The sequence below is a fragment of the Equus przewalskii genome, chromosome 3 (genome assembly GCF_037783145.1).
Source record: "Equus przewalskii isolate Varuska chromosome 3, EquPr2, whole genome shotgun sequence".
Classification (NCBI taxonomy): Eukaryota; Metazoa; Chordata; class Mammalia; order Perissodactyla; family Equidae; genus Equus; species Equus przewalskii.
The window spans coordinates 8,200,320-8,271,978 of record NC_091833.1 but is presented as its reverse complement, the minus strand read 5'-3'; the positions used below and the strand labels follow the sequence as shown (position 1 = coordinate 8,271,978).

Here is a 71,659-nt window from a genome sequence, read left to right as displayed (position 1 = left end):
AGGCCTGCTGTCTAGGAGTCCCTTGGCTCCTGCAATAAACACTGCCCAGCACCAGGTTTGGTCTGTGGCCTGGGGCCTTCTGTTATTGATTCTGTGTGTGGTTGAGAGTTGGGCACCAGCCCAGCTGAGATCATGAGCTGAGGTGGGAGTGGGGTAGGAAGGAGCTCTGGCAGGACGTTGCCAAGGCTCCAGGATGAAATCTGCCACATACTCTTAGAGAAGGCACCTGGGTCCTCTGCTCAAAGGAATCTTGAGCATCCTTAATTCCACTCTGGGCATCCACCCTTGGGGAGATACTGACCTTGGCTTTTGAAATCTGTAGCGGTGGGGAAGTAGGAAGGGACAAAAGTTTACTAAGTACTATTAATGCTCACAGTCAATCTCTGAGGTACCTATGGTTTACAAATGAAGACACTGAGATCGAGAGGTTGAGAAACTCTCCCAACTCCAGCTTCAGGCACAGGGAGGCACATGATGAAGAGAATGGACTGCAAGTCAGGCAGAACTGGGTTCTGATCCCCTCTGACTGTCTGTTTTCTTGCTTACTCTGTGAGATCATGGGCAAATCACTTCTTTGTGCATTCATTTCTCCATCAAAAAGTAGGGATAAATATGCCCTTTTTGCAGGACTGATGTTAAAATTATCCACAGTCACACAATTAAAGTACATAGTACAGTAGATGGGACATAGTAAGAAGGTAAGGATTGCTCATTATTATCTCATTCAGAATCTAATGGTCTAGGGGGATTAGAGCACAGACAGGGTGGTGAATTCAGGAAAGGCCTCTCTAAGAAGGTATCACTTCAACTGAGATAAAAGGGAGGCATCATTATGAGCATTAAGGGTTCACTATAGGAATTCATTATAGTCTTACAATGGGAGGAACTGGGGAAGTGAAGTCTGGAAGGGGAAGGGGGAATTGGAGGGTCAGAGAAAGAGCCAGTAACATGGCTCATGAAGCTCCTGTTTGGGTGGATAAGTTGGAGCAATAGGGAGATCCAAGACATCAAGCACATCCAGCCAGGAAGGTAAGGCCATGAGGGGAGCTCCTGGAGAGGGCTATGGGGTGCTGTTGCCTCTGTATGTCTTCCTCTGCTCTGGACCTGCAGCCATGCACCTGGAGGCAGGTATTGAGTAGCTATTGGTCAGCAAGACCTGAAGTTGGGAAAATAAGCTTGACACAGAGAAGAGGAGAGCGAGGACAAGCTGGGATGGTCTGGGTACATCTGTGTCTGCTCATCAGCATATCTGACTGCCACAATCTTTCAAGAATAATGGTGGATGCTTCACTTCCTCCTTCCAAATCCTGTGCAACCTCCCATATTGGACAACTCTATACCAGAACCACACAATAAGGAGATTCTGGAGGATGGCGTTTTCGCTTATCCATGTTGATACTGCAATCCGTACCAATGCTGGCACTCTGGTTACTAAGATAGAGAAAAATTGGAGAGGAGCAAGTTTGAGGTGGGAAAAATCAGGAGTCCTATCGTGGCCGTGTTTAATTTGAGATGCCTGTTTAAGATGGCCCCCAATGATCCCTGTGTCCTGCTGTTCATGCCCTGTGTAATCCTCTCCCCTTGAGTGTGGGCTGGATTCAGTGACTCACTTCTAGCAAACAGAATTGGGCAAAGGTGATAGAATGTCACTTCTGAGACCGGGTTACAAAAAGACTGTGGCTTCTGTCTTGGGTACTCTTTCTTGTTCTTTTGCTCACATTTTCTGAAGCAAGGCAGCTGCCATGTTGTGAGTAATCGATAGGGAGGATCCCATGGCAAGAAGCTGAGGGAGACCCCTGGCCAACAGCCAGTGAGAAACTGGAAGCCGCAGTCCGATGAACTGTAGGGAACTGAATCCTGCCAAAAGCCACATGAGTGGGCTTGGAAGCAGATGCTCCCCCAGTCGCACCTTCAGGAGAGACTGCAGCCCCAGCCAGCCGCTTGAGAAGCTGAGCCAGAGGCACCCAGACAAGTGGCACCAGCTTCCTGACTCACAGAGACCGTGAGATAATACATGTTTACTGTTTAAAGCTGCTAAATTTGGGGGGTCGTTTCTTACATAGCGATAGATAGTTAATACAGACACTCAAGTGAATATCTGTGCTTGGAACTTAAGGGAGAGGTCAAGGGTGGACATATATGTTTAGGAACCATTAGTGTCTGATGGAATTTAAAGTCATGGAATTGAATAATGTTCTTTGAGTAGGAACAGTAGCCAGAAAACAGCATAGGTCTGAGGAGTGAGCCTTGGGGCTACACGGTTGGGCAAAGGTGAAAGATTCAGCAAAGCAAGTGGACACCAAGTGGCTAAAGCAGAAGGGTGTGGTGTCAGAGTCAAGAGAAGGTCATGTGTCAAGAAGGAAGGAGGGATCAATGCTGCTGAGAGGTCGGGGAAGGTGAAGACAGAGAAGTGCCCTTTGGCTTTGACCAATATGGAGTTGGTTGGTGACCCGAAGAAGAGCAGTTTGAGTGGAGTGGAAGCCCAAATGGAGAGGACTGGGGAAAGTGGGGGTGGGGTGGTATGTGCCTGACTATATGAGGCATGCCCAAAGAAATATGGCCTTTCCATTTCAGTTCCAGTACAACTGTGTTTGTTTTTCTGTGTCGTTCTTGGCCTTGGGAGATGGCAGGCAGGAGAAGAAGACAAAAGTTGGGCAGAGTGGAGGGTGGCTTTGGGGAGCAGGGTGCAACTGGAGCAAGTTTGGTGGCAGAGCCGGGGAGCTCAAGCAGAAGAGTTCCTTAGTTAAGACAGTTTCTTTGTATGGCCTGAGCTACAAATCTGCCTTTCAGTCATTCAACAAACACTTACTATGTGCAGGGACTGCCAGGCAGAGGTGATCTGCAATTGAGTCAGATATCACCCCAAAAGGAGAAGATTCAAGGTCTTGGGGGAGTTTAAAGAAACATTATAGGACCTTGAGATTAGTCAAGTATAACAGAGGTACATCCCGTGCTGTGGGAAAGTGAGGGAAGGAGGGCCTGAGCTTGCCTGGGGGAACAGCGAATGAAGAAGTGAGTGAAGCAGTGAGTAAAGACTGCCTGGAGCAGAGGTTTGAAGGCCGAGCAGCTGACACTGTGCTGGGAAGATTATTTCAGGTCCCTTCTCTCCCCTCTGCTCCAACCCCCCCTGCTCTCCCTCCTTTTCCAACTCCTTCTCCTTCCCCTCTCTCCTTCTCCCCTTCTCCCTCTCTCCCTCCTCCTTTCCTGGTCCATGATGAAAGGCCTTCCATGGCCTCCCAGCTGATGAATTATGCATGTCCTTCAGCGGGTGTGCCTGGCATCCAATTAGGGCCTTGGTCAGGTTGATAACACAGATAGATTAAAATGTAATTCGCTGAGGTTGACATTTAAGCCCCAGTGTGAATGGCAGGGAAGAGAAGGATGCTCTCCCAGCACCCTGTGTGTGGGGGGGGGCCCTCTCAGCTACCCGTGCTTGCTTAACTAATGCTGGCTTAAAGTCAAGGCAGCCCGCAGCTGGGCCTTCTGATGCACCACTGGGCAGGGGAAAGGCCCGAGGTAGGCTTTGAGCCAAAGCAGCTTTTTTTTAAGAAATAAATTTTATTTGGAAATAATTTGAGATTTATACAAGAGTTTTGACGATAGTACAGAGAGTTCCCGAATACCCTGCACTGAGCTTTCCCTGATGCTAACATCTTACATAAGCATGGTACAGTGATCAAAACTAAGAAATAAACAGGGGTACAATACCATTAATGAGCCTACTGATGTTTTTTGGATTTCACTCAGTTTCCCACTAATGTCCTTTTTCTGTTCCAGGATCCGATCCAGGACCCCACATTCCAAAAGAGGCTTTTGTGATGGCGCCTCTGCACGGATGGCAATCCCTCCCCAGGCCCCAGGCCAGTGGTTTTCAAATTTTAGAGTCCAGAGAGTCACCAGGGATTTTGTTTAAAAGGCACGTCCTTCCATAGACATCGTGATTCAGTAAATCTTGAGTGGGGCCCTGGCATCTATATTTTTAACAAGCACCCCAGGCAACGGAGGCTTGCTGGCCCTGACCAACACTCCAAAGTCGGGTTGGTTTCTAGTTTCTTTGACAAGTAGTTTGTCAACCTGAAGATTTCCCTCCTCCCCTGGCTTGGTCTTAGGACAGAGCTGGGCTCCCCCTACCCGTCACCTAGCGCCAGTGTTGGGGGAAGGGCTGGGCTAACATGCTGGCCAGGGCAAAGCCGCAGGGAAGCCCTGCTTGGAGAGGAGAGGAGGCCAGTCACAGATATATACGTTTCCTCATTTAATCTGCAAAACAACCCATAAGTAGATGCTAGTTTTCCCATTTTATAGATGAGGAAACTGAACAATAGTGATACTCAGTATAGGGTTGCCAGATTTAGCAAACACTAGTACAGGAGTTCCAGTTAAATTTGAGAGTCAGATAATGCAATCCTGAGGACACACTAATCTCAAGAAATAATTGTTGTTCATCTGAAATTCAAATTAACTGGGCCTCCTGTATTTGATCTTGCAACCCTTATTAAGTGATATCCTTTGGTTGTAGGCCTGGTAAGTAGGCCTCTACCTGGATCTGGCTCCGATGTCTGTAGCCTGGGGCGCCCTGTGCTTACCTGCTCCATTCCTCCCTCACCTGCTGGACCACAAGCAACAGGAGGTGGGGACCATGTGTATTTGTCCCCTGCTGTGTCTCCAGGGCTTGGTGCTTAATAAATACAGCAGTAGCTCAATAAACATTCGTTGAATAAATGAATGGATAAGTGCATGCATGAGTGGACTCACGGCTCTCTTTGTACCGAAGAAAGCTGCCAGTGATGGTGATTGAAGGGAAAGGCTAAGCTGGTGAGGTGTGGAGCGACAAACTTGCCGATAGGAACGCAAGAGGAATTCGAGTGTCCCAGGCCTCATGCCGTCATCTGGGGGCCCAGCCCTTGTACCCTGAACGAGGGCAAGGAGCCAGCTCTTCTCTCAACCTCTCAGGGCCTCTGCTTTCTCACCCGGGAAATGGGATTGGGTCCCTCTGAGCTCTGTGATTCTGTGATTTTTCTTCCTAACACCACCCTCCTGAGTAGATAAAAAATACAGACAAATTAGAGAATTTGCTGCCGGCTGCGGTATTTACTTCCCAGCTCGCTATTTTTTCTCTCCCTTCTTCTTCCTCTCCTTCCTCCTCCTCCGTGACAATTTTCTAAGCACCCCCATGTGACTGGCCTTGGGTTCCTTTCCTCAAATGCTCCCTTCCACCCTGTCAGACGAAATCAGAGGCCCAGAGAGACCCGGCACAGCACAGCTCCTCACAGACAAGGGAAGACGTTGGGAGCACATTGTTATCTTTTAAAATAGACCCGTTGTCGTCGGAATGTATTTTTAGCTGTGGGAGAGATTGGCGTGCTCTCAGTGCCACCATCTGCCAAAGGCAGTTGCTAGGCAACTGACACTGACGACAGCAAGGGGATGACTTCATGGAGGATCTGGGGACCCTGGTGGCCTGATCCCTCTCCACTGTCTAATTCCCGCACGCTGACAGCCAGAGCCGCGGGAATAAGCACCCCTTTCCTTCTGAGAGAAGCCAGGGAACTGGTTCAAGGCCTGTGAGCTAAGCACAGAGGATGCTGTACAGGTAACAAGGGACACTGGGCCATCATTGCCATCTGGATTCGTAGATTTTCTATTTAGAAACTTTAGAAAGTTTAGATGCTACTGTTGCTTAAGGCTGTGCTCTGGACTCAGTGAGTCCAAAAGATATACATCCCTCACCCTGGCAGCCCCTTGGGCGCTGGTCTGAGTCAGAGCACGAGCTGTTTGGAGGCAGTCAGCCCAGAGCAAGCTCCATGGATGAATCAGCTGGCTGGTGGCCAGGACCCCTGGGTTCTGGTCCAATTCTGCCTTTTGCTTTCTGGGTGATTTGGGATGACTCCCTTTCCTTCTCTGGCCCCCAATTTTGTCACCTCCAAAGTAAGGATTTTGAACCAGATAAAATGCATTTATAGGGATAAAAACCAGAATAACCACAGACTAGAAAAAGGCACAAGCTAGACCTGGGTTCAGATCCTGACTTTACCCCTTACTGCTCCTGTGTGACTTCAGGAAAGATACTGAACTTCTCAGTGCCTCAGTTTCCTAATTTGTAAACAGCAGTCACACTCTCACTGTGTTGTGGGGATTCAACAAGCAGCATGTGGAAGGTATGCAGCTCAGCACCTTGATTTGGAGCCTGGGAAATGGGTAGGTATTATTTCATATCTGTAGCAGAGACTGTAAAGTTTCCACTGCAATTATTTCTCCTCATCCATATTGATACTTCAAGCTGGGCAGCCTCCATGGCAGCCTCCAGCCTCCATGGCAGCCAAGTTCTCACCAAGAACACGAGAAAGGAAGGATGGGTGCAACTTCTACCTCACTCACTTGTAGGAAATTGCTTCCCTGATGTCCTCTCTCTTTTCCTTCCTGTAAGCCAGGGCATGGATAGGCCTGTGACAGCACTTTGACCATGCAGAACAGGATGACATGCTGGGAGTGGAGGAGGGGGTCGCAGAGCAACAAGATGGAAGGAACCTGGGTCCACATACTAGGAAGAGGACTGAGTGCATGGTTTGCTTGGGAGGGCACAGGGCACTGGTGGGTGAGTAGGGACGTGACAAAGGGAAGAGAAGGCAGCCAATAAAGGCCAGCCACCACAGTGGATGACTAGGGCTTAATTCCATGGGGAAGCTCCGGGAAATCATGAAAAACACAGCCTTCAGAGCTAGCCAAGGGCGAGGGAACTGGGCCATGTTCATCCTCACGTCTATCAGTCACTGGGGGGCATCAGTTCCCAGACACTTCCAGTCTTCCATGTGCTTGTGGGCAGAGTGAATGCCAGCAGCCCTCTGCCAGAGATGCAGGTGCTGGCCATCAGATGCCAGGCTGGTGGGCAGGGACATGGTAAGAGGGTCTGCAGGGATGCAAGCCCAGCATCAGCAGCATCAGCTATGGTTCTTCAGAAAGAGCAATAAAGTTCTGTGTTCTTCAAGCCACTATATATTGAGGATTCCTTGAGGCTTAACTTTTACCCTAACTAATTTAATTTCCAAATGCTATGCATATGGGAAGTTTTGACTTTATGTAATCTCTCCAAGCTTCTAGAGTCCATGTGATGTTAATGGAGGTTATGTCATGGTTGGGGACACAAGGTTAATGCTAAGTATCAGAGTGTTTCAACAGAGCATGTGTTGCATGGTATTTCTGATGCTCAGGCAGTAAATGGTTTAGGTCCTCAGAGAAGGGGTAGATGAGTGTGGACTGACATAGTCAGAGAAGGCTTCCTGGAGGAGGTGGACTGAAGTTGCTGGAGAAGACTTGGAGAGATGAGGTGAGGGCATCCTCATGAATCATAGGGTAGCTCCTCCATCAGGTGAGGGGGACGCAGGTACTTTGGCTTGTATCACTGCAGTGTGGTCTCAGGCCAGTGGGTGCTGGATTTGGCTGCAGTATGCATTCAGAGGACGGGGCTGCAGGATGCCTCTTGGCTGGGAGTGGCTCAGTGGAGGGGGTCCATCACCATTGTTTCCTGTGTTCTGAGGAGGGGAAGCTAGTGGCCGTGGCTTTTATCACACACCTGATGCCACGAATGCCCAGGTGGCTGTCAGGGCTCACTGAGGCTGTGGGCTGCCCACAGCGAGGGAGCAGAGGTGAGTGTCCTATAGTGCACTGGGGCTGGGTGACCAACCTGGGCTGGGCAGTCACATGGGCACTGTGTCCAATAGTCTCAGCATACAGTGAGCACTCAGACTGTCTTGGAAGGCAGAGCCAGGGGTCCCTTAGGGATCATCTGGTCTAGCCTCCTCATTCTGAGGATGGTAACTAGGCACTAGGCCAGAGAAGGGAATGAACTTCCAACACCAGCAGAGGAACCTGAATCCAGATGTCCTGACTTCCCAGGATAGAGGGTGCAGCTGACATAGAGATAGGCAGGGCTGCAGCCCTCAGATCTGCTGCCAGCCACCTCTGCGCTATTTGTTCCATTTGTGGCCCCTTTTACTTATTCACAGAACCTCAGGACTAGAACAGAACTCAAGAGATGATCAGATCAGGGCCCTCTGCCTCCAGGCACGTGTGCATCCTCAATCACAGCAGCCGGCTTGAGGTTACCTTTCCTTGCTTTCAGATACCTATAGCTCCTCTCTGCCGCCTCTGTGTGCTCTGCCACAGTGATCTGTCAGTTCTCCTTGGTGTCCAATTGCAGTCATTCCTGTTTTACTTTTGCTTTGATTTATTTTAGCCTCTAGATACAGATTGGTTTGGCTGATGACCATGAGGAGTGGGTTGAAATCAGTAAATCCACTTTGCCCTCATTCTCTGTCCTATTTCTGTGGGAAAGGGGATGGAAGGAAGACTCCAGCCCTCCGCCTCTGTGGATTGAGGACTGGTAGAAAAGAATGAGGTAGTCCCCCCAGGCTCCCCGGGTCCCAGTTGTCCAGGTCCCAGGCTCTGGAGGTGAGGGTGCAAGGCAGTGCCTCTCAGAGGCCAGTGGGCTGTACAGCCTTGACCCAGATCCAGGCTAGTTGCTGGCTTGTTGCAAATCCCATCACCTCTCCTCAATCTTCATGTCTATAAATGTCTACAAACAGGGAACATTTTTTCCCTGTTTTAGATTCTCTATGCATTTTATTCTCTTTGGAAAAATCTGAGCTGCTTTCTTTGCTCTCTTTGGGAAGTTCATGTCTGGAATGGAGAGAAGGGAAGAGGAAGGGGTGCAGCCTTCAGTCCCAAACGAGGACGGGGAATCCCTCTGTAGCTAGTGCTACGTGCCTGTGCCCAGTGCAGGTGGGCAAGTAGAGAGGCCTTTGAGGGCGCCCTGTCTATTTGGGCAATCAGACTACAAGGCAAGTTGCTTAGGGCCAATACAAGATATAAGATGGACTAAACTAGTCGTGGGGGGTCAGGGGGCATCCTAAACGTACAGGTAGCAAGAAGGAAAGATCAGTGTGGACTACTGTAGTTAGAGAGGGCGCTGTGGAACAAGAAACCTTCAACGGAATGCTGACAGATAGGAACTGGGCAGGATGAGAAGAGGAGCAGGAACAGCGAGCTCCAGTGTTTAGGAGGAACAGTGAAGAAACCAGGGGCCCTGTGCTGTGAAGGAGCAGGAGCAAAGCTAGAGAGAAAGGTTAATTTCAGGGATGGGTGGATGGTGGCTGGGGGAGGGAGCAAACTGGCAAGGAATAGGCAGGACATGGGGAGGAATGGGCAGTTATCCAATGCCAAGTCTAGGCTGGGGGCCAGTTAGTCAACACCAGATGGCTGATGGCCTGGGAAGACTTCTTGGGACAGTGGACTATCCATATCCATTTTCCAAGAGCTGTTTGGGAGATGGGATGGGTGGGGATTGAGAGATCCAGTGAGTGGGGCAGAAAGAGGGTAGATGGGTAGTTTCTTGTGAAGTGCGATATATCTCAAACCCCAGAAGGCCTCGAGATGTCCTCATGAATCCCACAGACTTGCCAGCCAGGACATACTGAGGAACAGTGACAGGGGCTGGATGGTGGGGGAGGGGGAGTCTCGTGCTGTCAGGTTGAGCTCATCTCTCCCAAGCCTGCCCCAAGGATACCTGGGATGAGCAAGCTGGCCTGGCCACAGCCAAAGCTGTGAGGGGCTTACCTGTGAGTAACTGGCATGAAAACACTTTACGCTGAGATCAAAAATCTTCTGTCTGCTGCAGCTTCATTCCTTGTTGCCCATGAGATGAAATTCCTGTTCCTTCCCATAGCACTTGAAGCTCTCAATAACTTGGCCCTGGCCTAATGGCCTATCCTCATTTCTCATTATTATCCTATCATCATCATTATCATCATGATGTTAATAATAAAATTAAAAGTAACTAGCTTTTTTTCCCCCAAAGAGAATAAAATGCATAGAGAATCTAGAACAGGGGAAAAATGTTGCCAGTTTGTAGACATTTATAGACATGAGAAGTGAAGAGAGGTGTTGGGATGTGTGCCTGTATGTGCCAGGAACTCTTCTAAGCATCTAAGTTAAATGTAGTAACATTTAATCTTTACTACAACCCTATAGGTAGGAACTATCATTCTCTCCATCTAACAGAAGAGGCAGATGAGGCACAGAAAAGTGAAGCGGCCCAAGGTCTCTCAGTGAGCACGTGGCAGGACAGTGGATGTACCAGACACCGAACTTCTTGCATGCCATGCTGGGCCATGCCACGCAGCCTTTCCTCATGCTGTCCCTCCACCTGGTTTTCTTCCCCACTCTTGGCTTCTCTCCACCTGCTGGACAGCCACACAAGACTTGGCTTTCAAGACCTAGCTTAAGAGTCACCTCATCTGGAAAGTCTTCCCCAGCTCCCTGGGGAGCAACTTTCTCTAGGCCTCCCCAGCTCACCTTGATTATGGTGTTGGTCACATCGTGCTGCTGGTTTTTGTTCATGTGCCTATTATTTCTCTCAAAGGAAGGAACCGCTCCTTTTTTAAATTTTTACATTTTTAAGTAAACATTTAATTGGCATATAAAGGAACTACATTTTGTTCAAATTCATGCCTTTCCTCTCTCTTCCCCGCCAACGTCTGGTGTGGAGCAGAGGTGCAACAAAAATTCATTGAATGGAGTCGTCTTTTTGCCCCCACTCAGCTCCTTTCCTGACCACTCTGTTCCTGACTTTTTGCTGTGTGGGAGAGACAAGACATCTTGCAGCTCAGTGTGGCCCATTTTGGCTGGAATTCAAAGAGTGATTACAGACAAGTAAGTATTATTACAATCTGCATCAATCAACGTCCCTCTCCTCAAACACTCTTGCCAGGAAACAAGGACAATCTCAGTAAGATGCTGTCTTGTTTAAGCCCAAGTGTCTTTCTGGTGCCCAGGGAGTGTGTGATACCCAGAGGGACACCAGCATTGACCATCTGTAATGGAGCCTGTAGGATGTACCATTTGTATAGTCTGAGACCGCAGGCCCCTAGAGGCAGACAGACCTAAATTCAAATCCCATCTGTCGCTGTCTCTCTGTGAATTTGGACAAGCTTCTCTGAGTTTCAGTGTTCTCATAGGTAACACGGAGAAAGCTTCTGTTTCCTCCTACTTCTTAATTGATTATTGGGTTCTTTGTTCTCTATTAGGGGTATGGTTTCGTAATCACTGGGGCTTTGTGTCAGCAGCTAGATAGGAAGTCCCAACCCTATCTACATTCCAGACTTTCTTGCAGAGCACAGAGTTACCTATGTAGAGAAGCTTTCCTGGAGAAACCAGGGCTTGATCTGGTCATGGGAGAAAGAATCATGTTTAACATCAGATTTATAGCTCTTTTATGGGGTAGCAGGGTATTCTGGAGAAAAGGAAAACTGGGAATTGGAAGACCCCCAACCACAAAACTACTCTCACTTTGGGAACCACTGCAGGAACCACTGAAGATTTGTCTGCAGAGGAAGTTGCCTGTGAGATGGAGGCCCACATGCTGAGCCTGGGGAGCACCATGGACGGCCAGGGCAAGACTTAGCTGCTGTAGGAAGAAGACCTTCTTGTTCTGGCCCACTGGGTCATTTAGCAGTCAGTTTGGAAAGAATGTTTATAAACCCTGAGACTCAAGTGGCCAGGTGCCTCCATTTGCATGGATGGTGTTTGGGTGTGGCAGAACTTGACTTCTTGCCAATCCATTCAATTCAATTTAATAAAATATCCTGATACCCTCTTTGGGTTAGACGTAGTGGTAGGAGTTGGGGACCCAGGGAAGGACAAGACAAGTTGCCACTCTTGTGGTACTCACTGTCTTCCAGAATAACGTATGGTGAGGTATGAACTAGCAACATGGGTTGCTGACTTCTGCCTGGGGGCAAGGGGAGCCCTGACCTGAGACTTGAAGGATAAGGGATCTCTTGCTATTATGATGTACCAGGTGAGTGTTTTCAATTTAACAGCCAAAAACCGTGTCATGTAGTGGTTAACAGAAGTCAGGCAAACCTGGGTTCAATCCTGACTCTGTCATTTCCTAGATGTTTTACTCTAGGCAAGTCACTGACTTTTTCTGAGCCTCACATTCCTTTTATGTATAATGGGAATAGTGATCAAAACTCCTACTTGAAATGGTTTTTGTGAAGATTAAGAGAGACAATGCATATAACACACTTACACAGTGCCTGTATAATCACCCAGTAGCTGGTGGTGGGATAGTGGTAGTGATTTTACCCTGAGAGGGCCAAGAAAGGAGGAGTCAGAATTTCAGAGTGAATCTACAGTTGATGCTTTATGATCTTTCTTCTCTCAGCCTTCTCATATTTTCTATGAAGCTCATAAATTCTCTTCCCAATCTCATCAAGAACTGGCTGGTTCTACCACAGTTCAGTTCAGATATTCCCTCATCCTAATGTTCCTCCCAGCCAGGTATGGTAAGAAAGAGATTCGTAGAGAACAAACACAAGTGCAGCTTGGACTTTGGCCATAAATTCCAATGAAACCACAGTGAGTTGAGCTGAACCCCTCTTGTCATCAAATCAATCCTTCATTTCCACAGAGAAGCTAAAGTCTAGAAACCTCCTGTTCCTCAGTTTCTTTTTGTTATCCTCAGTCCCACGAGAGGTCTCCCTCTGGGGTGCCCAAGTATATTCTGGGTTCTTTATTTAGCAGGTGCTGTGTTCAAATCATCTCAATATGAATATAGATTTTTCAATTTCTCTATATTTTTCTGTCAGTTAATTTGTCATTTTCTCCCTTATATTCATGTCAGGTTTTGCTTTATATATTTTGAAGCTATGTTATTGACTGCCTATACGTTCATGATTGCAATAACTTCTTGGTGGATTTTTTCATCATAGAGTGTCCATCCTTGTCTCTATTCATGTTTTTCAACTTAAATTCCATTTTGTCTGGTTTCAATATTGTGAAATATATTTCTCTATCCTTTTATTTTCAACCCTTTTCTTATTGTGTTCCAGGTGTGTCTTTTGTAAACTACACGTAGCTAGACTTTGTCCAATCTGATAACCTCCGCCTTTTAATAAATGAGTTTACACCATTTACATTTATTGTGATTACCATTATATTTGGTTTTATTTATACAACCTTATCTTATAGTTCCTACTTTACATGCTTTCCTTTCTTTTTTCCTCTTTTGCTGCCTTCTGTTTCATTGTTAATGTTTCCTTTTTCTCTGCTTTTTCTTTCCTCTGCTAGTATAAATTCTCAGGTTTGTTGGGTTTGTTAGCTAGCTTACCATGACATTGTTTGTGAGTTCATATTTTTTGGTGAGAGTTTTTGTTTTCTTTTTTCTCTCTATGCTCATCACTCTCCGGTTGTGTGTGTATGTGTGTGTGTGTGTGTGTTGTTTCCATTCATCTTCTTAGGCTCTCAGTTCAGATCCAGGCCTTATGTTGGTATGTGTAGGAGGTCTCATTCTGTATGGTTATTGCAAGCTAAGTGAGTCAGCAGATCACTTGGACAAGTCCTGGTTGCCAGGGTTTTCTAAGCCTGTCCAGACTCATCTCAGACAAGCAGGAAGGATGGGCCACAGCCCAGATACAGGTCTGGGACCTCTCTTTGGTCTCCTACCTTGTATGAGGAGTTCATCTCTCCTCCTAGGCTTCAGAAGTTGGACTTAACTGCTTGTTTAGGTCTGGGAATACTGATCTGAAGCCTGCCACTTCTCTGTATACCTTTAAAACAGGTTCTGGTCTAGGGTTCTGTGTCCAAAGGGGTCTTAGTTAAGGCTGATGACTAGATAGGAGTAAAATGGCCCTCCCCCAGGTTGACCCAGTCAGAATTGTGAAAGAGGCAGAGTTAGTCTTTGTTGCCTCCTCTTCCTTATGTCTTTCTTTCATCTCTCTTCCCCCATCTTTCCATCTCCTGCCAGTACTTCCATATCGACCTGGATTCTTCTGGTCTAAAAAATTCACTGCCTCATTTGAGGGCCTGGAGTTTCACCACTCCTCCTCCTCCTCCTCCAGGGCATTTGTGTTGTAAAGAAGGAAGCACCAATGGTGGCCTTTCAAGCAACACGGAGATGGAAATTCAGATGATGCTCTCCACGTTTTCCTATAAATCAAGGGGTATAAGGTTGTATCGAGCAGGGACCACACTGTCGTGTACTCTGGGTCCCCTTCAAATTGCACTCGGCCCTGGACTCTGACAGCTGTGGATGATGCCTCTGATAAGCCTACTCTGTTGTGAATGTTTTCTCGGGAAGGTTTGAATAAACAACAATTTCACAGGGTATTGGTCAGGACTGAGAGAAGAAGCCAACATGATCTCTTCTTTCATTTGCACTCATGTCTTCTATGGGTAGGTCCTTAGGAGGTCAGTCCTGATGGTCAGTGAAGAAGTTGTGCCATTTCTTCCCACCCGAGGGCAGAGGACAGTCCTCCAGGGGCTTGGCCAAACTGGACAGAAGGCAGCATATAAGGAAATTTCTACTGCCCAGTCCCTGGCTCATTGATCGTAGCCTCCCAAATGTCCATCACCACTAGAAAGTGGATCTTCACGTTTCTCATTCCCTGCCGCTGGCTGCCCTGGCCTGTCAGGTGGTGAAGCTTCTGTTTCATTCTAAATGGAGCAGAGGATGTGGAAAATCTTGGGTGGCTTCTGGCAGGCAAAGGATCAAAGCAGTACTCAGAAGCCAAAGGCACAGTCAAAAAGGCTAAGGTCAAAGGGGAAATGTTTCATTTGAGAGTGAACTCTCCTGCTAAGATTTCTATCATTCTCTATTGAAAGAAGCAAGGATGAGGAATTTGGGCTGCAGCTGGCTGTTGAAGCCATGCGCTGACAGACAGATGATCCCGGAACAGCTGCAATGTATTTGTAAGCCTTGAAATTAAAATAAAATCCGTTGATTTATAGGAGGAAAAGAAGGTCAACACTAGTGGGGTCAGAAGACCAGTTTCAAGAGCCTGCGAGTTGTCCTAAATCCTACATATAAGATGAGTGGTGTAAGTGTTTGCCATGGAAACCGTTAGAGGGAAGCTGAGGGAATTCAGTTCTTGGCATGTGTTTCTAGTCCTCCAGTGTTGCGGGCACCCAGCGTTCCAGGGGAAATAATTGAGCCCTCAATCAATAGGAAATCTGGAGAGGCTCATCGGACGCATTTTGACGGGAAGGCTTCCTCACTGATGATGGGGAATCTGCTTCCCAAACTGTATGGTCGGCAACTTTGTGTATTTTGTATCCATAGGGGTTGATTTTAACTTTGTAGTAAGCCATTTATTTTTTAAAAAACCCTAAAATTTTGAATAGGGTGCCCACAAGGTATTTGCTTGCTGGCTTTATTTCTCTCCCTGTCTGGGAAAGCCACTTAGCCTGGATAGAGCAGAGGTGAGCAGGCAAACCCCTGACTCAAGCAAACCCTTCCTCCTCTTTGTGCCGCAATTTTCCCATCATACAATGAGGATAAGAGATTAGCCAGATGCCCTCTTTAGAAAAGTGTTTAAACAAAACTTGGGCAAGGCCCTCGGAGGATGGGGTTTAAGTGTCTTGCTACTAAACTGAGTGCATGTGGGTTAAATCCAGTTTGGCATGGAAACTGCCATCCAGCTCCCTGGCTTTTGGCAGCAGAGTGAGGGCAAGCTTGACTCTTGTTCCTCGCCCCAAATCTGCTTCGCTCAGCTTGCTGCTCTTCCCCTGGACAACCTCCAAGGTTCTTCCCAGCTCTGACAAGCAGAGCTCTGCTGGAGGCTGTGGGTCCTCAGCCTTTGGAAGAGGCTGGCGCATCGCAGTTTCACGTTTTCTTGAGGACAAGTTCCCCTGGACTCCTGCAGGCCCCTGCAGGCTTTATTATGGGGTGGCACTGGGCTCATTCTTTCAGAGTGAAAGCCTCCTTGTCCATCTGAAGCAAAGCGATTATTCCTCGAGTGGAAAGCCTTGTCATTCCCAGTGTGCTTCTCATGTGCCTTTTTGCTCCTGATCAACGTGAGTGGGTGTTAATCTCACTAATTCTCTGCACCTGGCCTCACTTTGCATGGCTATTTGGGGATAAGGTTCTTTTGTTCCCCTTTTCTTTGTTTTTAACCAAACAGATTTTCTTTTGCGTTCTGGATGAACGTCATTCCAAGTTTTTGGTGGGCAGCAGCTCTCTCTGAAACCACTTCTCCTGGGGCAGGGCCTTCCAGCAGCAAGCAGAGAAGAAGCCATTTGCTGTGGTTGGAGAAATGAGCCTGCAGTTGAGGTCAGGCTTCTGTGTTGACACGAAGGGTTAATAGGGGTGAAGGGGACCAGAGTTCAGGTCTGGATCCACGCTTACTTGCTGTGTGACCTTGGGAAATCCCCTTGTCCCCTCTGGGCCAAATTCTTTCCATCCAATGAGAGGTTTGGATTTGATTAAGGGTTTGCAAAGTTTAAGAATGTTTGGAACCCTCCCTTAAATTGAAATCTATAGAAACCCAGTATGAATCATGTGAAATCACTGTTTTTGTGGGTCAAAAATGTCAAATATAGGCTATATCTTATGGTTTAGCTCAGGGTTTCTCAACTTCAGCACTGTTGACCTTGGGAGTGGATAATTGTCGGAGGCTGACGTGTAGGATGGTTAGTATTCCTGGCCTCTACTCACTGGATACCAGTAGCACTCCCCAAGTTGTGACAACCAAAAATGTCTTCAGACATTTCCAAATGTCACCTGAAGGGCAAAATTGCCCCTAGTTGAGACCCACTGCTTTAATCTAATAAAACAATTAAAAAGCGAGAGTCTCCTTTGAAGCGGGGTGGAAGAGGGTGTTACCTAGGTCCATTCCCTGTGGCCCCAGAGGCTCTTCTGACCTACCAGTATTTCAGGAGACAGAAGTTTAAACACTGATTTACTCAAGCGTCTCTCAGCTCAAAAATTCCATGTGAATCCAGGGTCCTCTTTCCAAATTAGATTTTTAATTGGAAAGGCAAAGGAGGGGGCTTTGGAGGGATAGTCAGCAGCTTCCTCAGCTCCCAATTTGGAAGGATGCATAGAGTACAAGCTGATTTTTCTAGGCATTCTCATTTGGACACCTTCTCCAGGAAGACTTCCATCATCATGGCAATGAGAGAACACACTCTTGACTCCTGTATCTATTCTGAAAAGGACATGTCCATTCTGTTCCACGAAACCGAGTTGCCTCTTCCCTTCTACAGGCTCAGGCACTCAGGTTCTTTGAGATGCTGGTGTTGGGACCTAGGGCGGGTATTGTGCATGAGCATCTCCAGAAAGGCAGGCTGGGCACGTGCTGTGCTTGGCCAGGCTTGGGGCGTGGCAGGAAACAAATCCGTGTTGTATTTGGATCCACGCTGAGTCATATGCGTGTCTCCAGGGCCCTTACCTCAGAACTTCCATCTCAGCCTCCACCTGCTTCCACCACACCAGCTGTGAGAACTTGGGCAAACCTTTGCTTCCTCTTCTACAAAATGCAGCCACTAAGCCTGCCTTTATGGGATGGCTGAGAAGAGTATATTAGATTACCTACTCAAATCCCTACACAGTGGTCTCTTGGAAAGTGGTCACGAGGATGACGAGGTCTGTGAAGATTTCAGTGTTGGCACCACCGTGCCCCAGTCTCCTTGGTCAGACAATCTTCCCAGGATGCCCCTGGCCTCTCCCATGGTGGTTGATACCTGACCAGACTAGGGCAAAGGCTCATGGGCCCCAGATGCCTCTCAGGAACACATCCCTTTATTAGGACAAAACCTGTGTTCCATAATTAGAGATGAAGCTCCAAAGGACTTCTCTTCACAGGATCTCAATTTCCTGGTCTAGTGAAGCAACCTCATGGTATTACTGAACCAGGTTCGTTTTTGCCTGCCGCCCAGAAAGCCAAACACTGAGACGATGAGATTGCAGCAGAGAGGGTTTACTCACAAGGCAGCCATGTGAGGAGGCAAGAGCATGAGTCTCAAATCTGCTTCCCTGAAAACAGGGGCTCACGGATAGTTATGGGATAGGGAGCAAGGTGGTCTGAAATGTGGAGAGAGGTGATTGGAGGTGAGGAGAGGTGAGGTAATTGATGGTCTGTGCAAGCATAGTCAGACTTCATGCCTCTTCATAGGATCCATGTTCACAAAATGGTGGCATTAGCATGAACTGAGAGTGGAGTTTTTAGCCTCTTGACGTCAAAAGATCGCCTATTGGACATCTGTGCGGGCCCAGTTGATGAGTTGGTGGTCTCAACTGGCCTGAAGTGGACAAGAAGTTCTAATTCCCGAAAAACAGCTCACACACCCATTGCCATGGTGACCCAGGCTCCAGGGAGATGTTATCTATAGGAACCTAGTGGGAGTCACACAGCGTATTGCCTAAGCAGCATAGTTAACGATGGGCGGGTTAAACAGCTAAAAACTATAATCAGTAATCAAAAAGGAAAAACCCAGGGCTGGCCCAGTGGCACAGCGGTTAAGTGCGCACGTTCTGCTTCGGCAGTCCGGGGTTCACCAGTTCAGATCCTGGGGGCAGACATGGCACTGCTTGGCAGGCCACGCTGTGGCAGGCGTCCCATGTATAAAGTAGAGGAAGGTGGGCGTGGATGCTAGCTCAGGGCCAGTCTTCCTCAGCAAAAAGAGGAGATTTGGCAGCAGTTAGCTCAGGGCTAATCTTCCTTAAAAAAAAAAAAAGAGGAAAAAAACCTTTAGTTCCTAGCTACTTAATCATCAATGGCTAACTCTCTGCCGGTTTCAATGGGGTCATATGTTCATTCCACAGACATTTATTGAGTGTTTAGGATGTGCCATTACACTTCATTTGGAGACTTCCTCTTTTTTTCTTAAGGGTTATGTGTTTTTATTTTGCTTCGATTATGTCTTTCCCAAAACAAAAATAACCGTCTTTTTATTATAAAAATATTACATGCTCATTGTAAAGAAAGTTTCAAACAATATAGAAAAGTAAGAAAAAAGTAAAAATTGTTCAGATTCCCATCTCAAAGATCCACCCACTCTTGACATCTTGTGGTCCCCCCTTCAGAGTTTCTGATCCTTCTACATGTGATTTTACATGCGTGCACTCAAGGAATAGTCACTATTTGCTTTACCTTTTTATTAAAGTATAATATATAACACGCATATAGAAAAGTACACAAATCCTTAATGCAAAAATAAAATTTTTATGAATTTATGTGACCACACTGCACAGATCAAAATATAGAGCCCCGGATTCCCAGCACCCCAACTGTAGTCATTGCCTGTTTCACCAAGGCAACCACTATGCTGACTTCTGTCATCATAGACTAGCTTGACTGTGTTTGAACTTTACATTATGGGATTTCTGCAGTGTATACTTTTTTGTGTCTGGCTTTTTCAGTTTGTCATTATCTGGGGGATTTGTTCATTTCATGGCATATGGTTGCTGTTCATTCTTTTTCATTGCTGTATAGTGTTCCATTTTATGGATATGCCACATTTATTTAGCCTATTAATACATTTATTTATTCTACTAATGCTGGACATTTGAGTTGATTCCAGTTTTTGACTATAACAAATAATGCTGCTATGCATGGTAAATTAACTTTCTAAAGCCTGATGGTAAAGACATACTGTCAACTCTCAGTGCCTTTTAAGCAAAAAGTAAATGTAGAAACACCTGCCCCATGCTGGATCTTAGTTTCCCCATTGTATGTTGAGAAGCTCAGAGGAGATGCTCTCTCAGGGTACTTCCACTGGGGACATGAGGAGATCCTGGGAATGCATCTCTACCTCCAGGCACCTGCCTGGTCCTTCTCCAGGCTAAGGCAGATACATTAGTCAACGTTCTCCAGAGAAACAGAGCCAATAGTATATGTAGAGATATATATAAGAGGAGAGTAATTGTAGGAATTGGTTCACGTGGTTATGGAGGCCCAAAAGTCCTATGATCTGCCATCTGCAAGCTGGAGAACCAGGAAAGCCGGTGATATGATTCAGTGTGGGTCCAAAGCTATCTAGGCATCCTTTAGCTCAATCAAGTTGACACATAAAATTAACTATTACAGCAGGCTTCCATAGGACTAGTCCCTTCAGTTTGGGTATTGAGCGACAGCTCATAAGAAAGACAAAGCCTTCGTTTTGGCCCCCCTCCAGGACCCTGGGTCACTTAGAGGGTCTAGGGACCATTTCTTTCTCTTCCCTGAAAACTCTCACCCTCTTAGCCCTGGAGGTGTCTTGGCCTTTTGGTTGGACGAACGAGCAGATCACTCCCCCCTGCCCCTGGCTTCTGGCCAGGGAGTGGTTCCCTGGCAGTTAGGTGCTCTTGGCATGGGCCTTGGGCAAGCAGAACACTTATCAGTTCCCTGGAGACACAAGCTGGAGAAAAGCAGAATCAGAGCTCTTTGCACACGAGTGAATAGTCCAGGCCTTACACAGACCCCAAGGTGGGCCACGGGGAGGTGGGGGCTGGTCTAGGGATATGGGAATTCTCCCAAGACCCCCAACTAACAGGAAATCTACCTTTGTGAACCCACTCCCGGGATGAGCACCACTCTCCCCAGGCAGGCAGAATAGGTGTTAAAAGCACAGGCATTCTAATAGAGTTCTACTTTCAAATGCTGTCTCTGCCATTCAGCATCCAGGACCTCAGCAAGCTAATAACTTTTGAAAACCACAGTTTTGTCATCTTTAAGATGAGGATAAACCCCATCTCCCAGGGTTGTCATCAGGATTAAATGAGACAGCGTGTCAGCCTTTTAGTCCACAGGGCTTGCTTACACATTGTAAGATTGGTACCCTGGGAGAGGAAAGTGAGACTCCTCTGCCATCTGCGTGGAGAAGAACAGTGGTCCAGAGTCAAGAACCCAGGTTTCGGGCCCAGCTCTACCCTCTCAGTGTTCCCATCACCCTGTTAAGGAGGCTGGCTTTGGTCATCTCCAGACCCTTCCTAGTTGTAATTCTCTTGGAGTCTGTGTAGCCATAGTTGCTTCTTCCAAAGACAAATTTGTAATGTAGGGTCATAGGTAAAAAGCACATAGAAGTCGAGGAAATAAGTACTTAGTTCTCCTAAGTCTTAATGCTCTCATCTATAAAATGGGAGTAATAATGGCCATTTCATACAGTTGTAGTAAGATTAAATAATGTATGCATATTACTTAGCATGGTGGAGGCCATGACAATAATAACAAAAACAGTGGATATGATGTAACAATTGCATAATATTAATATGATTACTCATAATCAATTTAGATAATTAATTTCCTCCCTTGTGAAGAGCTGAACTTTTAAAGCTTGACTTCCTTGACAATCACTGAGAGTAGAGGAGTGTGTTGTAATATAACTATCCCAAATTTAGGACAAAAATATAATGTTCTTTATTCTTTGTAATGCTAAGTTCGGATGCAAAGCCCTCACTTTGTTCAAATGGTGGGAAAATTTAGCCTGAACTTGTTCTGAGCTTCCTACCCAGTCTAGAGATTGGGTCATAACCCCTGGGCTTCAGTGCCAAGGTGTGGGTTGGGGGCAAGAGGTTTACAGGGCCATGTGTACTTCTCAATCGTTGGTCCACACAAGTTCAGCATCCATCATCCTGTGGTCCTACAGGTCCAGAAGATCCATGTCCTTTGGGGGTTGCGTTTGGGGCATGGGATTCGGCCTCTTGTGAGATGGCCTGTGGGGTCTTGTGCCTGAGTGCATGTTACCCTTCCACCTTGGGGTCCTGTACTCACCCCGTCTCCAGCCAGGAAGCACAATGCAGATCCTCTCTGTTCAGGACTTACCGGTTTCTCCTTCTCCCCACTCCTCTCCACCCTTCTCTACTCTGGTTCCGGACCTTCTGGAAACAGTAATCTAGAACTGAAATTTTGGATTCTTTTTCTGCCTTGCCACATGCTTCCTTTGTCTTATCATAAGCAGCTAGGAGCACACTAATGACACAGCATTCTGTCTGGTGAATTTTAGGTTATTGTCACGGCAGCACACCATCTCTACATACCAACTTATGTCTCACTTATGTATTGCTGTGTAATAAACCATCCCAGAACATAGTGGCTTAAAAAGTAACCATTTATTCATTTTTCTCTGGGTTAGCAGTTTGGGCTGGGGTTATTCGGGCAGTTCTTCGGCTCAGCTCACTCATGCATCTGTGGTCAGCTGTCTGTCAGCTAGGAAACCCTACCAGTGTGGTTTGGATGGCTGTCAGCTGGAGCAATGGGGACACTGGGCTCATGATTCTCATCATCCAGCAGGCTAGCCAGACTGGTTCACATGTGTAGGGTCTCAAAGGGCAGCAAGAGAAGGCAAACGCCGATGTACAAACACTTTTCAAATCTCTGCTTGTGCTATATGTGCTGTTGTTTTATTGCCCAAAGCAAGTCAAGTGGCCAACCACAATTTATTTATCCATTCTCCTCTTGATGTACATTCGTTTGTCTCTAGTTTGGGGCTATTATGAATAAAGCTGCTGTAAACATTCTTGCATGTCTTTTTGCGGACATAAGCATTTATTTCTCTTGGTTATCTACCTAGGAGTAGAGTTGCTCAGTCCTGGGGTAGGTGAATGTTTAGCTTTATTAGAAACTGCTATGCAGTTTTACAAAGTAGTTTTACCATTTTAACTCCTCCCAGCAATGTATCCTTGCTAATATTTGATATAGTTAGTTTTTTTATTTAATATTTTTTAGCCCTCTTGGTGGGTGTGTAATGGGACTCACTGTGATTTTACTCACATTACCCTCATGGCTATTGATATTGAGCACTCTTTCATGTGCTTATTAGCTATTTGGACAGCTGCATTTGTAAAATGCCTGCTCAAGTCTTTTGTCCATTTTTAATTAAGTTGTTTGTCTTTTAATTATTGAGGTGTGGGAATTCTTATATATGCAAGATATGATTTCTCTGTCAAATATATGTATTATGAATGTTTCCTCCCAGCTTGTGGCTTATCTTTTCACTTTCTTAATGGTGTCTCTTGATGAGCAGAAGTTTTAAATTTTGATAAAGTCCAATTTATCAATTTTTTTTTCTTTTCTGATTAGTGCCTTTTATATCCTGTCTCAGAAATCTTTACCTATCCTAATATCATGAAAATAGTCTTCTATGTTTTCTTCTAGAAGCTTTACAGTTTAGTTTTCACATTTAGGTTTATGATCTGTCCTAAATTAATTTTTGTGTATGATGAAGTAGGAGTCAATGTACCTTTATAGTAAGAAAACGTGAAATGTGATAGTATAAGTTCTCCGATGTTGTTCAAGATCCTTTGGTTTTTCACATAAGTTTTAGAATCAGCTTTTCAATTTATGCCAAAAGAAAAATAGCCTGCTGGAGGTTTCATTTGGGTTGAATTCCACTCTATAGATCAATTTAGGGAGAACTGACATCTTAATACTGTTGAGTCCTCAAATCCGTGAACGTGGTTTCTCTCTTGATTTATCTAGGTATTCTTTAGTTCTTCTTAGCAATGTTTTGTAGTTTTAAGTCAGAGGTCTTTCAAATCCTCTGTCAAATATATTCCTGAGTATTTGATATTTTTCACTGCTGTTATAATTAGCATTTAAAAAATTTCAGGAGATCTCATCAAGATGATGGTGTAGGCAGACTCTGAACTCACCTCCTCTCACAAACACAACCAGGTTACAACTATTCTTGGAAAAATTACCCTGGAGAGAAGACTGAAAACTGGATAAAAAGAACCCCCACAACAAGGGACAGTCCTGACTGAGGGGGAATAGGCAAAAATTCCTTCTGGAGAGAAAAAAGCCACCTTTGCAAGCCATGGACCTTCACAGCTGGCCAGGTTGGAGCCACCCTAAGGTACACAGTCCTCCCTGGAGAAGTGGGGACCTTAACAGGGGCACATTACTGCTATAAGCATCCTTCAGACTCAGCACAACTGGGACGAGTGTCCTACTATCTGGCTTCACTGCTATTAACTGCAAAGAGGAATACCCCCAGAAAAGCTATCAGAGGAAAGCCGAAAAAACCTGGCTCTTAAAGGGCCCATGTACAAATTTACCTGTCTCACAGGACAACCTAAAATCACCAAAAAGACAGCTGCATAGTCTCACCTGTAGGCTCTGGGTGCATCTTCGTGAGAGGTTAGACCTCTCCAGAGACTGAGACACTGGTGGCGGCCATTGTTGTGACCTAGTACAGGCGTTCTGACACAGACTCTGGCAGATGCCATTGAAGTTCTTCCCCTGGCCTGTTAGCCCAAGGGTCTGCCACACCCGCTAGAGCACAGACTTAATCCAGTTCAGCCAGGGCAGGAAGCCTGCCCTAGAGACTGGCCCCACCCAACAGCAAGCCCTCAGGTTACTTGTCAGCCTGTGTAGACTGGGTGCCTTGATCCTCTACAGGCAGGCGAGTGTGTCCACCTCTGTGGGGCAGGGCCTGTGTGAAGACCAGGTGAACTGTGGGGGGCATTGGCAGAGAGGTGGGGGCCTCTACAGTTGGGCAACTGGGTAAGCTCCAGAGGGTTGGGAAGTGTGCACAGACCAAGGGTGTGTTGACGGTGTGTGTGTGGACCTGTGGGGGGGTGGGGCTTATCAGTGGCAGAAGACCTGTGCTTCACAATCAGCCACAAAGAGGATTGACTCCACCTTCCAAAGCCTGAAACAATTGGGTGCTTCCATGCCTAGGGCCAGCCCTACTCAGCTGCAATCCTAAGAGAGCTGACAACAGCCCTGCAGGCCTGAGGCCTACAGCAACTGTAAGCCCCTGATCCTAGCAATCAGCTACGGTAGGTACATACTCAATTAACAGGAAAACTGCAACAGGAGTGTGCTATTGGACCTTCCAGCCAATGGTGCTGGGGCTCCCCAACCCCAATTTACAAACAGCAGGCCAGGGAGGAAAAGACTAGACTCCCTGGGTACCTGCACTACGAGCAACCCTGCCACAGCAGAAGGACACAAATAACCCAAACAGTGGTCACTCCTTGATCAGACTGCTGAGCCTCAAAAGGCATCTCTTACCTAAGGCCACTTCTCCAAGCTCAGGAGACATAGCTGACTCACCTAATACATAGATACAAGCACAGAGAAAGAAGCATAATGAGGAGGAAAAGGAATACATTCCAAGCAAAGGAACAGGAAAAAAATTCACTTCTTGATTTTTTTGTTGGTAGAAAAAAATTGATGTTTTTATATTGAAAATAAACATATTCTCACAAACTTAGCAATAGATTGATTATTCTATAGCCATGATAACGAGTAGCCACCAGAACTGGTTTTAAACTTGTTCAATTGATGACTAATGCTTGCTTCAGTGAACAGACTTTTGCAAATCACCAAATCATTCTTAGCCTCTCGCTTCTGAAAATCAGCCCATGAGGGACAAGCTCACTTCCAGAACCACACTTCTGAGTGCCAACCAGTCAACATCAGTCTCACCCAAGTAACCATGCTTGTACAGGTGATGTCAATACTTTTATAAGTCTACCAATCCTTGAACTCACTGTCTAATTTCCCTGGTTATTTTTTTTCTTTGACCCGTGGGTAAATTGGAAGCGTGTTGCTTCTTGTTTGATTTCCAAGTGTTTGGACATTTTCTAATTATCTTTTTGTCATTGATTTCTGCATTGTATTCAGAGAATATAATCTGTATTATTTTAGTACTTTGCAATTTATTAAAATTTGTTTTAGGGCTCGGCATACGGTCTGTGTTGGTAAATGTTCCATGTGCATCTGGAAAGAATATATAATTTGCAGTTGTTAATCTAGTATATGTCAATTAGGTCAAATTGATTAACACTGTTCAAATCTATATCTTTACAGATTTTTTTCTACTTATCCTATTAATTACATGAGAGAGCTGTGTTAAAACTTCTATAATTGTAACATTTTCAATTTCTTTTTTTAGTTCAGTTTTTCCTTTGTGTACCTTGAGACTCTGTTGTAGATGCATACACAATTAGGATTGTTATATCTTTATAATTATTGTATTTTCTTTCCATCACTCAAAAATCATCCTCTTTATCTCTGGTAATATTTCTTATCTTGAAATCTACTATAGTGAAAAACCTATGATTTAAATTGCAGTGCTTAGTTCATTTCATTAAATATGTTTACTAATATTGGTAGATTTAAGTCTGCCAATTTAAGTCTATGAAACTTCATACAACATAATTCTCTTTACCCCTTTTGTGTTATTTTTATCATATATTTTACCTCTGTGCATCTTAGAACCCCATAATACATTTGCATTATATTTGATTTATCATTTTCTTTCAGCCTGAAGAATATCCTGTAAGAATATCCTGTAATGTTCCCTCATTCATTACTCATTTTAGTATTTTGAGTCTTTTCTCTTTTTGTCTTGGTCAATGTAGAAAAAAGGATTGTCAATTTTATTGATCTTTTCAAACAATCACCTTTTGGTTACATTGATTTTTTTAAAAATTGTTTTCTGTTCTTTATTTTGTTTATCTCCACTCTCATACTTATTAATTCCTTCCTTCTGCTTGCTTTGGATTTGGTTTGCTCTTCTTTTTCTAGTCTCTTAAAGTGGAAGCTTAGGTTATTTATTGGAGATCTTTCTTCTTTTTTAACAGAGGCATTTATAGCTATGAGTTTCCCTCTGAACACTGCTTTCACTGCACCCCATAAGTTGTGATATGTTGTGCTTCACTTTCATTCATCTCAAAGAATTTTTTAACTCCTTCATGATTTCTTCTTTGACCTATTGGTTGCTTGAGAGTGTCTTGTGTATATTTCACATATTTGTCAATTTTCTGAATTTCCTTTTGTTATTGATTTCTACTTTCATTCCATTGTGGTAGGAAAAAGACATATTGTATGATTTCAAACTTTTTAAATTTATTGAGACTTGTTTTATGTCCTAACATATAGTATACTTTGGAGAATGTCCTGTGTACACTTGAGAAGAATATCTATTCTGCTTTTGTTGGATAGAATGTGCTATATATGTCTTTTAGGTCTAGTTGGTTTATAGTGTTTTTGAAGTCTTTTATTTCCTTGCCAATCTTCTGTCTAGATGGTCTATCTATAATTGAAAGTGGGTTCTTGAAGGGACCAACTATTATTGTAAAAATGTCTCTTTCTCCCTTCAGTCCTGTCAGTTTCTACGTCAAACAGTTTTAGACTCTGATGTTAGGTACATATATGTTTATAATTGTTATATCTTCTTGGTGGGGTAGCCCTTTTATCATTATATAATGTCCTTCTTGGTCTCTTGTAACAATTTTTGTCTTAAAGTCCATTTTGTCTCAGATTAGTATAGCCACCCCAGCTCTCTTTTGATTACTGTTTGCAGAGAATATCTTGTACCATTCTTTAACTTTCAACTGATTTGTGTCTTTCATTATAAAGTGATTCTCTTGTAGAAAGCATGTAATTGGATCACGTGTTTTTAATCTATTCTGCTGATCTCTGCCTTTTAAACGGAGAGTTTAATCCTTTTATATTTAACGTAACAACTGATAAGGAAGGATTTACTTCTGTCATTTTGCTATTTATTTTCTATATGTCTTGTCTCTTTTTGTTAAATTTCTCCGTTATGGTCTTCTTTTGTGTTAGATAGATATTTTGCAGTACCATTTTGTTCCCCTTCTCATCTCTCATATACATTTTCCTATTAGTTTTTTGGTGCTTCCTTTGGGGTCACACTTAACATCTTAATTTATAACAATTTAGTTCAGATTAATATTTAGTTGTGATAGTATATGAAACCTTTTCTCCTATATAGCTCTACATCCTCTTATGTTGTTTTTGTCACAAATAACATCTTTACGCATTTTGTGCCTATCAATATCAATTATAATTATTGTTTTACGTAATTTTATTTTAAATCATATAGAAAAGAAGGAGGCATTGCCAATTAAAAAATGCATTAATACTGATTTTTAAACTTGCTATGTAGTTACCTTTACTAGTGTTGTTTATTTCTTCATATGGATTCAAGTTACTGTCTATTCTCCTTTCATTTCAGCCAGAAGAGCTCCCTTTGGCATTTCTTGTAGAGCAGGATATACTAGCGAGAAACCCTCCTACCTTTTATTTTTCTAGGATTGTCTTAATTTCTCCCTCTTTTTTGAAGCATAGTTTTGTTGGATATATGATTCTTAGTTCACAAGTTTTGTTTATTATTTATTTCTTTTCTTTTCTTCTTTTTTTTTTATTGTTTTCAGCACTTCAAATATGTCATCCCACTGCCTCTGGCCTCCATGGTTATAATGAAATATCAGCTATTAATCTTATTGAGGATAGCTTGTATGTGACAAGTTGCTTCTCTCTGATTGCTTTAAGAATTCTTTCTTTGTCTTTGACTTTCAACAGTTGATTATATGTCTTAGTATGGGTCTCTTCTAGGGGCTTTTTGAATTTCTTGGATGTGTAGATTTATATCTTTCATCAAATTTGGGAGATTTTTGGCCATTATTTCTTCAACTATTCTTTCTGCCCCTTCTCACTCTCCTCCCCTTTTGGGACTCCTATTATGTGTATATGGGAGGCTTGGTGGTATCCCACAGGTTTGGCTTTGCTCATTTTTCTTCATTCTTTTTTATTTATGCTCCTTGGATTGAGTAATCTCAGTTGACCTATCTTCGAGTTCACTTATCTTCTGCCTTCTCCAATCTACTGTTGAACCCCTCTTGTGAATTTTTCATTTCAGTTATTGTACTTTTTAACTCCAGAATCTCTATTTGGTTCCTTTTAAAATTTTGATCTCTTCATTGATACTCTATATATGGTAAGACATCTTTCTCATGGTTTCCTAGTTCTTTCTACATAGTTTCATTTAGCTCTTGGGAATATTTAATATAGTTATTTAAATTCTTTTTACTGTACTTCCTTAGGGATATTTTTATTAATTTCTTTTTCCTCCTATGTATGGGCCATATTTTCTTGTGGGACCAGGTGACATGAAAGGCTACCAGGTGTGAGTGGGGTCTGGAGAGGAAATGGCACTGTGAACTAATCAGCCCTGCTTTTTGAGTGATAGGGTCTGCCAGGCCCTATGATATTGGAGATGTCAGGGATAGGAAAAGATGTAGTATGGAGTTTATGGCAAGTTCCAGTGGGAGAATCATGGTACTGGTCCCTGAAATTCTAGAGTAAGGTCATGCCAACTGCATCAGGGAATTACATGACTTTTGAGAAGCATCCTGGTGTGTTACTGGGTCCTGGTAGAGTAGAAAGGCTAGACTTTGGGCACCAAGTGACCACGCATCTGAAACTTCCCATTATTGGATGGTTCCTGGCTAGAAACCCCTTTAGAGAAGGATTGGGGGAATATTTATAGTATTTATTTGTAGTGGCATATTTGCATAGTTCTTGAAAATATATATGCACATATATTTGCATAGTTCTTCCTTCAGGGGACCCAGCATCCTTTAACTAATGGGCTCAGTAGGTTTGAGAAGTGGTTTAGAAAGATCTGGTAAGGGATTGTGATTTTTTCATTGTTATGGCTGGCATAAAACGTCTGCTCACCAGCTCTTAACTTTTTCTTGTTTTAAAAATTAAACAATGTTCCAGTTGGCTTCCCACATGTCTTACTTCTATGAATACTGTGGTCCATTAGCCACTGTCATAGATCTTTGTGGACCAGGCACCCTGGTTGCCACTGTCTTTGCTGCCTATTAAGGTTAATTATTTCCACCCTATCTATGAGGGTTAGATAGCACTACCTGGCCTCTGCTACTCCAGATTTATTCACATTGGCTGAATCTGAATGAAGCCTATTTTCGTGGTAGCAATATCTACTGTCAGTCCTCACCTAAGAAAGACTGTCACCATCAGACTTCTCAAAGATGCTGTTGCCCTCTACAGTAGTATGTTTCTTACTGCCCTAGTGATGAGATCTCCTGGGCACTCCTGGTAAACAAAATCAGGTGGTTGGTCCCCTCATTCTAAGAAATACATTTATTGTAACAGACCCACATCCCAAAACCTTCTAATCTCTTCATCAGTACTCTTGTATGGCAATTCTAGCATCTCCATTTCACTTACTGCAAGCAGTCATCATGTCCAAGCTTCAAGGAACGATTCCTGCAGCATATTAGACCAGCCTGAGGCATTCTTTCAGGACAATAAGTCCTGAGTCACGGGAATGTGATCTTCTATTAATCAATTCTCTCCTACCCAGTCTTTTCTTCTGCCTCATGCCTCAGGTCCATTGCCTTCAAGATCCACTCCCACACATGTTTTTATCAGCTCCTACCAGGACATACTAGCCCCATGATGCAACTAATTCAGTGAGAAAGCCATTTTTTCCCAGGAAAGGGACTATATTTCCCTGTTCAGGCTATGTTGAGACCTGGCCCTAGTTCTTGGCCTGGGGCAAGGCATGGAATAGGGTGATCTTGCTGAGGAAATGCATTTTTATGTGAGACACATGTCACAGATCAAGTCTGCTCTCCTCTAGTAAGGAGAGGGCTGCTCCTGCTAGTTTGAAGACTTTAGGAGAATCTGGTTCTTCGTGGTTCTCAAATGCATCTATCCAAATGTCTCTATCCATGTGTCAGGGTCCTAATCATTCCTTATCTTGGCCCTGACTGTCACATAAGAGATGTTTCCACTTCCTTTGTAGCTCTCTCACTCTTGTGGTTAAATCCTGGGTCCAATTCATGGCATGGTCTAACTATGGTTCTAGGAGATAAGGTTGTATTTAAAATCTGCCAGGAGGCCTTCTAATTTTCATGGCATTCTCTGTGTTGAGAGCTGATTGAACTGAACCTGTAATTTCTTCCAGGTTTCTGAGGTAGCTAACAAAATCCAGTCAACACCACAATCTTTACAATTACCATTGCCTCTGTGCCTTAGAGGTGCTGGGTCAATGCATACCTCAGTGCTGTCCCTCCAGCTGGACCAGATCCCAACCCACCACTGAAAGCCTCAGAGGCATGACGCTGTCTGACTGGTGAGGGATTCAGTTACAGAATCACACTGAGGGTCTACTTTATAGGTCTCCTTCTAGTACCAATGGACTTTGGTTTCCATAGAGCAGAGGCTGAGGCAGGGGAGAAAAAGACAAGGTAAGAGTATATTACTGAGGCTGCTGCCGTGAGCAGTGAGAGCCTAGTTTCTCTAGGATCTCCTGCCTCCCGAGCAGTGTCAGAATGCCTCCAGAGGTGGAGCATGCATCTCCCAGGTCTCCTGACCCTTTGTTGAGGATCCTTCTGGGCACTTGAGCTGTCCTGTAATTTCAGTCTCACTTGAGCAAAGACAGAGGGGACTTTTGTGATGGGGGACAAAGTCCTGGTGCGGAAAATACAAAGATACGTGGCCCACCCATGTTTCAAGTGGTATACTGTAAGTGCAAGGTGAGGCTGAGCTTGCACAGAACTGTCCACTGCAGCTATGACTTAAATCAGAAATGTGCTGAGTTTATGTGACCAGGAGATGAGTGACGTCATTGTTGTCATCATCATGATCATCTGCGTCCAAACCAGCTATAGAACGAGGACAGGGTATTGTAATAGTATACTAGAGACATCAACAAAGTATATTAGAGGAAAGCACGAAATGATTCTAGCATTTGAGAATAAGGAGGACTGTATGGAGGAGATGGTATTTCCATGGGATTTTGAAAGAGAAGTAGGATCTCACCAGGTGAAGTAAAGGCAAAACATTCCAGGAGAGGAAAATGTAATTAACCAAGACTGGATGCAGTGATGAGGGAGCAGTAATGTGGTGTAATGATGGGTGTAGTGATGGGAGTGCAATGATGATGGTGTAGTGATGAGGTGCGGTGATGGAGTTGTAGTGATGGGGGCGTAGTTATGGGATAGGATGATAGTGGGCAGTGATGGGGGGTGCAATGATAGTGGTGCTGTGATGGTGGTGCAGTGATGGCAGTATAGAGGTAGGGGTGTAGTGATGGGGTGAGTGATGAGAGTGATGAGGATGCAGTAAGGCATCCATCTGGAATGGCAGATGGAAAAAGATTTGGACATCCTGTTAAACTGTTTGGATGTAACATGAATGTGAGGTGGGTTTGAAGAAAGGTTATGAGAAGGGAGTTCTAAGGGTCCAGCTCTGGGTCCATGTGGGGCAAGAAGGGCATTGCCCAGTGACCCAATTCCTTCTCCAGTGCATCCTCCTTTTGTTTTGTCCACCTGCAGGCCAGTCTCCACCTTGAGGCCACTGTCGTTGCTCTGATGCCTTCAGGGTTCCTTTAGCCTTCCCTTATGAGAACCGGGAAGTGAGCTTTCATCTCCACTGACTATCAGCAGTGGTAGATTAGTGTATGTTTAAGCCAGGCCTCAAACTGAGGTCCTCTCTCATTCTGGTTTCTCCCTCAGGGTGTCAGCAAAGCAATCTGAGGGAACGGAGAGAGTCCATCAAGGTCTATATCTCTCAGGGGCCATCCAGGCCACTGGTCTGTGCTACTGATGGGGACATCAAGGTCCAAGGAGGTGCTGTCAAGTGGTTACTCAGCTTCCTAGAAGATTAAATGATTTTTCATGGCCCAAGAACTGTAGAAGTCAGCCCATCTCCCTGATCTTCCTATTACTCCTCATTTCCCACTCTCTCCTCCCTACCTGGCAAAGCCTGCCACTTGGAGGCAGGGAATCTGGGCTCAAGTCCCAGATGTGCTGTTTCTCAGCCTTGTGATATTTGGCAATTCTTCATACCTTGCAGAGCCTCAGCTTCCTCATCTACAGAATGGAAATAATTGCATTAAATTCGGTAATAGCTGCAAAGCGTTTAGCCAGGGGTCTGATACCTACAAGACATTCCATAAATGAAAGCTGGAATCAATGTTACCTGACATATTCATATTTCACAGAGTGTAGGCCCTGTACATTAGGGATGCCCGAGATAATCAGAGGTGGTACCTAGACAGAACAGCAAATAGAAGCTATGCAATTGGGAAGCCATGTTCTCCACAGATCTCTTTCAATGTTGATTTTTTTCTCCAAAGATTGGCATGTGTTGCCAATCTTCCCTTTTTTTTCTTCTTCTTCTTCTCCCCAAAGCCCCCCAGTACATAGTTGTATATTCTAGTTGTAGGTCCTTCTGTTGTGATATGTGGGACACTGCCTCAGGATGGCTTGATGAGTGGTGCTGTGTCTGTGCCCAGGATCCAAACTGGCGAACCCCTGGGCTGATGAAGCGGAGTGTGCAAACTTAACCACTTGGCCACAGGGCCAGCCCTCAATATTGATTTTGTAGAAGAGATAGACTCACTTTGGTGGTAGCATGTTTATATATATATATAATACACACACATATATATACACATAAAATATTTGTTAATTTCCCTTTTTATCAAAGAGAGAACACCTTGTCCCCTTGATTAATGGTAGATAATTACATTGAGCTCAGTCTGGTAAACTCAGTCCTATTCAATAATTTGAACAGTCTCTTTAAGTAACATAAGCTTTTTCAAATAAAATAACCTCTCAGATTTGCTTCCCATCCTCCCTGCTCCTCTCCATGATGGTGTCTGTCTACAAGAGTTGGGGGAAGCTTATATGCCCACACTAGTGGAGGGGTAGAGGGATCCTGGATCTACTTGCAAAGGTCCTTATGTTGTTGTGGTCTCCAGAGCAACTTCCTTCTGCACGGGGTTCCTGAGAGGATGATGAATTCTGACATGGCGAGCTTGTGGTCTGTCCTCTTCTCATGGTCAAAGCTCATGGGTCTTCCCCTGCTGATTCGGTGCTCCACCTCAGCCCTGACCAGCTTTCAGCTCCACCCAGGTCAGGTTGTTGTTCCACTTTTTTCTCAAGTCCAGGAGGCACCTCTGTAGGCCCCTTTTCCTCCTCCCCATCCAGTTCCCAGCCAGATTCCCAATCACTTCTGAGTTCCCTTCAAGGTTATGTCTGGGGCCCTTCCAAGGAACAGAGAATCAGAGGGAAGCAGAAATATCAACTGAGATCTCTCTTTGCCCAAACTCCTCTACTTTGTTGTGGCTGCTGCAGGCAGATTCAGAGATGTGGGGTGTGCCGGTGGCAGCCTCCTCCTGGAGAACTGAGGCTGCTGTGAGCTTCCCCCATCTAGCACAACTCCCACTTTGGGATTTAGGTCTAGAAGGGGGACTGATGGTGCCTTGTGCCATCCCCTGCTTTCCCTGCTCTGTTCCTTCTCCTTTCCAAGATCCACAGTGTAGGAAGGCTACATTCTCTACTCTGTTGTGCCTATTTTGGAGTCCTCTTCACCATGCCCTCCTACTTCTCCACAATGGTTGCCAGGGTAAGAGGAATGATTTTGTGGTATAGAAATACACACTGGTTTACTCTTTTCAAAACTCCCCATTGCGTTACATATATAAATATTTCTTTGATAATGAATACCTTTTTAAAAGGTCAATTTAAAGAAAAATATTAAGCAAATTGATAGTCAGGTCAGTAGTGGGAATGGTATAAATTGTGAAGCTAGAGGGTCAATGGCTGAGTTTAGGGAAACACCGGGATACATAGAAGAAGCTGAGATGGACACATAAGTGGGAAAGACCTTCTCAAGGAGGAAGGCAGTCATGGACACAACTAATGTGGAACCAGGAGGGGCTGGAAGAGCAAAGCACTGAGAAGTTCGAGAGAATCTAGGAAAGCTTCTTGGAAGAGGTGGCCGTTGACTGGGCTTTAAAGTGTAAGAAGGTGGAGAAGAAAGTCATCCAGAATGTGACTGTGTGTAGGGGGGAAAGATGCGACAATAAGACAGCACATGTGGAGGCACTTTAAAAACTGTTGCATGAGTAGTGGTACAGAGAATTAATATTATTTCTGATTTCATGGAGGGATTTGTTCAAGGCCATCCTTGATTCTGAGGAAGAATCAAGCTAGAACCCAGGTCTCTGTAAAGCATCTCAAGGCCACAGCAAGAGCATACAGCTGCCTAGGGGCCATAAGAGGAAGGGCCCACTTGGAAAGGCAGGAAAACAAGTTGCCTTCTCCTTGACAGCTTTTTAAAGAACGGTGTTTGGTGGGTCTGAGCAAGCAGGGCTTAGAGTCCAGCCTCGCAAACACCATTGACCACCTACTATATGACCCGGACATGAGCTAAGTGCTTTGATATTCAAAAGGCTGTAAGTCTTTAAACCTACCAACAACAAACATGTCTGTAAACTGGAGTTAAGATGTTTGTCAGCCTAATGTTCTAAATGAGTAAACCCTGCAGAGAAGCTGGAAACATTTTAGAAATTCTCACCCCATCCCCGACTCACCTCCCAGGATTTATGGTTGCCTCATGTCACCCCCATCCAGACGTCTGATAGAGGCAGTCCCTTTCTTCCTTAGCCACCGTCCACAGTTCTCAACCATCGTCATACAGAGAGACTGCTGTCCACAGTTGGTCACTGGGTTTCAGGGACAATCTGAGAGATTTTCAAGCCTTATTGGACCATATGTGATTTTTGCTGAATTAAGAATCAAACCCCCAAATAAGACTCCACTGAAGTCCTCTTTCTATAATTCCTGATGCTGTCAGTGGCGTATGAGAAATGGAGCTGGAGAGAAAAATAGTATTGACTGGGGGACTTCAAAGCTGCAAAGGTTTAAGGAGCACTGGCTCTGAGCAAAGTACATCAGGCATGCCTTTGCTCTGACCTTGAGGAAGGCCTTCCCTGCTTGTTGTGTAGAGTTCTGTATCCAGTAGGCACCTAATACCTGCTTGTGTTTCCCCTATTTCTCAGGAAGTGACTACTCTGGGAAACCTCCTGTGCATTAGGTTGCTGCTTCCCAAAACCACTTTTGATGTTGTTAAGTTCCTGCCTTCACGTCCCCAGGGCGTGAGGCAGAAGGATGCATTTTCAAGTGCCCCAGATAATTCTTGCTCCACCAGCCCAGTCTCAAGTGTTAGGGAAGCCCCATCCTGGGCCCTTTACCCTAAGTGAGGTGCTGCTTCTGGGTCCTGAGCCAGATCATCTGTGACCCACCAGCACTGCAATGAGAACCCAGAATGCTGAAAATAGGCTCTGACAAAATCACGTATAGTAACTTCACGCTTGTCTCCTCATTTCTACACTGGAGGGCCTGGGTCTAGATCAGAATTGTAGAGGCTTCACCCATGACACAGCTCAAGCCAGCAGAAATGCTGCATTGGGGTCACACCGTGATTTTTAAAAATTGAAGCCACGTCTAAAACTCGAGAGAGAGTGCAGACTTCTGGTTTGGTGTACCTACGTTGTCACAAGCCAAATGTTTACTGGAGTTGAAAAGTAATTGGCCCTTTATACAGAGCATGTGCTGTCTAGTTTTCCTCAGTCCCCATCACTCCCTATTGTTGCTCCTGATTAGCTTCATTCACAGTTATTTGCTGCCTCTCCACCCCTGCGTGAATCTGAATTGAGGTCTCTGACATACCTGATCCCAAACGTTCTTTTTACTTCTACCATCCTATGAGCCCAAAGCCTAACAAATTATCCTTCTCCAGCTCAAGAGTTAATCATCAGCTTCTTCTTATGTAAATCAGAACAGGAAAGTCTTGCTTGGTCAAGTCCTCTGAAAATCGTGGTTTGATGCTATTCTTCACCAACCCTGTCTCCTGTGTCTGCCTGCTCAAAATTTGTCTACTAACAGGAAGCCCTTTCTTGTCCCTGACCGAAGCTGCCCGAGGTCAGCAGTGTCCAGGAGACCAGGGAGTTCAGGCGGGCCACCCAGATGAGTGGGGAGTGGGTGTACCCAGGCAAGACCCTGATCTGGATTGTTGGGGTCCTTGCAGCTGCCACCGAGGGTGAGACTCCCAGTGGGAGAGGAGGGCTTTCAGAAGGTGGGGTGGGGGCACTTTCCTACCTTGGAGGATTTTCCACTCATAGGAATGAACTTATTTCTCAGAAGTCCCTAAGGGCCCGTGGAGGGCTGTGCAGTAGCCTCAGGGCACCTCACCGTTGTCTTGGTGTTGCTGACATCCCCAGGGACAGAGTCTCCTTCTCAGGCACAGGTAGAGCACGGAGGACCCTGGTCTTACCCTTGACTTGTTTGCACCCTGTGGGGGGCTTGGAGAGCCCTCGGTCTTGGGCACTGGGGAGGGGCCTGGGGTGGAGCCCATGCTTCTGTAGTGCTGTCTGCATCCTCACTATTGAAATGGCATCAGAACAGGCAGTGCTAAGACACCTGGGTCCTGCTAAGTAAATCGCTGGGTAATTAACTTCTCAGGGCTCCATATTCTCTATGGAAACCGAGGAGCTTGCCCTCTCAGTCTCAGAAGTGTCATCCGCAGACACCTGGAGGCGGGTGACCTGACTTCAGGAGACATCTGCAGGAGAATTTTTTATTTTCATTGCCGTCTATTGATTTCCATGTGTATTCAAAAGCATATACCTAACTCATGAAAACCACAATTCCATAGATGTTATTGCTTAGGATTCCTCTAGGTAAAATTTTAAAAGTTTATTTCAATGTAATTTTAAGAAAAATAAAAATCCAGTAGTCATATAGATGATGTACATACACGCCAGCAATGGTGATAGTAAATATGAAAATGACTGAAAGTCTGGGCCCAAAGTGGGAAACTCTGGGCCAGATGATTTTGTACATCTGCAGAGCCTGGCGTATATCAGTCCCACAGTAAGGGAAAGCTTCTGTGCAGACACAGCTTCCAAATTAGTTGGGGAAAATTTTGTGGCTTGGTGCTGTGCTCCTGGGAGAAAATAGGTCGGTGTTCTGATGCAGGTGACTTCTAAGGCAATCTTGAAGGAAGCAGTGGACATGGGTTCATTGAGAAGGACCCCAGATACTTCCTGTTGCACAGCCTCTGGGCTGAGAAAGAGCGCCCCCACTGGGGGAGATCCGAGTTCGGCTTATTCCAGCCTCTTCCCAGCCAGCTCCTGATTCCTCCCTTGTGTTCCCTCAGGGCCAGCTGCAGATGCACCAGTGAGGAGCACCAGGCTGGGATGGATCCGAGGGAAGCAAGCCACTGTGCTTGGAAGTGCCATGCCTGTGAATGTGTTCCTCGGGGTCCCCTATGCTGCACCCCCTTTAGGACCCCTGAGATTTGCGAAACCGAAGCCTGCGTTACCCTGGAATGACTTCCGAGATGCCACATCCTATCCTAAATTGTAAGACCGGGCTGGGTCCCATGGGTAGCCTGCGACCTAGGAGTGGGCACAGAGAATTGAGGGGGAATAAAGGTCACACAGCCCAATGGGAACGGAGAGGGCATGCGATGGGAGAAGGAGGGCTGGCTGCCGCAGTGGAAGGGTGCTTCAGTCACCGCGTGGCTCCCCAGCTGGCTGGCCGGCGGAGTCTCTGCAGGCATTGTTCCAAGCATGCAGCTTCTCTGGGCTCAGCTCCCTGCTTCTAGGTCAGAGTCTCCAGAGCTGGACCCAGGAGACTGGGTGGTCTGAAAACCCTCTAGGGATTCCGAGGACCAGTCAGGTTTGGGAACCTCTGTGATGGACTTAATGAGTCTTTTGGTTGGAAGGCACTGTCGAGGTGTTTCCGCGTGACCCCTTTCCCAGGCTTAGTCTCCAAGGTCAGGCAGGTGAGGACTCTAGAGCGAAGAACTGTGCTAGATGGATGTTAGCTCTAGCGGTCAACACTGCGCCTAGTGCAGGGCCTGGCTCATAGAGAGAAATCCACAAACACCTGTGGAATGAATCCATGAGTGTGTCTCTGTGACACAGGAGGACTGGGAGGTAAGGAGCTCCCCGTCACTGCAAATCTTCAAGCTTCGGTGGGCAGCCAGTTCCCAGGTGACTTGTGGAGGGTCCTCGTGCACTGGGTGGGAGGTGAGACGTGGAAACCCACAAGAATCTTCTGATTGTTCAGAATATGTGAAGCCCTCGGGTTGGTCACATCAGTTCCTGGCATTGGAGTCCCAGGCAGAGAGAGTACCCTGGTGCCAGGAATCTCCCTAAACCATAGAAGACCCCACACGGCCCAGGGACTGAGGACACTAGGCTGAAACTCATCTATTCACTCATTCCTTCATTTATCCATTCAACTAATACCTGCTGAGAACCAACTCAACAACTTTCTCTCCGTTAGGCCCTGGGGGACCCACAGTGGGTTAGACACGGCTGCCCTCGAGGAACGTGTAGGTGGAGAGTGGTGGTGTGGACATAATAATGACAATTAAAATATAGAATGACAAAGGCAATCATTAGGCGGTCAGAGCAGGGTGCCGAGGAAGAAGCCCCTAGCTCTGCCTGAAGGGAACTCGGGGATGGCTTTGTGGAAAGTATGAGTTCTTGATTTCTGATAAACAGCATACAAAGGGGCAAAAAGGTACAAACACCTGTCAGAGTGGATTTGCAGCGATGGTTTCCTGCTGCCCAATCTGTACATTATTCTATTTAAAAAACGAACTAACATTAATTGAGCGCTTAGTAGAGATATTCACATATATAATCTCACTTAATGTGTGTCAGGCTCTGTGCTAGGGGCTATGAGGTACTGAGGTGACTAATACAGAGTCCTAGGCTTTAAGCTGCTTGTAGTTGAGTTGCGGAAGATGATAATGCTCGTACACAAGCCTAGAAGTTCTAGGAAAGAACACAAAATATGTGGGTGTTTCCAAAGAAGAGCCATGGTCTAACCAGAGAAATCTCCGAAGGCTTCTTAGAGGAGGTGGCACTTGGACCGAATCTGAAAGAAAGGGAAGGATATGAGCAAGCAGATGTGGGAAGAGAGCGGTCTGGGCAGAGGGACCACTTGAACGATGGCCTGAATGCACGAGTCCCCTGCCGCCTACCTCAGTTGGTTCCTGGTGGAGAGGCCTGGAAATGTTCTTTTGTTCCTCTGGGGGCAGAAGAGGGAGATGCCAGAGCAAAGCCCTTGAGACGTGACCAGCATCTTGCCCTCTACAGTTTGAGGAATCATGAGCCAGTTCGAGTCTGCGTGTGTGTGTCTGGATGGTGGTGGTGGATGTAGGCATGGGTGGATGCTGGGGCTAATGGTACAATTGTTCTGCACAATGTGCTTTCCTACCTGGGAACCTGATAAAACAGAGTTAGAGTTTGTTGGTCGGTTTGTGCCACCACGGGGTGGAGTGGGGTATCCTTAGACTTTGTGCCAGTATCTCCCGTGTGCCTCTTCTGCTCAGGCACTGGAGACCGCCAGGCCCCCCTCCCATCGCAAGAACTGGCCCCTCCCGAGCAGCTCTACTGACAGCAACTCCCGGGCTTCTCCTCCCCTCTTCTAAGGTGCCTCCAGAACACAGAGTGGCTGCTCTTGGATCAACACATTCTCAGGGTGCGTTACCCCAAATTCCACGTGTCGGAAGACTGCCTGTACCTCAACATCTACGCGCCGGCCCACGCGGACACGGGCTCCAAGCTCCCTGTAAGGCCGCCTACCGTGCTTGGGGCTCCAGCTAGCAGGTTCTCGGCCTGGGATCCGGGCCGAGCGGCTGGGTGTCTCCAATGGGATGGAGCCCTGTTGGGTAAAAGGGAAATGGAATCACTTGACATGCCAATAACTTTCTTAAAGAGCCGTTCTGATGACAGATTCACTTCCTCTTCTTTTCTGATTGCTTCTTTATCGGCAGTGACTTGACCTTTGATTTTTACTTTGTTTTGTTTTCCCCTCTGTTGAGGGTCTGGAAACATTTAGAGAAAACACTGCCTGGAGGACTTCGATTTTTTTTGTTTGGAAAATCATTTTTTAAAGAGGCTAATTACATTCTCCAATTTTTCTGTTTACAATGAAGACAGATAATAATGTGAAGTATTTCGTGTAAGAATGTAAAAGATCCCTGTGTAAGTGATTGGGAAAGGTACAGTCCACCATCTAGTTTTAAGCACACCCCCGTCGTCCTCTCTCTCCACGCCACTGCGATGGGAGACTCGCTCTATCGTGTTGTAACAGCAACATCTATTGAGCACAGACTGCATGCCAGGCACTGTGCATCATCTCATCTAACCCCCATAACGGACCAGAGGGTGAGGATTATTGGACCCATTCTACAGATGACGACAATGACAGGGAGGGCATAGCGACTTGCTGCATGTTGTACACACAGTAAGTGGCAGATCCTGGTGCCAAAGCTAATGCTGCGTCCAGTTCTCCTTTCTTCTCAGTGACTTCCTTCTCTTTTCCTGTCCCAAGTGCTGTGGTCCCTAACATGACCTTTAAAAAGAGAACAGAAGGGATTTATTATTAATATATAAGTAGTGATAATACCATTTGAGTAATGTTTTATATTCCCTGGCTCCAACTTTTCTAATTCATACTGTAAGATTTCCTCACTTCTCTTCCCTTTTTCTCTCTCCTCTTTTCTCTTCTGTCTGTAGGTAGGAAAAAGCCTCAGATTAAAACGGCTTAAGCTGCTTTTGCTCTCATATGTGGCTTACAACAATTTCTATCTTCCTGTGCATCACAAGTTCAATGATATTTAGTTAACACTTTCTGAGCACTTGAAATGTGCCAACATTGTTCTATGAACTTTAGAAGCAGAATCTTTTTTAAACCTCACGATAACCTGATAAATGAGATACTTTCATCTTTCGCATCTTACACATGAGAAAACAAGCCTCAGAGAGGTAAGTAATCTGCCCAAGGTCACACAGCTAGTCAGGGGCAGAGCTGGGAATCAAACCCAGGTACTCAGATGCCAGAGTTCACATGCTTAGTCCTGAGACTTCTTCGAAAGACAAAACCTCTGATGCTGTTTAGGAAGGAAAGTGAGACATTTATACTTCCCTAAAGAAAGAAGGTCCAAACATGCATGGGGAGGGGATGTGGGTGTCTGATGGGCTGACTGGAGAGTTCCTTTCCCCTCCTTAGGTCATGGTGTGGTTCCCTGGGGGTGCCTTCGAGAGTGGCTCAGCCTCCCTCTTCGATGGGTCTGCCCTGGCTGCCTACGAGGACGTGCTGGTTGTGACCACCCAGTACCGGCTAGGAATGCTTGGCTTCTTCAAGTGAGTCTTCCCAAATGATCGACACCCTGGATCCCCAAGAGGCAGCTGGGCGGCAGCCACAGGGGATTCACTGCCCAGCAACCTAAGGAGGAATGACATTGAACAAATTTGGCCCAAATTTGTTACACGATTTCAACAGCAATAATAGATAAACCTCCATGTCTTAGTGGCTTAAAACAATAATAAGTCTCTTTCTCACTCAAGTGAAGTCCAATTGAATGTTGCTGACTGATAGACATCCTTCCACATGATCAATCAGGGACCCGTGCTCCTTCCGTCTTGTGCTCTGCCCTCCTGTAGGGCCCCAGACCCTCTGCATTTGGCCAGCAGATGGAGAAAGAGCATGGAGGATCATGTGAGGGAGGTCTTTCTGCGTCAGCCTGGAAGTGGCCCTCATCACTTCTGTTCGCATACTGTTGGCAGAACTCAGTTACATGGCCACACCCAACTGCAAGGCAGATGGGAAATGCAGCTCAGCTGTGTGCCCAGGAAGATGAGGAAACCGTGTGTGAGACTACTAACCGTGCGTTAGCAGTCTCTGTCATGGGTCCCCACCTCAAGGCTCCTCAAAGACTCACCTGAGAATGGTCACTCCATTGCATTGGCTCCCCTCCCTCCAATAATATCTGGCGTGTATCGAGTACTCACTGTGAGCCAGGTACAGTTCTGTGCACTGGCCATGCATTGTTTCAACTCACCTTCAGAATAATCCTATGAGAAACATACTGTTGTTATTTCCATTTGTCAGTAGAAAAATGGAGGCACAGAAAGGTAAAGAATTTCCCAGAGGTCACAGGACAGAGCTGGGGTTCTTGGCCACTTTTATTATCCTACTTAGGACACAGCAGAACCTAAGCCCTGTCTAACGTGCAGTATGAGCCAAGAGGAGTAGTGAGGGGTCACTGTCAGACACTGTGGGGAAGGGAGCAGTGAATCCGGCATAAATTCTATCCTCAAGAGGCTTTCTGGAAGTGTGGTGAGGGAGATAACACAGAGACACAAGCACCCGTGCTGCCAGGGGGGACATGATTAACGCTCTGAGAGTGCGAGTCAGTGAGGCTGTAGAAACAGAGGAGGGAGCTAGAAGGAATTAGGGAGGCTTCATTCAAATTGCACCTTAAAGATGAGGTTGGGTATGGGAAGGAGGGTTGGGAGAGAGCACGCTCAGCAGACGGGCTCCCTGAGCAAAGGCTAGGAAACAGGCAGGGAATGCAGCAGCATGTGGGCCTAGAGCAATATTTGCAAACTGTGCTCTGGGCTTGTAGCTCTGGGAGGTGGCTCTGGGGCTGCAGTGGAGACAAAGAGGGCTGAGAGGGGTGCCCTGACCAGAGCAATTACATTCTTAGCTGCTCTGTATGTTGGGATTCTGCATGAGATTCCTTTAGCGGAAAGGTTTCCAAAGATTGTTTATAGTATCTGGGTTCTAGTAGGCAGGTAGATGAGGATCAGCAGGAGATGGAGGTGGAAAGGCAAGGATGGGCATGATTGGGAAAGGCCTTGAATGCCGGGCTGTGCACGGAGGCTGGGCTTTCTCCAATAAAGAGTGAGGGACCCAGGAGTGCCCTAGAGAGCAGGATAGCAAGAAGGTCATTCCAGAGCAGAGTGCAGGCTGGGCTAGGAGTGCCCAGGTTGCTGATGGAGAGGCTACTGCATAGTCTTGATAGAGGCCATGGAGTGAGGCAGCGTGGCTGAATAATTAGAGTGATGGCTCACACGTACATACATGGGCTTGCACTGTCACTCTTAAAGACAACTGTGCCAAGCAGGCACCATTATTAGCCCCATTTTAGACATGGAAACATTGAGGCAAAGCAGGTTAAGTGAATGGCCCAAGGTCATCCAGATCATAAGTGACCAGTTTATGAATCAGGATAAATAGAAATGGCACAATGGGGACTTATGTGGGAGCCACAATGGATTGGAGGTAAAATTGACAGGGCTTGGCTCCTGCATATGTGGGGGTCGTGGGAAAGAGAAGGCAGAGTTAGAACCAGTCCAGGGGTCATGGATAGACAAAGGGACCCAAGGGGAGGAGCAGTGGGAAGGCTGGAGAATGGAGGGGCATAGAATAGATTCCCAGATTACTCATATATGTGGTGTGTACCACGTGGATGTTTTGGTCTAGGCATTTCTTTGATTCTATCGTATTTTCCCTTGTTTCCCCATTAATTGCTCACCCATCCTGGGAAACATGCTATTCTGTAGGGGCACAGGGGCATGGGTAGGAGCGTGGACTCTGGGGCCAGACACATTGGGTTTGAATCTGCAACTTTCTAGACCCTGGGCAAGGGATTCACCTCTCTGTGCCTCGATGTCCTGTCTGTAAGAAGGAGATTGTGTGTATCTGTCAGTAACCTTAGGGCATGCTCGCAGATTTCATTGATGTGGGTGGCGTGAACTGCAGCCCTGGAGACATGCAGCCCCTGCCCAGACCACTTCCCAGCAGAGAGGGGGCATGGAGTAGAATAAACTTCCTAGTCTCTGGATATCTCGCCCTGAAGCCCCTGGCGTTGCCTCCTGCTGACCGCACACTGCTGGAGGCATGGGTGATGTAGTTCGTGGAGCTCAGCCATTTGGAAGCAGGGCAGAGAAGGGTGGAGAAAAGGGCACCAGAGAGGCAAAGGAAAAAAACCTAGCACCATCGACCTCTCAGGTTGGGGCAGATTATAGGAGCATCAGCTGTAAAGCCCTTAGGACAGTGTCATGCACATTGCTGCCACGCTGCAGTTATTATCATTGTTATTCATTTAGTCATTCATTGGAAACTCTCTACCCAGGGAGGTCTTACTCCCTGGTGCAGACCAACTCTCAGGAGAAAGACTTTTCTGGAATCTACGGATTCAGGGGAGCCTAAGAATACCCTGAAAATGCACAGACAAGATTGTCTGTGCATTTCTTCTGGGGTGTGTAGCTTTCATCAGATTCTCAAAGAAACCGAAATCCCAGCAGAGGGTGAGAACTAAGCCCAGTTTTCCCAGCTTCCCAGGCCTCCACTCTCAGCCCCTCCCCAGTGGGAGTGGGAATGCCCTGACACCAGCCTGCAGCCTCCACCACCAACTCCCTGGGCCGCAGGAAGCACGTTGTCAACTGAGCATTCTCACTCTGTCTCCCAGCACAGGGAACCAGCACGCACTGGGGAACTGGGCCTTCATGGACCAGATGGCCGCGCTGCACTGGGTCCAGGAGAATATCGAATTCTTTGGTGGGGACCCACGCTCTGTGACCATCTTTGGGGAGTCAGCAGGAGCCATAAGCGTGTCCAGCCTTGTGAGTTCTCTTTGGGACTTGAAGGAACCTTGGTGGGGGAGGTTAAAAAATGAGGATGATGATCACTCGCGGTTGGTTGGTGCTTCATGTTGAACAAATACTTTTATACACATTGTCTCCCTTGACCCTCACAAGTGCCTCACGAGTCAGGGGCCCAGGCTCATTTCGAGGACAAGAGCTGTCATCCGGAGAGTTGAAATGAATTGCCCAAGGTCACACAGTGAGTGATAATTTGAGGAAAAATCCCTTATTTTTGTGGAATTGAAAGCCTGGTATCCAATTACCAGGACTAGTAGTTACTTGTTTAATAGAAAAGCTCAGCTAAAGCATAATATAACAAAGGATGCATATAAACTTCTTATTTTAACCCAAACATAAAATGTACATTTCTCCTCCGTTGGTTTGATACAGTGCCTTATCTTTCCAGAGTCGATTTGCCGACTTGAGGGCCAACGTGGGCTTTCTTGCATAAACCACTGCAGAGTTCACTGCCCTCAAATTGTAGTTGCAGTGTGTTTACAGCGAGCGCAAACTTAAAGATGCCTTCAGAGTGGTCTGTGAATACAGTGCACTGAGGGAGCTTTGTCCCTCCACATATTTCATTCTTTTCTTGTTCACATCTAATTTGACAGCAGTATTTTTTAGCTACCTGACTTTATCAAAGTTTTTTTCCCCCCAAAACGCAATTTTGTTTTCTTTTTACATGCACACTTCATTGGTTCCCATCATAATTCATTGATTATGTAATTATAATAGCAAATGTAACTGACAAAATAAGTTGGGAAGGAAACACACTGGCCCGTTGGCAAGAACTTGGTGGGAATAGAAATGGGCAGAGGTGCCAGAAAATGGCCCACTGGCTCTGAATGGTCAGTATTTCCTGGGCGTCATTTAGTATGTTAATCACAGAAGTCAGTTACACGGAGATGGGTTCAGAGAGCTTCTGCTGTACAACCCTTGACAATGTACAAGGTATTTCTATATCTTCAAAATAACCTTCTAAGGTGGATTGTATTAACTCAACTTCACATACATGATAACAGCCACCATTTCATGAGCACTCACTATTTGAGCGGCACTATGCAAAGCCTTCTATATTCATTACTTCTCTCACGCCTCACAACAATTTTGTGACATGGGCATAATTTTTACTCCACTTTTATAAGGGACTAAGTTGATGCTTAGAAGTATTAAGCAGCTTGGCTGATGTTGCCCAGCTGGGGAGTGAAGGAGCTAGCACTCACATGCCAGAATGTTTGACCTCAAAGTTCATGAGGAACCTGGGGCTTGTATAGGTTAAATATCTTGCCCAAACCTTCACAGCTAGTCCTTGAACCCCCAAACCAGGACTTTTCCCCCTCTAAGGTTAGTACTCTTAAGAAGACTTCCTGGGAAGGTGTCTTTCAAGAAGGGATGGGTGGTGTGTGATGTGTGGGCAGCCCCCTGGATAACTTCTTTGGTCTCCTGTGTTCTCTCTCCAGATTCTGTCCCCCATGGCCAATGGCTTATTCCACAAAGCCATCATGGAGAGTGGGGTGGCCGTCATCCCTTACCTGAAGGCCTCTGATGATGAGAGGAATGAGGCTGTAGGTATACTGTTAACACCTCTCTAAGTTCCTCTCCTTGATCAGGAGAGAATGTGGTCAGGTGTCCACAGACCGTGTGCTTGGCTGTCCTTGCTAACCATAGCCAGGAGACCTGATGCTGGCCCAAGGTGAACCTTGTTGCTCCATGGGAGGTCTGGTTCAAAAGGAAATGGGTTGAGGTACACAATGCACTACCGCTGGCGTGCATGATTGTGTGTGTGCATGTGTGTGTTTCTATGTATGCATGAGTAAGTGTGTGAGGCAGTTCTTACATCTTATTCATTATTCTTTGCCTGTGATATATAACTCAGTTCCCTGTATCATATATTGCTCTTCTGTACCTACCATACACCACCTAGAGTGTTATGTTAAGAACTATTCTGAGGCTGTTTGCAGGTCAGTGGGAAAAAACACTGTGACTGATTAATGCTGTCTGGTATGAGAACGTGAGGGGGAGGTGAGGCATATGCCCCAGATATTTGTCATTTGTCATCTCGTCTTAGTGCACTACCAGCTGGTGAGGACCTGGAGAGCAAATCGTCTATATCTTTCACATCCCAGGATAATGCCTGATGTATATTAGGCGGCTATGAATGTTTGCTGAATGAATGAGTTAACAAATGAACTGATTCATTTAAAGAATGTTAATTAAGCACTGGGCTGTGGATTCATCTACTGGGTATTATTCATTTTAGTGGTATATTTTCTGAAACACCTTATAGAAAATAACAGTGTACACTGAGAGTAGAAACAGAGTTATAATACTGCAAAAATACCCTCACTACACAGGGAATACTGACTTTGGTTACATGATATATCAAGCTACTTTCAGTTTGTGTGTATATTTGTTCATTCGCCACCCACACATTGAGTGCCCATCGTTTTCCTGGCTGTATGTTAAGACCTGTGGCTTATTAGTAGAGAAGGCGTAAACTAACTTGAGAAGACTATACTCTAACCTGGAACCCATGGATATGTTTTGGAGGTGGTCCTTGAACTTCTACAATTGTATGCAGACTCTATATGTTTGTGCATTTTCCCAGGGAGAGGGTCTTTAGCTTTCATTGGATTCTCAGAGCATCTATGACTCCCAGAAGAGCAAAAACCACCTCATTCAAGGGACAAGTTCTACATATGTGGAAAGTCCAGTGACAGGGAAAGAAGGTGTTTAGCAAAGGGCTAGGTAGAGAAGGTGGAGATCCTTGGGGTGACAGGAGACTAGAGGAGGAAGGGGTTCATGGAGGCTGAAGGGATCTGAAAGGACATCTTTGAGTCGGTGGGATTGAGCCTTAAAGAATGAGTGGAATTGGTGTAGAGCAGAAAAAAAAAAATGTTCAGGGCATTCCAGGTGGGTGGGGGTGAGGTTTGAGCAGAGCTAAGCTGAGACTGAGGCTGGAGTCATGCCTCAAATGACAATGGAGGAGCTTGCAAAGCTGTTCCTCACTCTTTGGGCTCCTGGCTCCATTTAGTCCCCCAGAGTCGGGCTTCTGGGCTCTGTGGGACCTAGTGCCAATGAAGCCAACACCACAGGACTGGTGTCTTTGTGACCAAGAATCGTGACTCCATTCCATGGCCACAGACTGACAAACCACCTCCCCCAGCTCTGGAGATTGCTAAGGATGGCAAGGAGGGTCAGGTAAGAGAGTAAGGGTGATGCAGTGCCAACTGGTCCTCAATGTGTACAGTCAATTATGGGCACATGGGGTGGGGATGTGCAGCAGGCTGGACTTCATAGATGAAAGATCCGCCTGTGGCTGGATTGAGGTCTCTTTCCAACTTTCAATTTCCTAGAGGTTTTCAGTACTGTGTTCTGACCTGGTCCTTCTCTGGAAATAGTTGCAGGTGGTTGCGGATATCTGTGGTTGCAATTCATCAGACTCCGTGGCCCTGCTTCAGTGTCTGAGGGCAAAACCCTCTGAGGAGTTGCTGATCATCAGCCAGGTGAAGAGGGAAGGGAGAGTTTGGGTGTAGGGTTGCCCTTTGAATGGAGACGTAGACAAATCCTACCACTCTTTTGTTTATTTTGATTTGGGCTTGGAAAGATGGGGGTTGGGGTTTATAGTAATGGCTGTTAAGAAAAAATGTGAAATATAGAAACCTTACAGGTAATTTAAGGAACTTGAAGGGCCTGGAGTTCTGATTAAACTGGATAAGATCCAGAAAAATATGAGGTTGTCTCTATGTCAGTGAAGGCCTTGCACTGGGAAGAGGGACCACACTTGTTCCCCATGCTGCCAGAAGCTAAAGTCAAGATCTAGAAGTGGAAATTCTGTTAGGGAGCCATTTTGGCTTGGTGTAACCAAGAACTTTCTAAAAACTCAGTTGTCTGAAAAAGCTCCTTTAGAAGGCATGAGATCCCCACCTCTGTAGGTATGCAAGCTGGGTCTAGATGAGCACTGACAAATTTCAATCACAGGATGATTCATTGGATGGATGAACATTTATGTCTGTTCCAATCTCAAGAGCCTCTGTTAGTCGTTGAGAGAGTGAGGTCAACATCTGTCAGATTCCAACATTTGTTCAGGAGTGACTTGGCATGGATTCAGGATCTGCAGTGAGCTGCACTGGAGTCTGGAAAATGGACGATAAGTCCTTGACCCAGTGTACTGTGAAAGCTCTTTTATGTGCTCCCTTCTACCACTCTCAATATAGAAACCTAAAAAACCATGATTAGAGCCAGGTGTTGCTTCCTGAGACCCAAGAAATATCCAGCCAGATCCAAAGCACAGAGCTGAGGAAGACATCTCAGGAAGATGCTTATGCCAATCTCCATGACCCTGGCCATTGCTTCCCCTCACCACTCTGCCTGTTGCATTTGGTCAGTCGTTCCACACTTGAGCATGCATCAGACTCACTTGGAGAGCTTGTTAAACCAAGTTTTCTGGGCTGCACCCCCAGAGTTTCATATTCAATGGGCCTGGAGTGAGGCCTGAGAATTTGCATTTCTAACAACTTCCCAAGGGAGGCTGATGCTGCTGGTCCAGGAGCCACGCTATGAGAACCATTGTGTGAGGCTATTGTTTTTCTCAGTAGATACTATTATTATCCTCATCTAGCAGATGAGGAAGCAAGGCACAGAAAAGTCGAGCCCCTTTGTCCAGATAAGTGGCAGAGCTGGCCAGGTAGCACTGATATGTTGGGATAGGCCAAGAGTGGCTTATTTTTCTTTTCTTAATGCATTTTTTAGAGAGGGTTGGCTCAGCTTGGCTAGGGTTTTGGGACAGCAGATTTTGTGAACAGAAACAGCTGCCCGTTTTTCTCTTCTTCCTTATTTCAGAAAACCAAGGCTTTCACTCGAGTGGTTGATGGTTTTGTCTTTCCTGAAGAGCCTGTAGACCTATTGACTAAAAAAACATTTAATCCAATCCCTTCTATCATCGGCGTCAATAACCACGAGTGTGGCTTCCTGCTGCCCATGGTAAGAATTCTGGTTGTGCCTCCTGTTGTGACCTCAGCAGAGAGGCAGCCATTTGCTTCCACAGCTTGGTATTCCCATAGATGACACCAAGCACATGAGGGCTGGAGCCCGTCAGCCAAGTACACTGTGGTCATATTTCCTGTATTGGAAGGAGGGTAACTGAGGATTGGGGCGGCCACAGCAAGTGTCCGCCCTGATCCTCGTACAGGTTTATGGCAATAGATACAACGCTATAACCAACTAAGAGAGGATGGGGTCCATTTGAGCTTTGTTCAAAACATTACATATGATTGTTTCAAATAAGCACAGTTACTACTTCAAAAATGAAATTCATAAAGGTTTGGACAACTTCAGGGCCTTACACACTCATGTCCAGCCTCGGTTCTGGCATCTGACTTCCAAGGATGCTCTCTAAGTTTGTACAAGTTGCAAAATTATTGACTCCTTGTATTCATTCAACAAGCACGAACCGGGCATTTCCTATAAGCACTACACACTCTTAAAAACTGTGCAGTCAACAGTGAACAAGTCACAGGGTTACAGCTCTCTGCAAGCTCACATGCTGGTGGTGATAGACAAATGAGATACCAGGTTTCTGAGAGTGACAAGTGCCAGGAAGGACATATACTGCAGAGAAGGCTTCTTTAGGAAAGAGAAGGGGTGGTCGGGAAAGGCTTCTCTGAGGAGGAATCCTTTGCGTGAAGTCTTAACACAGAGAAGGAGCCATGATTTCTTGCCCCTGCTGTCTGAGAAGACCCTCCTCATTTGCAATAAACTTTTCGTCTGTCCTCAGATGAGTGGAGTGCTCAAATTCATAATACTGTCAAAGCTCATTTATGTAGACCGACCTCCTCCTTTTAAGCTGGGGAAATGAGGCTATGAAATAGAAGTGATGAGAGCATTGGTGAAATAGAAGTGATGAGAGCAGTTGGTGGCCGTCTAGAATCAGAGCCCTGAGTTCGCTGGACTGTGAGACTTGTCTTCCATTATTAATTTGCCTACAGAGCAATGTTTTGGGGTGAGCGGTGATGGAGATTTCTCTCCTTCTGTTGTAAATGAGGAAACTGATTCACAGACTGTGACGAAAGTGAGGCCTTTCAATGTCATCTGGGTCTGTTTTAGGAAGAAGGCAGTTACTACTGATGATGACCACCACCAACATAACCACTATGACCAAACAGGCATTATCATCCCATTTTCCAGCTAAAGAAACTGAGCTTCAGACAAGCTAACATGACTTTCCTAAGTCTCCCAGCCAGTGAGGAGACGGTGTATAAATGCAGTTAGGCTCTGCCTGTAAATGCTGGGTTCTCTGTTTACCTGATGTGTGGCCTTAAGTGAGCTGCCTAACCTCTCTGAATGGAGTTGCCTCATCTGAGAAACAGGGATAATTTTACTACCCGCCTCACAGGTACACATCAAATAGCCTGATGTATAGTAAGTGCTCAGTAAATGTTAGATATTGGAAGTATTCAAATGGCAGAATGGGAATTGGTGCCCAGGTCTGTGCAGCTCAAGAGCCTGCATCGCTGCTGATATTCCATGGGACCTTGCAGTTACAGCCACTGCTGGCCATGGAGACCTGGGAAATCCTCCCAAACCAACCCCAGCTCCTGAGCATACAGAGAGGGTTCCTAGTAGTTAAAATATACTTGTGGATTATTTGAGTGACTCTAGGGGTTCCCTCAGATTCCAGGAGACAGATATGTTTAAATATCTACCCCAGTGATTCATTACCCCAAGATTACAGCAGAAAATATACCAGGAAAATTCATTGACAAGTGAGTAGTAATTTCTACCCCTTCATGTTTTTAAGCTGTAATGTTGGCCAGGGGAGGGTCATTCATAAATGATTACCTGTAGCTTTTACTTCCTACCAAGCAGCACCTGCCAACTGCTTCTCAGCGGTCCTGATTGTAAAGGTGTTTGGAAAGAGAACAACAGACCATTAGTTTTGAGATTTTTCTGGCTTTTCTTTGAACTTGGTGTTGAAGCCAAGTTGTGGCCTGTATTAGTTTGCTAAGGCTGCCATGACAACATGCCACAGATGGAGTGGCTTAAATCACAGAAGCTTGTTTCCTCATAGTTCTGGAAGCTGGAGGTCCAAATTCAAGGTGTCAGCAGAGTTGGTTTCTTCTGAGGCCTTGCTCCTTGGCTTGCACGTGGCCGTGTTCTCCCTGAGTACTCACATGGTCTCTCCTCTGTGTGTGTATCACTGGTGTCTCTTTGTGTGTCCAAATTTCCTCCTCTTATAAGGACATCAGTCAGATTGGGGTAGGGCCCACCGTAGCATCCTCACTTTAGCTTTGTCACCTCTTTAACTGTCTCCACATACAGTCACATTTTGAGGTCCTTGGGGTTAGAGCTTCAACATAGGAATTTAGGAGAGGACACCATTCAACCCATAATACAGCCTTTACGCAAGGCAGCCATTCAGGTCCCACAAGACTGTAGATGTGACAGGGAATGGCTGCCTTTCATCAAATGTGAGAAGCAGCAGCTTCATTGCTGGACCAACCCACAGAGGCTGTTCCTACATGTGAACGCCTGGGAGCTGAGAGGGTTCCTGCTCTTCCCAGTGTCCCCTCTGAATGGCGGATGCCTAGGCCCTTGGAGAGACCAGTTTCCCTTTTGGTGACCTGATGTACTCACAGAGGACACCCTGCTTCTATCCACAGAAGGAGTTTCCTGAGATCCTTGGGGACTCCAACAAGTCTCTCGCCCTGCGCTTGATACACACAATCCTGGTAAGTGACCTTGGGCGACTACGTGACCTTGGACTCTCCATTCATTTAACAAACCTCCCTGGGTCACGCTCAGGAATAGGGGGTGGGGGCAGTGACATTCCTCGTTCATTCGTTCAGTAGATCTTTGCTAAGTAGAATTCAGCAATCCCCTACCCACAATCTCAAAAACCAAAGAGTTCTGAAAATCCAAAGACTTTTTGTAACCCACACGGCAGCTAGTCTTGAACTAGACCGATACGTAGCCGTTAGTCTTTATTGTTCCCACACTTTCATTCACTTTATTTATCCCACTATTCATACGTTTCTCTGCGGACACAATAAGGTGGGGGCTGGAGTGCTGGCCTGGCCCCTCCCCACCTAGTGAGCCTGTTACATAATAGGCAGCATATGTACTGAATTGCCTATCTACAACCTGAAAAGTTCTGAATTCTGAAACCCACCTGGGACTAGGGACTGTATTTACTACATGCCAGCCAGGCACTGTGCTAGGTTCTAGCAACACCGAGGACCATTACTAAATCATTTGTTCATTCATTCCCTGGACAAATATATCCTAGACGCTATGATGTAGAGATGGATTAATTTCCTCTCTTCCTTTCTTCTTGCCATACATGTTTATTCAGTGTGTACTCCGTGCCAGGTTTGTTTCATTCATTTACTCACTGAACAAATTTTTATTGAGAGTCCACATGCCCCACCACTTCTCCAGGGACTGGAGAGCAGTGATAAGCAGACACTCTTCCTGCACTTGAGAAACTTGTAGACTGATGGGGTGGATGGACATGACAAGACCCTTCAGTAAAGTGCTATACAAACCTGAGCAGAGGAATGTCCTAGGCCATCTTGGTTATCTGGTGATGAGAATTGAGACAAAGATTTGAGAGATATTTAAAATACAAATCAGACAGTGGAATCTCTCAGGCTTGATTGTATATGGCCATACAGAGGAGGTGGTCATTGACCTGGGTCTTAGGGAAGGGGAACATTTGAGCAGGAGGACATTTCAAGAGGAGAAGGTATCTTGAGCCAGGTTCCACGGGTGGGAAGTAGAGTGTGCAGGTGCAGGAGGACCAGAAGAGTGTGCAGTCTCTCCTAGGGCCTAGTAGCATGGCAGGAGCTGTTTTTCAAATGGTAAGTAGTTCTCTGATGCAGAAGGCATAGCCTTGTTCCAGAATTTCGGGGTTCCGCACTGTGACTGTCTTGTTGGCGCTCGCCAGAGGCTCCACACAGCATCTGTACTCACCTTGGATATCTCAAGCACTGAGCGGTCTGCTGTTCATATGGCCCATGTGAGGGGCACTTGCACCACAGCCTGGACCCGCTGCAGAGCCCTCCCTTGCTCTGATCTGATTTCAAACACTCAGCCTTTGGAGGACCCAATGAATGAGTCCAAGCAAGCGCCCCCTGCTGTGGTAGATGCTTCTTCCAAATTCCAAAGAAACAAACAACAGACCATGCGCCTGTCTTAGTGTTAGGGGTATGGTGTAATAACTTGTTCCAGCACTCCGCAGAGTACCAGACCCCTAAAAATATCACCAAAGTGGCAGACTCTGAATCTTCGTGAAGTTTACCCTTCACACTCTGACATTAGTGCTTACGGCAAGTTGAGGGATTGAAGACTGGGAGGCAGCCTGGTGCCAAATCAAAGAAAGCATGGAATGTCCTGTTACAGGTCTTGACAATGGGTCTCAGGGGGAACTGACAGGACTGAATACCTTCTCTCTGACAGGCAGCATGCTTTTCTCCTTGCTTCTCATGTAATCCTCTGAACAACTCATTTTTTATAGATGAGGGAACTCCAAAAGACCACTTAGCCTGGGCCAAATAGCAAAGGCCTGGAGGCAGTGCTGATACCAGGAGCAGGGCTGTCTTCATGGATGTATGACCTGTGTAGTCACAAGGACCTCGCGCTGAGAAGGGTCATACACTTGGTTAAAAGTTCTGTTGTCACCATCTTGAAATTCTTAGAATTTTTGAACAGGGGCCCCCATATTTTCATGTTGCACTGGGCCCTACTAATAATACAGCCAGCTCTGGCCAGGGGTGGTTATTTCTGATACATTTCAGAGAGGCGTGCATACTGTGATTAGGAGCATGGAATTTGGATGCAAACAGACTAATGAAAGAATCGTGGTTCTAGCAGTTTAGACAAAGTGCTTAATCTGCCTAAGCCTCAGTTCCCCTGTCTGTGATGTGGGCTAATTTTAATACTTGCATTATAGGATCACTGTGTGGATTCAATGAGGCAATGCATACAAAGCACGTGGAGTCACCCCTGCACAGCAAATGTTTAATGTTTTGGCTGTTGGTGCTGACCTAGATCTCATGTGACCATGATTGTTTTACAGCATGTCCCTGTCCAGCATTTACACCTTGTGGCTAATGAATACTTCTACAACAAGCACTCCCTGTTTGAAATACGAAATAGTTTTCTGGACCTGCTTGGAGATGTATTTTTTGTGGTCCCTGCGCTGGTCACAGCTCAATATCACAGAGGTGAGTCTCTGAACACCCCCTGCAGGACCACAGCCCAGCAAGGCTGGTGGCTGGAGGGATCCTCATTGCCTGCTGACCAGCCGCCTGCTCCGCCCTTCGGCTCTCTCACTGAGAGGGAGGTCCCAAGGGTGTCTGGGATAGAACCCTGCATGCCGACCTTTGTAATTCCCTGCCTTACAGTGTTCAGGAATGTTGATCAGTTCTTGTTGTTTCTGTTCCTTCCCCTTCTTCAAGACCACGTAGAAAATTCCCATCTCCCCGTAATTTTCTGGGGCCTGCCCCCACATTCCTTTTTCTTTGGAAGGGTCTTCCCAAACTTCTTAGCTTTAAGGAGTAGTGGAGCAATCAGAAAGAGAATATTACTTGTAAGGGCACAAACCCAGCCTTCCTCCCTCCCTCCCTTCCTTCTTTCCCCCTCTGTCTCTCTGTCTCTGTCTCTTTCCTCCTTCCATCCTTTCTTTCTTCTATATTCCTTTCCACAAATATTTATCATAGGCCTACTGTGTGCCTGGCCCTATTCTAGGCCCAGAAGACACAGCAGTGAACAAAGCAAAGACTCTGCTACTGTGAGACTCATATTCTAATCAGGAAGACTGATAACAAAGAAACAAGTAAATATAGAATGCATGCTTGTTAGATGGTAATAAGTGCTGTAGTGTAAAATACAGCAAAGTAGGGGATAGCAGTGACAGGGTGCTGTGGGAGGATCCTGTATTATAAGGTCTGTTAAGGTGACAGGTAAGAATCGACTCTTAAATTTGGCAACATGGAGATCACTGATGACCTTGACAGGACCTATCATGATGGAATGATGGAGGTAAAAGCCTGACTAAAATGGATTCAAGAGAAAGTGGACAAACTGATTTCCAGACTCTATACAATCCAAATCTCAACCAAAATCTCAGCAGTGGTTTTGGAGAAGTGAATAAGCTAATTATAAAAATTTATATGGAAATTAAAAGATAGCCAAAATAATCTTGAAACAAAATAACAAAGCTGGAAGACTGACAAGACACCTGATTTCAAGACTTATCTTTGAGCTACAGTAATTAAGAAAGTCTGGTATTGGCTGAAGGGTAGAAAATACAAAACAGAGTGAAGAGTCCAGAAAATAGACAGTTAACCAATTTTCGACAAAGGTGCTGAGGTAATTCAGTAGAGAAAAGAAATTCTGTTCAACAGTTGGAGCTGGAATAGCTAGATATCTGTGTAGAAAAAGTGAATCTCAACCACCCTAACTCACACCATACGCAAAAATTAGTTTGAGATGAATGATCGATCCAAATGTAAAGGATAAAATTGTACTTAAGCAAAATTAACATTTTTGCTTGTCAAAAGACACTGTTTGTTGACAGTATCAGCAAAAATGGTGGAGTAGGGAACTCCCACAGCCTGTCCCGCTATAAAAGGAGTGAATAAAATGGCAAAGACTGTCAGAATCAACTTTATCAAAACTGTGGAAACAAATCAAGGGTTTACAGCAAGCAAGTGAACACTTCATCAAGACATAAGCTTTTGAGTTTCAGCAAGAGAGCTTTGTGTCATTTTAATTTACTCCGCACCATCTCCTGCTATCCAGCTAGGCAGTGGCCTTGTAGACAGCCTGCATTTATAGTATAGATTCCTAGTACTGGAGGGAGAAGCATGGACCTTATTCTCAAAGAATTGTGGTTGTTTGTTTTGACCTGTCTGATGGCACTCTGAACTAAGCTCAAAGGGCTTGCTTTTATTTCACCTAACTCAGAACACTCTTAAGGCTGAGGTAGCTACCTGGAGGGCATTTTTAATAAACATTTAAAGTTAAGTGCATTTGCTGCTGCCACTAAGGGCAAGGGATAACAGCTGGAGCAAACAATAGACAAAGCTTAAGAGGAAAGTCTGGGCAACAAGATGCTTTGGGGAATAAAGGCTTGAAAAGCTCACTTATATTCCTGGGATTCTAGAAGGCCATGTGCATGTCCAGAGTGGGGAGCATGCTCAGAAAAGGCCAGAGAAGGCTCTAAGCTCTCACATTTGGCTGACCTACAGGCTCTACTCAAACAGAAAGTGAAGGCTAGGAAAGAATTGTTAACTACCTGGCTGAGTATTGAGGGAGTGCTCCAACACACACAGAGCCTACCTTCAAAGACTAGGAGTTTTTTTGTTTGTTCTGGCACTTAGGAACACCTCAGCTGACCTATAAAATTATTGGCTGACCACTAAGCAAACAGAAGAAAGCCTTCAGTGGCCACAAATAGCAAAGAATGCAGACTTTACAAAATTAGTGCACAAACGATGCTAAACAAATAACAGCAACCACAAAAAGCTGTAACAATACACTGTAGGGAGAGGGTAGATTCTGATGTCCAGAGTTGCCACATTATGATATTAAAAACCTCCAGTTCTCAAGAAAATATTACAAAGCATGCAAAGAAACAGGAAAGTATGGAATATACACAGGAAAAAAAGAAACTAATGGAAACTGTCCCTGAGGAAGCTTAGATGTTGGACTTACTCAACAAAGATTTTAAATCAACTATTTTAAATATAGTCAAATAGTTAAAGGAAACTGTGTACAAAATACCAAAGTAAATGATGACAATGATGTCTCACCAATTAAATAATAGCAATAAAAGAATAGGATTTATAATATTATAAAATGAACCAAATAGAAATTCTAGTATTAAAAAGTACAATAACTGAAATGCAAAATTGACTAGAAGAGATCAATGGCAGATATGAGCATAGGGAAAAAAGAAACAGAGAACTTTAAGATAAATCCATTGAGATTACACAACGTGAGCATCAGAAAGAAAAAGGAATGACAAAAATGAACAGAGCCTAAGAGACCTGTGAGGCACCATCAAGCATTCCAACATATGCATAGTAGGCATTCCAGAAGGAAAGGAGAGAGAAAAGAGGCAAAAATAATATTGGAAGAAATAATGATCAAAATGCCCCCAATTTTAATGAAAGACATGAATATTGATGTCCAAGAATTTAAATGAATCCCAAGTAGAAGAAACTCAAAGAGACCCACACAAGCATACATTATAATCAAACAATCAAAAGCCAAAGACAAAGAGAAATTCCTGAGAGCAGTAAGAGAGGTGAGACTAATCCTGTACAAAGTATCTTCAATAAGATCAACAGCTGATTTCTCATCAGAAACCATGGAGACTAGAAGGCAATAGGATGACATATTCAAAGTGCTGAAAGAAAAAAAAAAACAACACGTGTTCAACCAATAATTCTACATATGTCAAAACTATCTTTCAAAAATGAAGGAGAAATTAAGATGTTCCAAGATAACCAAGAACTGAGAGAGTTTATCACTTGTAAACCTACCTGACAAGAAATACTAAAGGGAGTCCTTAAGGCTGAAAAAAGTCACTAGATGGTAATTCAAATCCATAAGAAGAAAAAAGAACATCAGTAAAGTTAACTACACTACTTATGCTATGTTTACTTATAATATAAAAGTTACTATTAATGTGCTTTTGGTTTCTTACTTCTCTTTTTTCCTGTATGATTTAAAAGACAACTGCATAAAACAATAATTATATAACCATGTTATTGACACACAATATATAAAGATGCAATTTGTGACAATAACAACATAAAGGGAGCAGATCTATATAGGGGAAATTTTTTTGTGTTCTATTGAAACTAAGTTGGCATTAATTTGAAGTAGATTATCATAAATTAAGATGTTAATTGTAATCCTTAGGGCAACTGCTTAGAAAAAAACTAAAAAATATATAGTAAAAGAAACAAAAGGGGAATCAAAATGGTGCATTAGAAAATATATATCTAACACAAAAGAAAGGAGTAATGGTGGAGCAACTGAAAAACAAAAATGATATAAGACATATAGGAAACAAGTAGCAAAATGACAGAAATATGTTCTTCCTTATCAGTAATTACATTAAATGTAAATGGGTTAGGCTCTCAAAAGGCAGAGATTGCAGATTGAATGGATTAAAAAAAATCATGATCCAACTATATGTTGTCTACCAGAGACTCACTTTAGAACCAAAGATACGAATAGGTTGCAAATGAAAGAATGGAAAAAGATGTTCCATGCAAACAGAAACCAAAAGAGAGTTGGCTTGGCTATGCTAATATCAGACAAAATACACCTTAAGACTAATTTGTTACAGAGAAATTGTTAGACTAAAAGAGACAGAGAAGCACATTATATAAAGAGAAAAGAGTGAAGCAATTAGGATGATATAATAATTATAAACCCATATGAAGCTTACAACAGAGCTCCAAAATATATGAAGGAAAAAGTGACAGAATTAAAGGAAGAAATAGGCAGTTTTACATTAATAGTTGGAAACTTCAACCCCACTTTCAATAATAGTTAGAACAATTATACAAAAGATAGACAAGGAAATAGAAGACTTGAACAATACTATAAACCAACTAGATCTAACAGACATGTAAAGAGCACTTCACTCAACAACAGCAGAATACACATTCTTCTCAAGTACATGTGGGACATCTTCTAGAATAAAACATATATTGGGCTACAAAACAAGTCTCAATAAGTTTAAAAAGATGTAAATCATACACAGTATCTTCTCCAATCTCAATGGAATGAAATTAGAAATCAATAACAAAAGGATATTTGGAAAATTCACAAGTATTTAGAGATCAAAACAGCACATTGTTTTTTTTTTACATTAAAAAATTGTGTCAATGTGCATAAGAAAAAATTTACCACTTTAATCCTTTATAAATGTACAGTTCAGTGGAATTAAAGTTCATTCACATTGTTGTGCAACCATCATCACTATCCATCTCCGGAGCTTTTCATCACCCTGAACTGAAATTCAGTACCTGTTAAACAATAACTCCCCACTACTTCTGTCTCTAGAATTTGACTCTTCTAGGTACTTCACATAAGTGGATTCATACAAGGTTTGTCCTTTTGTATCTGGCTTAACTGACTTAGCATAATGCCTTCAAGGTTCATCCTTATTATACCATGTATCAGAATTTCACTCAGTTTTAAGGCTGAATAATATTTTGCTGTATATTATATTTTCTTTATCCCTTCAGCCATCAATGGACATTTGGGTTGTTTCCACCTTTTGGTTATTGTGAATAATGCTGCCGTGAATATTGGTAAGCAAATATCTGTTCTAATCTCTACATTCAATTCTTTTGAGCATATGCCCAGAGATAGAATTGCTGGATCATATAGTAATTCTATGTTTAATTTTTTGAGGAATGGTCATATTATTTTCCACTGTGGCTGCAGCATTTTGTATTCCCACCAGCAATGCATAAGGGTTCCAATTTCTCCACATCCTCATCAGCACTTATTTACTGGTTTTTTGTTTTTATAAAACCCATCCTAATGGGTGTAAAGTGGTATCTCCTTGTGGTTATGATTTGCATTTCCCTAATGATTAGTGATACTGAGCACCTTTTCATATACTTGTTGGTCATTTACATGATTCCTTGGAGATATATCTATTCAAGTTCTTTGCCCATTTTTGAATTCAGTTGTTTGTTGTTGTTAAGTTTTAGGAGTTCTTTGTACATTCTAGATATTAATCCCTTGTCAGATATATGACTTGAAAATATTTTCTTCCATTCTACGGACTGCCTTTTTACTTTGTTGGTAGTGTGCTTTGAAGTTTTTAAACAAACAATACATTGTTAAATAATCAATAGGTCAAAGAAGAAATCACAAGGGAAATTAGAAAATTCTTTGAAATGAATGAAAGCAAAAACATAGCAAACTGAAACTAATGGGACACAGTAAAAGCAGTGCTTAGAGGGGTATTTATTGCCATAAATCCATGCATTATAAAGAAGAAAGATCTCAAATCAATAGCATAACTTTTCACCTTAAGGAACTAGAAAAAGAAGAACAAAGTAAAAACAAAGCAAACAGAAGGAAGAATATTATACAGATTAGAACAGAGATCAGTGAAATAGAGGACAGGAAATTAATAAAGAGGGTGGTTGAACCCAAAAGCTGGTTCTTTGAAAAAATCAACAAAATTGAAAATCTTTTAGCCAGACTGACCAAGAAAGAAAGAAACAAGACTCAAATTGCTAAATTTAGGGTTGAAAGTGGTGACATTACTACAAACATTACAGAAATACAAAGGATTATAAGAGACTACTATGAACAATTGTATGGCAACAAACTAGATGAAATTAGAAAATTACTAGAAACACACAAACTACCAAAACCAACTCAGGAAGAAATAGAAAATATGAACATACCTATAACAAATAAAGACATTTAATCAGTAAGCAAAACTTGCCAACAAAGGAATCCCAGGACCAGCTGGCTTCACTGGTGAATTTTAATAAATATATAAAGAAGGACTAAAATCAATTATTCTCAACTTTTTAAAAAAGTGAAAGAGGAGGGAACATTTCCTAACTCATTCTCTGAGGCCAATATCACCCTGATAGTAAAGCCAGACAAAGACATCACAAGAAGAGAAAAATACAGACCAATATCCCTTATGAGTATAGATGCAAAGTCCTCAAGAAAATACTAGCAAACTGAATATAGCTGCATATTAAAAGGATTACATACTATGACTAATTGAAATTTATCCCAGGAATGCAAGGATGGTTTGACATATAAAAATCAATCAATATAATATACCGTATTAATAGAATAAAGGAAAAAACCCCACATGATTATCTTAATAGATGCAGAAAAAGCATTTCACAAAATCTAACACACTTTCATGATGAGAACACTCAACAAACTAGGAATAGAAGAAAACTTGCTCAACCTGATAAAGGGCTTCCATGAAAACCCACAGCTGATATTTTACTTAATGGAATTAGACTGAAAGTTTCCCCTCGAACATCAAGAAGAAGATAAGGAAGTCTCTTCTTACCACTTCTATTCAACCTTGAACTAGAAGATCCAGCCAGATCAATTAGACAAGAAAAAAAATTAAAATCAGTCTAAACTGTAAAGAAAGAAGCAAAACTATCTATTCATAGATGACATGATCTTATATATAGGAAATCCTAAAGAATTCACAAAATGAGTTTTAGGGCTAACAAGCAAATTTATCAAAGCTTCAGGACACAAAATCACTATACAAAAATGAATTGTATTTCTCCACACTAGCAATGAATGATCCAAAAGTGAAGTTAAGAAAACAACTCCATATAGAATAGTATTAAAAATAATGAAATACTCAGCAATAAATATAACCAAGGAGCTATGAGACTTGTACACTGAAAACTGCAAAGCATTGTTGGAAGAAATTCAAGAATAAGTGGGAAAACATCAAGTGTTTATAGATTGGAAGACTTAATATTGTTAAGATGGCAGTACTCCTGAAATTCAATGCAATCTCTATCAAAATGCCAACTTCCTTTTTCGCAAAAATGGACAAACTGATCCTAAAATTCATATGGAATTTCAAGGGACCAAAAATAGACAAAATAATCTTGAAAAAAAGGAGTAAAGTCAGAAGATTCACACTTTTAGATTTCAAAACTCAGTCCCTACAAAACAATGCCAATCAAGAGGGTGTAATACTGGCGCAAGGATAGACGTATAGATCAATGGAATAGAATTGAGATCCAGAAATAAACCTATTTATCTATGGTCAGTTGATTTCAATAAGGCTGTCAAGACCATTTGATGTGGAAAGAATAGGCTTTTCAACAAATGGTGCAGGAATCATGGATAACACATACAAAAGAATGAAGTTGGACCCTACCCTCATATTATATACAACAATTATCTCATAGTGGATCAAAGATCTAAATGTAAGAGCTAAAACTGCCAACTTGTTGGAAGAAAACATAAAGGTGTGAATTTCCATTACCTCAGATTTGGCAATGGATTCTTAGACTTAACATGAAAAGCATAATGAAAAAAGAAAAAAATAGATAAAATGGACTTCATCAAAATTAAAAATTATTGTGCATCAAAGGGCAATACAAAGAAACTGAAAAGACAACTCAAATATTGGGAAAAAAAATCTGCAAATCATATATCTGACAAGGGCCTATTATTCAGAATATATAAAAGACTCTTACAACTCAACAACAAAAAACACAAACAATTCAAAATGGGTAAAGGATTGATTGGACATTTTTCGAAAGAAGACATACAAATGGTTAATAAGGACGTGAAAAGATGATCAATATTATTAGCTATCAAGGAAATGCAAATCAAAACCACAATGAGATACCACTTCACACCCACTAGGGTGGCTATAATAAAAGAACAAAAAACAAAAAAAAATGGAAAATAACAAGTGTTATCGAGAATGTGGAGAGACTAGAACCCTCATATACCGCTGGTGTGAATGTAAAATGGTGCACCTGTTGTGGAAAACAGTTTGGCTGTTCCTCAAAAAGTTAAACATAGGGCCAGCCCCGGGGGCCTAGTGGTTAAGTTCTGCACCCTCTGCTTCAGTGTCCTGGGTTCGTTTCCCAGGCGTAAACCTACACCACTTGTCTCTCAGTGGCCATGCTGTGGTGGTGTCTCACATACAAAAAGAGGAAGATTGGCAACAGGTGTTAGCTCAGGTTCAATCTTCCTTAGCAAAACGGGGAAGATTAGCAATAGATGTTAGCTCAGCAGGAATCTTCTTCAGCAAAAAGACAAAACAAAGAGAATTACCATATAACCCAGCAATTCCACTCCTAGGGATATACTCAAGATAAGTGAAAACAGATGGTCAAAAAAAATTCTACATGGATGTTCACAGCAGCCTTATTCAGAGTAGCCAAAAAGTAGTAACAACACAAAGGTCCATCAACTGATGAATGGATAAACAAAATGTAGTATCTACATACAGTGGATTATTATTTTGTCATAAAAAGAAATGAAATATTGATACATGCTACAATATGGATGAACCATGAAAACATATGCAAAGTGAAAGAAGCCAGCTACAAAAGGCTGCGTTTGTACAAAACTACTTTCTGTGTCTCTGGATTTGCCTGTGGTTTTCAGGGGCTGGGGGAGGGGCAAGTGATGAGTGACTGCTTACTGGGTCTGGGGTTTCTGTTTGGAGTGCTGAAAATGTTCTGGACCTAGATAGTGGTAGTGGTTGCACAATATTCTGAACGTACTATAATCTATTGATTTACACACTTTGAAATGGTTAAAATTGTACATTATGTGTATTTTACCTGAAAAACAATGCTATTAAGAAAATGAAAAGGCAAGCCACAGACTAGAAGAAAATATTCACAATTATCTGACGAAAACATTATATCTAGAGAAAAAGAACTCTTACAGGTCAATAATGAAAAAAATAAACAATCTAATTACAAATAGGTAAAAGGCTTGAAAAGACACTTCACAAAAAATATATATGAAAGCCAAAAGCACTTGGAAAGGTGCTCAATATTGTTAGTCATCAGGAAAATGCAAAGTAAACCCCAAATGAGGAAACCATTTGCACTTACTAGAATGGCCAATGTTAAAAACACAAACTATACCAGGAAGTATTGCCAAGGATGTGTAAAGTTCAGAACTTTCATGTACTCCTGTGGGGAATGTAAAATGGTACAGCCACTCTGGAAAACTGTCAGTTTCTTCTAAAGTTTAATGTGTAGCTACTCTATTACTCAACCATTCTACTCTTATGTATTCATGGGAGAGGAGTGAAAGCATTTGTTCTTAAACAAGACTTACATATGGATATCCATAGCAGCTACTTCATAATAGCCTCGAACTAGAAAGAACCCGAATGTCTCTCATCAGATGAATGGATAAATAAATTGTGGTATATTCAGGCAATACTTGGAGATAAAATGGAATCAACTCTCGATACATGCAACAATGTGGACGATTCTCAAAAACATTATGCTGAGCAAAAGAAGCCAGACATGAAAGAGTATATATAGTGTGTTATTCCATTTATGTGGAGGTCAGGAATAGGCAAGATTAATCCATGGTGATAGGAATGAAAACATTGATTATCTCTTGGTAGAGTGATTAGAAGGAGACATGAGGGAACTTTCTGGGATGTTGGAAATGTTCTGTATCCTGATTGGAGAGGTGGTTATGTGAATGTATATACATTTGTAAAAACTTACCAAACTGTGCACTTAAAACTTGTGCTTTTTATTGTCCATAAATGATACTTCAATTAAAAAAGAGAAAGAGAGAATGAGAGGAGAGGAAGCATAGAGAGTGAGTATAAGGCAACTGTATTGTGGGGGTTTGCTAGAAGGGATTTAGAGAAATAAGACAGTAATTGGAGGAGAAGCTGAGACAAAGAGTAAGCATGTTTGTGTGTGTCTGTGTGTGTGTCTATGCATGTGTAAGTGTGGGCATGCATAAGTTCCTGTGTGCACGTGTGTTTGTGTGTGTGTACTTTAATAGGAGACTTTGTAAGCTACAAAGCTTACTTACTACTTGTTTGCTACTCATGGTGATGACCCAGCAGAGAAAAATGGATCATGCAGAGAAAGAGCAGGGGGTAATTACAGTGCAAAGACCATTAGTATAAGACAGCTGAAGAAATGCAGGATGCAGAGAGCATCTTGGAATCAGGGAATAACTTTGTTCCCTTTGTCTTCAGACAGTTGAACCAGAGTCAGCGAGAGGAAGTCACAGAGAGGAAGATCTTGGCTCAGTATGAAAGGTTTCTTAGAGAGGTAGAACCATTGCTCTATCAGGCTACTGTGAGGGGTAGTGAGCTCTTTGTCACGGGGTGCGAGTGCTGCTGTAGCAGGAAACTCTAGCCTCAAATGAGGAAGAGGGAAGTTAGCTTGGTTCAGATTGCCTCTTGTCTCTGGGCTGTCCCACCCATGGGTCTGTGAATCCAGGAGCAGATGGATGGGCATGCAAGGCGGGACCCTGCTCCACCCTGCAAGCCTGACATGATTCCTTTCCTAATTTCTGCAGATGCTGGTGCATCGGTCTACTTCTACGAGTTTCAGCATCGGCCCCACTGCTTAAAGGACATAAAGCCGGCTTTTGTCAAAGCGGATCACTCTGATGAAATTCGTTTTGTCTTTGGAGGTGCCTTCCTGAAAGGCGACGTTGTCATGTTTGGTAAGGAACTGGCCTCAGCGGCTCCTGCCCTTGCAGAAACATGAGCTTGGGATTAGCTGGGGAGAAGACACTCCTCCCTACTGAGCACGAAGTCCCTTACCTGCCCCAACACTATGCAAGGGCCTGAGAGGACTGCTGGGTTGGATTTAATCTACTGATTACAGAGACAATCTTTCCCTAGAAAATGCCATCCACTAGCATCTTTAGAAACCAAGATGAAAAAGAGCTGCCAACAGTTGCTTGATGAGTGTTTCTCTTTGTACTAAAGCCTATTGGGGTGAGCAATTAGGGAAAATTAGAACCACTTTCTTCTTTTTCTCCTACCTCTGGTCTCACCTTCCCTGTGTAACCAAACAGTGGGTTTGTCTCTTGGTGCGTGTGGAGCCAAAAAGCACAACCAAGGCAGAAGTAGGTGAAGAAGGGTTTATTGCTTGCACAAGCAATGGGGAACAGCAGGGATCGCTCCCAAAGCACTGTTTTCCCAGCCCAGGTCCAATGGAGACTATACACAAGGGAGCAGAGGATAACAGGTTTATTTGTAACAACCACATAACAACTGTGTTTATCTAGGGCACATGGGTAGCAGGTAAACATGTTAGTATATACATCTCATGATCTAAAAATGGCTGTTTGGACCCTCCCAGAGGAGGAGAATTTAAGATGCCAGTGAGTTTAGATAACTTTAGAATGCTTGGGGTCTTGCTGCAAACATGTGAATTTCTCCGCAAGATTGCAACATCTGCGAAACATGGACATCAGTCTCTGCAAAACATGACACATAGTTTCTTCTTGTCTGAAAAACATTTGACAGATCTTGTTAGTTGTTGACCAGATCCTCAGTAACCCTTTCTTTGCCTGGTCACACCTGCACTTCCAAGAATACCCATGAGGCTATCACCTAGGGCTTTGAAAGGTAAGAACCATGTTTTTCATAATTCCAGCCCAAAGTGATCTGGATCCAGATGATCTATTGTAAATGCATGTGAACTGTTACTATGAGGTTAGTTCACTTATTCCTGAATTTATGACCTGTTCTGCGCCTAAAATAATAAGCCAATCAGATGAGGTTATCAATAGAAAAAATTATAGGAACTGCACATAGGAGGTTTTTGCTAAAATATTTAGCTAAAAAAATTAGACAAAACAGGGTCTTACCCAGTTCATGCTGGCCTCCTGACAATGAGGACAGAGCTTCTCAGATAGAGTATGAATTTATAGGCTTTACAAGTGACAATGTGGGACTATCTCCTAGATACAATTTTAGTAAAAAGAGAAAGGTGCAGAATACGTTTCCATATTATCCTGAGTATGTAAAAGGTATCTCCTTAAACACTTGCACATGTCTAGCCTGCCTTCGGAGGGTGCTCAAGAAGCTGGTAACAATCCTTGCCTCTGAGGCTGGGAACTGGGTGTCTGCAGGGAAGAGATGGGAGGGAAACTTATTTTCATTAGATTCCTTTCCTGCATTTTGGATTTTGTACTTTGAGCAAGTATTACTTTTTCAAGTAAAGAAATACAATAATTAATTAGTTCTTTGAGGGAGATAGAGCAATAGTCTCTGTCTCCGAGGCACTTGCAGCCTCATGAGAATGGCTGGAAGAGCACTGGGGGGACAGGGAAGACGTGTGTCCAGCCTCTGACACTTGGAAGCCAGGACTCCTTGGGCAAGTCATGGCTGCTCTGAGCCTCAGTATCTGCATGGACAAAATGAACACAGTGACTCGGTAGGCTGGTGAGGATCCAAGGGGAGGAGAGTGTGCAAGTGATTCGTCACGTGTGGGGCACCTCGGCGTCTGGGAATCATGGTGAGAGTCAGATTTTGTGATTATCTGCTTCAGAAGGAGCCACAGAGGAGGAGAGATTGCTGAGCAGGAAGATGATGCGATACTGGGCTAACTTTGCTCGCACTGGGTAAGAAGACCTCCTGGCTTCGCCCACAAGCAGGTGTCTGAGGATGAAAACCTCATCCCTTTTCTGCTCTCACTTCCAGGGATCCTAACGGGGAAGGCCTGCCTCTGTGGCCGGTCTACAATAAGACCGAGTGGTACCTGCAGCTGGACCTGAATGTGAGCCTGGGACAGAGTCTGAAGGAGCTGGAGGTGGAGTTTTGGACGGAAACCCTCCCCCTGATAATGTCCACTTCCGGGGCGCTCCTCAGTCCTCTCTCCTCCTTAGTCTTGCTGTCTCTGCTCCTGCCTGCCTTTTTCTCTTTTGCTCCTTAAAGAAGTTATCTCCATGTGATTTCCATTTTCCTTCTCCTTCTGCAATTTCTCCTGCAATCATTAGCTTCATTCTAAGTTTAGCTACTTTGTGGAATCAGTTGCATTTGCTGATGTTTTATGGACTGGAGATGATTCTTAGGGAATTCTTTTCAACATCGAAAAATGCAGTTTTCCTGGAAGGGTACCAGATTTCTACAGTAAATCTGCAGAAGGGCTGGCCCATTATTGGGCATAATCATGATGTTGTTACTCATATGAAATAAATCATAATGTAAAATATACACAGGGGAAAGAATTTAATTCTGTGATGAAGACTCCCTGATTCACCCCCAGGATCCAGGATGAAGTAGATTTTCTATCAGGGAAGCTGTCTGTGTGTTACTGAAATATGAGTCCTCCAGCCCCAATCCAGGTGGGTTTCAGCCACAAGCCAAGCACGGATGTCCTGAACATCACTGGCTTGAGCTGGGCTCTTCTCTGGCTCAGGAGTTATGTGGGGGAGGGAGGCATGCTGGAGAGCCTCCTGCTCAGCGATAGAAGTCAGATGTCTCCAAGGTCAGGAACCCAGAAGTTGAATGCCAGGCAGCAAGGTCAGTTCAGGGACACCGAGGAGAAAAGATGTTTTTGACCCTGATGGGGTCGATGTTAATCCGTCATTCAATAGATCTACATTGGGCATCTGATGTGTTCCAGACACGAATGGTGAATAAAGAAATGCTCTTCACTAAATGGTTAGCAAACAGACAGAAAGGAAACATTCACACAAGCGAACATCTTATGATGTAAAATTGATAAGTTCGCCCAGGAAAAGTAAGGTGTTTTAAGAAAGTGTAGGGCCGGCCCTGTGGAGCAGCGGTTAAGTTCGCACATTCCGCTTCTTGGCGGCCTGAAGTTTGTCAGTTTGGATCCTGGGTGTGGACATGGCACTGCTTGGCAAAAGGCATGCTGTGGTGGGCATCCCACGTATAAAGTAGAAAGAAGATGGGCATGGATGTTAGCTCAGGGCCAGTCTTCCTCAGTAAAAAGAGGAGGATTGGCAGTCGTTAGCTCAGGGCTGATCTTCCTCAAAAAAAAAAAAAAAAAGTGTAATGGGGGAACTGAATTTAGGTTGAAGTGTTAGGAGATTCTCCCTGAGAAATAATTTATATTAAAAAGGACTAACTAAAGTTACCCAGATGATAGGTGGGGAGAATGTTGTACATACCATCATTGAAAGGATGCACTCTCACTTCTTATATCCATATCATCCCTATTATATCCATGCCATCCCTATCATATCCATATCATCCCTATTATATCCATGTCATCCCTATTATATCTGTATCACCAATATAACGCCCGTATAATGCACCAGGATAATTAGTTTTCCTTTGTGATTGCCCCAGGATTACACATGAGGAGCACAGAGGATGTCAGTAACTTAGAGTCCTCTGGATCAGAGATCTCCAATCATAGCCTGAATCTGGCCCCCAGGAGTGTTTTGTTTAGCCCACACAATGTCAAAAATGCCTTGTAATTAGTTTCCAGCTAAATTTAAGTTAGGGAAATTTCACGTTACCAGCCATATTTCCAGCTTCTCCACCTTAAAAAATCTGGCCACATTGGAGTTGCATTCAAGGATGGTAACCAGGGTTTCTGACAGCCCATACAGCTCTTTTGTGCAATTAGAGGGTGCCCTTCCCTCTAAACACTCTACAGACATCTTCCAGGAAACTGCCATTGATAAATGTCAACATCTATGATGTGAATGACACCTCCTCTGGAGTAGTGCCCTCATGCAGTGCACATCCTGCACGACTGTTCCCAGTGATAACTGATCTACAGGAACTGAGTATTGGCTGCCCCTTTACAACGGCATGAGCTCTCAACTTTCCACAGTCCTCACTATTCCCTTTGTCTTGTGCCTGGCCTATTTCACTCACTGATATTACCTGATCCCTCCAGGTATTTAAGTTTGGACCCCTGACCTCTCATTTTACAGTAATCTGTGGAATGGTGAAGGGAGTCACCCAGCATCACTCACTGAGTTAGCAGCAAGTCCAGACCAGACCTTGAGTCTCTTGTTTCTCCAGAGCAGGACTCTTCCTGCCGAGCTGCCTGCCTCCCTCAGCAGATGGTCCAAAGCTGTTGATTGTCTCTGGCTTAGGTGGCTGTGGGAGGGGAGGATCGGGGATGCTTGGGGCACTGTAAGGCTCTAGGAAGAGAGACCAGACCAAGTGCAAGCAAGCTGGGAATTCAGTTTCCTCTGCAGCTGCAGAAAGCTAAGGTCTACATTGATATTTGGCAAAACTAACAGCTCGAAAACAACACATAACTCATTTAAAAAAATACCATCATACTAAATGACATTATACCTATGATTTATGTCCTTTTCAGTCCCAGCATCTTCAAATAAGGGTCTAAATTGAATAGGTGTCTTACAAGAGGGAGCATGTTTCTAAGTCATGCTGATACAGGGCCCTCTTCCATCATTGTTCCCGTCCACATGTAATCAGATGTTTTATTGAGTTGAAGTTGAAATATCAATGCCACTTGGCATCCTGCTTTTTCTCATTGAACTCAGGGTTTTCTGTGGGCTGTAAGAGGAGACTCACTTGGAGGAATTTCCTAAATTCCAATGCCCAGGACCCTCCCCAGTCCAACCGAAGCAGAATCTTCTGGGATGGGACCTGTAAATCCGTATTTTCAGTTTTCAGGCTTTCAATGCACACCCTGATTAAGAACTGTTGAGTGTTAACAATGTGGCATAAGCATTTTCCACGATGCTAGAGGGTTTTCCAAAAATCAGCTTTCATCTCTGCCTGATGAGGATCCATCACAATCTCTTTAGCCACCAGCTGCTCCTGGACACTCATGGGCATAATTTGATGAGCACTTTTGGGAATGAGTACTTTTACTTTTAAAATGATTTCTGGCATTGGAATTGCAGGAGAAGATGGACCGGGGCAAAGGTCATGCCATTTTCAAACTGTCTCCTTGTGTTCTACACATTCGCTTCCCTAAAGGGTCCCCTCACTTCATCCTCCTCAGCAACACAGGTGCTTGTATGTCAGTCGCCTCTGCTTTTCCATCATTGTAAAACATAAAATACTTAATTACTTCTATAGTGTATATTAAATAATTTATTTGTTCACAGAATATTCTCTCTTTCTTTCTTTCTTCTTTTCCAAACAACCTTGGGCCTGAATCACTAAGTCAACCAAAACAAACTTTGGAGACGACCCAAAATCAGTGTTTGCCTGTGAGTGTCGTAATGTCCAGCAGAGGGCAGCATTACAAAGGAAAAAAAGCTCCCCTCCATCTGAGGCTCCTGGGGTGCTGATGTGATGCTGTAGAGCTTGAACGGAAAA

General features: G+C 44.2%; 1 protein-coding gene and 1 long non-coding RNA gene across 7 annotated transcripts; one reads left to right on the top strand and one right to left on the bottom strand.

The window, feature by feature from the left end:
- Window positions 1–33,010: 33,010 nt before the first annotated feature.
- LOC139082450 (uncharacterized) lies at window positions 33,011–36,787 on the bottom strand. The gene is made up of 2 exons (XR_011538459.1): window positions 34,930–36,787; window positions 33,011–33,597 (listed from the first exon to the last, which is right to left on the bottom strand). It is a non-coding gene; the product is annotated as an uncharacterized lncRNA (long non-coding RNA).
- Window positions 33,346–69,466, top strand: CES5A (carboxylesterase 5A). 6 transcript variants are annotated; one of them, XM_070613684.1, is made up of 14 exons: window positions 36,191–36,319; window positions 36,539–36,644; window positions 37,557–37,761; window positions 39,850–39,988; window positions 41,432–41,565; window positions 44,679–44,832; window positions 46,314–46,418; window positions 48,255–48,359; window positions 49,696–49,836; window positions 52,515–52,583; window positions 54,932–55,079; window positions 65,938–66,087; window positions 67,926–67,998; window positions 68,078–69,466. In XM_070613684.1, exons 3-14 carry the CDS (start codon window positions 37,637–37,639, stop codon window positions 68,307–68,309), a joined length of 1,575 nt encoding a protein of 524 aa, XP_070469785.1. In that variant the 5' UTR covers window positions 36,191–36,319; window positions 36,539–36,644; window positions 37,557–37,636; the 3' UTR covers window positions 68,310–69,466. The 6 variants fall into 6 exon arrangements, with proteins under 6 accessions (XP_070469782.1, XP_070469781.1, XP_070469785.1 ...); XM_070613683.1 differs by having other exon boundaries at window positions 36,203–36,437; XM_070613681.1 differs by lacking the exons at window positions 36,191–36,319; window positions 36,539–36,644 and adding an exon at window positions 33,346–33,466.
- Window positions 69,467–71,659: the final 2,193 nt, after the last annotated feature.

Coding starts and splice junctions, on each gene's coding strand:
- CES5A (XM_070613680.1), top strand. CDS start 33,809: ATGGTGCCTTGTGCCATCCCCTGCTTTCCCTGCTCTGTTCCTTCTCCT. Junction 37,762..39,849: donor GCCACATCCTATCCTAAATT/GTAAGACCGGGC, acceptor CCCTCTTCTAAG/GTGCCTCCAGAACACAGAGT. Junction 52,584..54,931: donor GCTTGATACACACAATCCTG/GTAAGTGACCTT, acceptor ATTGTTTTACAG/CATGTCCCTGTCCAGCATTT.